At 46.7% G+C, this 71,838-nt stretch overlaps 1 protein-coding gene across 1 annotated transcript; it reads left to right on the top strand.

Annotated features, from left to right (window-relative positions):
- The first annotated feature begins 19,175 nt into the window (after window positions 1-19,175).
- LOC149872238 (exocyst complex component 3-like protein) lies at window positions 19,176-66,845 on the top strand. Its single transcript, XM_090034091.1, has 12 exons — window positions 19,176-19,484; window positions 22,401-22,992; window positions 23,881-23,992; window positions 28,063-28,137; window positions 43,674-43,774; window positions 45,350-45,442; window positions 46,420-46,552; window positions 47,562-47,672; window positions 50,606-50,761; window positions 60,234-60,364; window positions 62,301-62,486; window positions 66,715-66,845. Exons 1-11 carry the CDS (start codon window positions 19,265-19,267, stop codon window positions 62,479-62,481), a joined length of 1,905 nt encoding a protein of 634 aa, XP_089890217.1. The 5' UTR covers window positions 19,176-19,264; the 3' UTR covers window positions 62,482-62,486; window positions 66,715-66,845.
- The last annotated feature ends 4,993 nt before the right edge of the window (window positions 66,846-71,838 follow it).

The raw sequence follows: 71,838 nt of genomic DNA, 5'->3' as shown, positions 1-71,838 counted from the left end.
TCGTACTCTGCGTGATACCTGCCCTGTAGAGGAGCCAAGATGGGATAATCATACTGCAGAGGGCAGAGAGCTAAGTGCACGGTATCTGGGAATTATAGTGGAAGCAATGGGAAAGGCAGTGCCTCGGGTTACCAATCTGTCTAAATTGTATGAGGTGAGACAAGGAAGAGAGGAGGATCCCTCAGCTTTCCTTGGGAGGCTGTATGAGGCGTTTCGCAGGTTTTCGGATCTGGATCCAGAAGCCCCAGATAACCAGCGCATGGTAAATCTTATGTTTATTGGTCAATCTGCTGCTGATATCCGTAAGAAGTTACAGAAAACTGAGGGAGGTGCTGGGAAACCGATTTCAGAGCTGGTGGAAATTGCATATAAGGTGTATGGGAATCGTGAGCAAGTGCAGGAGCGCAAGGAGGATGAAAAGGCTCAGCGACAGATGGCAGCACTAGCAGCTGCTATAACTGGAGGGAACCCTGGAAAGGCTGGGATACAGAAGAGGAAGGGAGAAAGAGTGGGAGCAGATGTTTGTGCTTATTGCAAGGAGAAAGGACACTGGAAGAGGGAATGCCCGAAGTTGAAGGAGAAGAGAGAGGGGGAACCGAGAGGTCACCTCATGCGGGCAGAAGACAAGGGTGAGGATTCAGAATGAAGGGGACAGGGATCTAAGACCACTACCCTTCGGGTTGGAGCCCGAGAAGATCCCATGGTAACCATTAGGGTTGGTGGCAAAAACTTTGAAGCCTTGGTGGATACTGGGGCTACATTTTCAATGATTCCAGAAAAACCCCCCTGTGCAGAAACTAGTGAACAGCATGTACTTGTGGAAGGGATTAAGGGAATGCAAACCCGACTCCCTGTTTGTAAACCACTCCTCACCAAGGTGGGGGACCATTTGCTCGAGCACTCCTTTGTGTATTCTCCAAGTTGCCCGGTTGCACTCCTTGGGCGGGACTTACTCACAAAATTGCAAGCTAAGATCTTTTTCAGAGACGATCAGATGGTGGTCCAGCTACCTGTCAAGCAGAGCGCGAACTATCAGATGGCTCTCCTGGAGGACCGATGCCCTGCAGTAAGTCCAGAAGATCACATGATTGGAGTAGACCCCTCGGTATGGGCTGATGGAACCCCTGCGCGAGCTAAGTTCGTCTCCCCGGTAAGGATTGTACTCAAGGATGGGGAGGGGCCCGTTCGGGTAAAGCAGTACCCACTCAGCTGAGCGGCCAGAGCTGGACTCAAGCCGTTAATAGAGAAATACAAGAGGTACGGATGGCTAGTGGAAGGGTCCTCACCCTATAACACCCCCATCCTTGGAGTGCCGAAGGCAGATGGGGTCTCATACAGACTGGTCCAAGACCTACGAGCTGTAAATAAGAAGGTCCTTTCAGATCATCCTGTAGTCCCGAACCCTCACACGATTTTGACACAAGTACCGGGGGAAGCTAAGATATTTTCAGTGCTAGATTTGAAAGATGCTTTCTTCTCTATTCCCCTTCACCGAGAGAGTAAAAAATTGTTTGCTTTTGAATGGGAGGATCCAGATACTTTCCATAAAGCCCAACTCATGTGGACAGTTCTTCCACAAGGATTTATAGCAGCCCCCCATATTTTCGGACTTGCCCTTCAGAAGGACTTGGGGGAATGGAAGGGATCACACCCCGCAGTGACTCTCCTCCAGTATGTGGATGACCTGCTAGTTGCAAGCCCAAACTTGCAGCTCTGCGAGGAAGCCACCAGGTCACTCCTAAACACTCTGGGGAAAAAAGGATATAAAGTCTCTAGAGAGAAAGCCCAAATATGTCAGCCTGAAGTCACATTTTTGGGATATAAGCTCTCAAAAGGAGTCAGAGCCCTGAGTGCAGATCGCATACAGGCGATTCAAGGTCTAACCCCACCTAAGTCACCCAAGGAGCTGCGAGCATTCCTAGGGCTAACTGGGTTCTGTCGACTATGGATACCAGATTACGGTGGGAAGGCTAGACCACTGTACGAATCCCTGACTAAGGAGAGTCTCACTAAATGGAAATGGAGTAAAGAAATGCAGCATGCTTTTGATCTGCTGAAGGCAGCATTAACCCAGCCCCCTGCCTTAGCCATCCCAAACAGTAAAAAGCCATATCGACTGTATGTTCATGAGAATCGAGGGGTTGCATCAAGGGTGCTGACACAGCCATCGGGCCCGACCTGGAGACCCGTGGGATATTATTCAAAGGTTCTAGATCCAGTTGCACTCGGGTGGCCAGCCTGTCTTCGGGCTGTGGCAGCCACAGCAGTGGTTGTTGAAGAAGCCCAGAAGATAGTCATGGGTGCGAATATGGAAATACTCACTCCTCATGGAGTTCCCCAGATCCTAGGAACTGAGGGAGGGAAATTTCTTAACCCCTCCAGACAATCACGGTATGAAATATTTTTGCTCTCTAATCCAGGACTTACTTTCAAACATACTACAGCCTTAAACCCTGCAACCTTGCTGCCGGAGCCAGGGCAACCGACGCATGACTGCCTTGAGGTCCTGAATCAGACCACGCAGTTGCGACCTGATCTTGCTGAGGACCCAATTGAAGACCCAGATGTTGAATACTTTGTGGACGGCTCCAGCTCTGTCATCGATGGGAAAAGACGAACAGGATGTGCAGTGGTAACCTTGGATAAGGTAGTATGGAGGGAGTCATTGCCGAGCTCATGGTCGGCACAGGCCGCGGAACTCACTGCGCTCACCCGAGCATTACAGCTGGGGACAGACCAGCGGGTTAATATATACACTGACTCTCGCTATGCTTTTTCTACAGTCCATGCGCACGGACTATTGTGGAAAGAAAGGGGTTTCATTACTGCCTCTGGAAATAAGATTGCTAATGGCCCCCAGATTATCAAACTACTAGAGGCACTCCACCAGCCTAAAGAGGTAGCAGTCATTCATGTGCGGGCCCATGGGAAGGCTGCTGAGAAAAAGCATAAGCTTGGAAATGCAAAGGCTGATGCAGCAGCAAAGGAAGCTGCATTTATTGGGGGAGAAGCGGAAGAGGTATCCAAGCAGGCCATGTCCCATGCCATATAGCCATACATTCAAGATTTAGTCCCACAGTATTCCCCTGAAGAAGATAAATTTGCACAGAAAGCTTGTGCAGAAAAGAACTCCCAGGGGTGGTGGATAGTACCAGGAAGGAAAGTCATGATACCCAGGCCATTACTTCGGGAGGTGCTGCAACAGCTCCATGCAAGAACCCATATGGGAGGTTTGGCCATGGGTGATCTAGTGATCCGCCAAGCAGTAGCCCCAGGGCTATATGTAGAAGCTCAGCGCATTGCTACCAAGTGCATCACATGCCAGAAAGTAAACCCTCGAAGGAAACCCCCTGTGCCAATGGGAGGTAGACCCTGGGCAGCGTACCCTGGACAGGCATGGCAGATTGATTTTGCCGAGCTCCCACGGTCCGGACATCACAGGTTTTTACTTGTCATGGTAGACCAGCTCTCTGGTTGGGTCAAGGCTTGGCCCACCAGGACTGCCACTGCAGCTACAGTAGTGAAGTATTTGTTACAGGAGATCATTCCCCGGTATTCCCTGCCTGAGTCCATTGAGTCGGATCAAGGACAACACTTTGTGGGAAAAGTGGTTCAAGAAGTCGCACAAGCTCTCAAGGTTACTTGGAAGCTACACACACCATGGAGACCACAGAGTTCAGGACAAGTGAAACGCATGAATAGGACTTTAAAGACTTTGCTCACCAAAATCTGTATTGAAACACGTCTTAAGTGGCCTCAAGCATTGCCGCTAGCTCTTACTTGCATTCGAAACACTCCCCGACGGGGCCTCAAATTGACCCCATATGAAATTATGTTTGGCAAGCCGCCTCGAGTCTTACCTCCTGGGATGCGAGAGAATGTAACTTTTGAATTAGGTAATAGTGAGCTTCATATGTATGTTATTGCCTTGCAGTCTGTCTTGTTTTCTCTTCACAGGTATGCAGCCTCCTTTCAGCGTCTGCCTTTAGATGTACCGGTACATGACTTCTCCCCGGAAGACCGGGTCTTGGTGCAGCGGTGGAAAAAGGAGCCTTTGACTGAGAGGTGGAGTGGCCCTTTCCAGGTACTTCTAACAACCCACACCGCTGTAAAGATTACTGGCCATGATCGTTGGATACACCATACCCGTGTGAAGCGACATCCACGAGCATTAGAGGACATCAACTCCCGAGACGAACTCACTCCGGAAGCTGAGTCGTCTTCGGAACAAGAAGCCAGCAAGTGGAGTTGTGAACCTACTGGTGATCTCCAAGTGCGCCTGAGACGGCTTAATCAAAGCTCAGAAAATTAGACAAGAAAGTAAGAGGGAAAATATGGTGGGAATCTTAATGTGCCTTGTTGTTATCTGCATAATGAAAGAAGCAGAATTGAGCAGCCTTAACTGCTGGCTCACACCCTCGCTTTCCCAAATTGCTCCCCCAGGGACAAATTTGTATGTTGATATGATGGAAAGAGTTGCAAGTACTTTTAATCTTACCAACTGCTGGGCCTGTGGGGGGCTCCAAGAGGCCATAGAACAGTGGCCTTGGAGGGCTTTTCCTTTGGCCCCAAAATGGTTGGTCAGTGACAAGGCGGATGTTAAAAGTACTGGTCAAGAACAGGATGAAAACCGCAGCTAGGATCTTTCCCAAGTGGCATTAGGAGAGTACTGTATTAGCAGTAATGGTACGAGGAGAAGTTTGGGACATAGTCAGTGTACATGAACATTGAAATGGGCCCAAATATGCACCAAGTATGCTGATCAATGGAATTCTGCTGTTAGCATCCCAATCTCCCCGCAGATGCAACAGACCAAAAAGACAAGAATAGTACCTTTCGATCCTAACCCTACCAGATGTCAGGCATATGAAAAGGCCCGAGGTGAACGATTTACCTATGTCTATAGTTGAAAATGGGTACACCCGAATGGCACGGTGGCAAAGTTTAATACATATTGGAGTGCCTTAAATGACACAAATGAAATAACCAAGTGCGAGTATAGGAATAAAGATGGCGTATGGAAATGTCAGTTTAAACGGAGTAACTATTACACTGACCCTTTAGGGCAGACGGGCAACAAATACTATCCCCTTCTTTTCCACAGCCGTGACCCCCTAGCCTTGGGAGGGGAAAACAGGGCCCTGAAAGGACATTATTGGATTTGTGGAAGGAAAGCCTATACAGTACTACCACGAGGGTGGACAGGAACCTGCTACATTGGAGTAATTGTACCATCTTTCTTTTTGTTACCATCTGAGGTCGGAAATAAGCTGGGAGTCTCTTTGTATGATGATTGGAAAAGGGCCAAGAGAAGTATTGATGTAAGTTTGACACAGGGTGGCTCCCAAAAGTGAAAGGAGGATAAGTGGCCTCCTCAGAGGATTATTGAGTATTATGGACCAGCTACATGGGCTAATGATGGAAGTTGGGGTTACCGGACACCAATTTATATGCTAAATAGAATCATCCGGTTGCAGGCCGTCTTGGAAGTAATTACTAACCAGACTGCCACTGCTCTCGAGTTGCTGGCTCGACAAAGTTCCCAGATAAGGGAAGCCATATACCAAAATCGAATGGCTCTAGACTATTTACTCGCAAAGGATGGCGGAGTCTGTGGAAAGTTCAACCTTTCTAATTGTTGCCTCCAAATAGACGACAACAGAAAAGCAGTCTTAGAGATTGCCAAAGAGATTAGGAAAATAGCCCATGTACCAATACAAACGTGGGAACCCACATGGAGTAAAGACTGGTGGTTTCAATTATTTGGAGGACCCTGGTGGAAAAAAGTAGGATTTGTGCTTTTGTGTGCTCTGACTGGTTTGATTTTTATCCCTTGCCTTATTCCTTGTCTCACTAGATTGATAACCACTACAGTAGAAGGAATGCAGGTCGCAGCAGTTCCTTTGAAAGCACAGACTGTAGCAAAAGTCATGGTCCTCAGAAAAATTCCTCGTAATTATCTTGATATGCCCAAATGAAGTAAAGATCAGAAAGTATCTTGAGGGGGGATATTGTTAGAAATATTATTAAAAACGCATTATCAATAAGTCTTGTTAAAACAGCGCAGCTGTCAGCCCTCCCTGGTGAGAGAACTGGGAGAGCTACTGAGAGCTCTTTGTATTAAGGTATCACTCTCTCTTTGTTTTGCAAAGTTACTATCTCTTTGTTACAGTAAAGCATATACTCCTCAGCTTTTCTCATGCAGATAAGAGTAAATTGCAATTCTAGCCTTCAAGCAAGGAAAAATTCAAACTCTTGTAACCTCAAATATTCTCTACCCATGCGCAATGAATTAATACATATAAGCCTATCCGCCCCGCATACTTAAGTAGTTAATTATAATACACATGCGACGCATGATTTGACGTATTCACATACATGTTTGTATGAATCGGAAATGAGTTGTAAAAGTTCCTCCTTCTGCACACGTGGTCAGGAGAGAGGGGATAAAGCCAGCTGGGCAGTTTCCCTCAGGGGCAGCAGAGTGTTTGATCTTTTGTCTCTCTCTCTGACCCTATTTGCAAATATATACCTTTTGTGTTGCTAATAGAGTGTGTCTGTGGCTGAAGGTTTTTTTCACCTCCCGAGAAACGAACCGCGATTTTTACATCAGTAGGATCAGCCTCTTATGGCTTGTCTATACTGCTCCAGCAGCAGTCCTGGGAAGGAGAGTGATATGTTATGAGTTCAGCAATAACACTCTGGACACCCCTGTGTTGAGCTACAGTTATTTATTATTATAATTCGCTAGAATCATATCCAGTGGATCTTAACAATTGCTCAGTATAGGTATGCAGAACTTATACTTGCTCTGCCTCTGACTTGACCCAGTCCAGTCCTGTGGAGAGAGAGAAACCAAGACTGTCACTGGCTCTTCATGGCAGCGAACATGGAGCCCCCAGCACTGCAAAACTGCCACAAGCAACTGAACCCTGCAGTGCTGAACATGAATTTGTAGATGGCCACAAGATCACCTCTCAGCCGTCTCTTGCAGAGACTGAAGAGGTCCAGGTCCCTCAGTCTCTCCTCATGGGGCTTGTCCTGTAAGTACCTAACTATACGAGTGGCCTCCTCTGGACCCTCTCAAGTCTATCAACATCCTTCTTGAAGTATGGTGCCCAAAACTGGATGCGGTACTCCAACTGAGTTCTGACCAAAGCCGCATAGAGAGGAAGCATCACCTCCTTGGTACTATTTGTCATGCATCTGCTGATGAATGATCAAGTGCAGTTAGCTTTGCTGATGATTTCATCACACTGATGACTCATGTTCATCTTGGAGTCCACTATGACTCCGAAATTCCTTTCTGCTTCTGTGCTGCTGAGACAGTCACTTCCCAGCCAGTAGACGTTCTGGATATTTTTGCGCTGTAGGTGCAGCACTTCACTTGTCCTTGTTGTACTGCATCCTATTGTGTACTACCCACTTTTCTAACCTGTCCAGGTCTGCCTGCAATTGTTCTCTACCCTCCGGAGTATGCACTTCACCCCACAATTTAGTATCATCCACAAACTTGGACACAGTGCACTTCACATCCACATCCAAGTCACTGATGAAGATATTGAAAAGCACAGGTCCAAGGACCAAACCCTGCGGGACCCCACTACCCACATCCTTCTAGGTTGATACTGACCCATCTACTACCACTTTCTGGGTGCAACCACTAAGCCAATTTGCCACCCACCGGACTGTGTAAACATCTAAGTCACAGCCTCTTAATTTATGAGAATAGGATGAGATACCATATTGAAGGCCTTGCTAAAGTCCAAGAAAATGACATCCACCTCTACTCCTGTGTCTAAGCATTTTGTGACCCTGTCATAAAACAAAACTAGATTGGACAGGCATGATCTACCTGCTGTGAATCCACGCTGGTTGCCCTGCTGCATTATTTTTCCCACTGGACTCCCACAAATATGATCCTTCATAATCTTTTGAAAGACCTTTCCAAGGATGGAGGTGAGCCTGACTGGCCTGCAATTACTCAGCTCCTCCTTCCTCCCCTTCTGGAAAATAGGGACCACATTGGTCCTTTTACAGTCCTCTGGGACCTGACACGAGTGCTCGAACAGCCGTGCCAGTGGTTCTGCTATGACACTGGCCAGTTCCTCCAGTACTCTCAGATGCAGCTCACCCAGGCCTGCTGACTTGAACACATCCAGTCCATCCAAGTGACTCTGCACCAAGTCAGCGCTGACTGTTGTTGGGCTGGTGTCCCTCTGATGCCCACCTTTCTGACTGCCTCTCTGCAAGTGCTGGCCAAGTAGGTATACTCCTCCCTGGTAGCTTCTCCCTGCTTCCACTGCCTATATGCCTGCTTTTTTGCCTTTAGGCTCTCCTGGATTTCCATGTTTAGCCAAGGAAGTGTTTTGGCTCCTTTTCTCCTTTTCCCTTATACTAGGAATGATCACGTCCTTTAGGAACGACCACCCTTCCTGGACGCCCCTCTTGCCAATACTCTTCTGCAGTGCATCGTTGACTAGACTCCTAAGCACACTGAAGTTAGCCTTCCTAAAGTCCAGCACTTCCACCCGCCTAGTTATCTTACCCACCCTATGCTGTATGGTGAATTTGATTGATTGGTGGTCACTGTCCCAAGGTGAACATGAATCTGCAGCTTCCCCTACCAGTCCTCCCCTGTCGCCAACACCAAGTCCAGTACAACATTCCCTCTAGTGGGACCAAATACCTCGTGCGTTAGGTGAAGGTCCTGCACACAGGTTAAGAATCTACGTGAACGGATGGATTTGGCTGACTGCTCCTCCCAGCAGATGTCGGGTAGTTTAGGTCCCCCATGACAACCACATCCCCAGACTGTACGGCCTCTGAGAGATGCCTCAGGAACTCCAAGTCTGGTGTTTCCTCTTGGTGTGGTGGCCTGTAGCAGACCCCCACAACCAAGTCCCTTTCCCCTTGACTTCCATGTATCCTAACCCACAATGCCTCAACTTTCTCCTCCCCGATCCCATTTTGATTAGGGTAGATGTATAATGCGCCTTTACATAGAGAGCAACCCCACCCCCTTTCCTCCCTACTCTGTCCCTTCTGTACAACCTGTAGCCCTCAATGTGTACCACCCAGTCATGGGTAGGGTCCTACCAGGTTTCTGTTAGCCCCACTAAATCCACGTTATTATCTTCAGACAGAAGTGCGAGTTCTTCCTGCTTGTTCCCTGTCAGCCTATCTGGAGACTCAACAGTGACGCTGCCTTCTGATGGTGATGGAAAAGGGTTTTGTATTGGTGGAAACAGGTAGGCACTTCCTCAATGAATCCATGTCTGTCAGTGGTGGATTGGTGCCTGGAGATTGTTCGGGTGTAGGGTTATCAGTAGGAGAATGCCCATACAACTGGTGCACATGACATCTCCAAACTTGTCTGTCATCAGTCTGGACTGTATATGATACTGGTCCAGTGGCGCTTACAATTTTAGGTTGAACCCACTGTGGATCTGTCTCATAGCTCCAAGCAAACTGTTTCTTGTGGAATGAAAATACGTGAGGTACCAGATGCCAATGCCGAGTCCAGCTCCTTTTCTTTCCTAAACTGCATGTCTCTCACAAGGTCTGGGTTAACATGGTTAAGGCATGTCTTGAGGCGATGATCCATAAGAAGCTCTGATGGGCTGGACCCTGTTGTAGGGCAAGGAATTACATGTTGAACAAACAGAAATCTGGCCAGTCTGGTAGGTGAGTCTCCTACAACAATCTGTTTCAGTGCATCTTTTGTGGTCTGCACCATTCACTCAGCTTGCCCATTAGCCTGTGGTCTGTGAGGTGCAACAGTAACAGTTCGAATGAGGTTGTGGCTGGCAAAATCTTGGAACTATGTTGACGTGAATGTGCTGCCGTTATCAGAAACAATAGTGCTGAGCACCCCATGGGTTGCAAACAGCTGAAGGAGAGCTGTTATAGTGGCAGTCAATGTAAAAGTTGAGACAGTAATCACTTCAAGCCATTTTGAGTACGAGTCAACAACAATTAAGAAGTTCTTACCTTGAAAAGGGGCAGCAAAATCAATGTGGGTGTATGACCAGCATTCCTTTGTCATTTCCCAAGGAAATACTGGGGGTGCCTTTGGTGGATTATGACAGGTTGCTTGACAAATGCTGAGCTCCCTTACAACCCTTTCTATGTTACTGTCCATACCTGGCCACCATACATAACTTCTAGCCAGTGCTTTCATCCCCACAATACTTGGGTGTGCTGCATGCAGTGTTGTCAGTATGATTTGGCCTTCTGAAATTAAGACATGATTTCCCCACAAGAGGCAGCCCTTGTGGGCAGACAACACATGCTAATGTGATGAAAATGGCCTGAATTTCCCAACCAATTTGTCTGCAGGCCATCCCCTCCATACCTGGTTGAGGACATGGGCAAGGATAGGGTATTTTGCAGTCATTCTTGCTATCTGATCAGCCTGAAGAAGGGCTTCTGGCATGGATTCCAGCATGAGGACTTCTGGTGGCAAAGGAGTAGCACAATCAGGTATTTGTAGTGGTAGGCGGCTCAATGCATTGGCATTTGCAGTCGTTTTCCCAGGTTGGTACACAAGTGTATAGTCATATGCGCTTAGCATGATGCTCCAGCATTGTATATGGGGAGACAAAATAGGAGGAGTTGGTTTGTCCATAGTAAAAATTCCAAGAAGGGGTTTGTGGTCCATTCAGATTTCAAATTTGTGGCCAGAAACATAATTGTGAATTTTTAAAACTCCTGCAATGATTGCCAATGCTTCTTTATCAATCTGTGTGTAATTCCTCTTGGTTGAAGTCATTGTTCCTGAGTAAAAAGCAACAGGTGTGTCTGTGCCATCAGGCGATGTTTGACTGACGACAGCGCCAACACCAAATGGTAAGTCATCACAGGTAATGGACAGTGGCTTCTGCTCATCATAATGAACAAGGACAGAGTCTAATGTCAGCAATTTCTTGATGCCCTAGAAGGCTTTGTTGTGCTGGCAAGTCCGCTTCTACTGATCTCTTTATCCAGTAAGCGATGAAGGGGCACTGCTATGGTGGCTTTGTCTTTCAAGAAGATATGAAAGAAATTGAGAAGTCCTAAGAATGCTTGAAGATCCTGTCTATATTTTGGTATAGAGGCATCATGTATTGCTTTTACCTTGTCTTCAACTGGGTGAATGCCAGAAGCGTCAATTTGATATTCCAGAAAGTTGAAACTGGAAACTCCCAGTTGCCATTTCTCTCTTTTTACTTTGATACTTGCTTTATTGAATCTCTGTAAAACTTCTCTGAGTCTCTCTCTAGATGGCCCCATGATCAACACATCATCAAGTATGGAACAACCCTGGGAATTCCCGCTAGCATTTTCTCCATGAACTGCTGCAAAACTCCCGGTGCCACAGAAATTCCAAACCGGAGGTGCTTGACATGGAACGCTCTCCGGTGTGCAATTATTGTTTGTAGGGGAGTGCGAAGCGGGCCCCATTTGATTTGGATTCAGCCCAAATCAGGGACAGTGATTCGATTTGTTGATTTGGACCACTGTCCCTGATTCGATTCGGCCAAATCCAAATCGGAAGATTCGATGCTGATTCGGAGAATCAGCGATTTGGCCATAATCACAGATTTAAAAGTTTTTTCTACATACCTTGAGGTAGCAGGCACAGCTTGTGATCACTGCGATGCTGGGGTGCATGGAGCATCCCACAGGAGTGGGGGGCAGCCCTCCACATGCTAAGTGGTGAATCTGGAAGTGAACTCGAAGTACCAGTGTGCTTCTGGTTCATTTCCAGGTCTTCTACTGAGCACATTAGGGAACTCCCTGCGCTTCTGTGGGACACTCCATGCACCCGAGCATCGCAACACTCATGAGCCCCTGCTACCTAGAGGTATTTAGAAAAAATATTTAAAGCTGCGTCTATGTCCAAATCTCCAAATCTGCACTCGGGAGCAAGGAGCAGCAGGGAGAGTAAGGACACAGGCACACGTGTGTATTGCACACACATGTGCCCCCTTACCTGACCCGGATTGGAGGTGAGAGCAGCAGAGGCGAGCGGAGCAGCAGCGGGGACAGCAGCAGCTGATCCCCCTAAGGTAAGTGGGGCAGAGGGGCCAACGCAGCTGAGCCGGATCCGGAGAGGAAGCCCCCCGGATCCCTCTTAGCTGAGCCGGTAGGGAGCCGCACGAACAGAGCACACAAACAGGCGCAGTCTGTAAGAGTGCGCCGGCTTTTGCGCAGGTGTTCGCGCCGGAGGGGGAGCAGGAGGGGCTGAGAGACCGACTCTTGTTAGCGCAGGCCAGAGGACCCAAACTCAGCTAGGAGCTCCTACGATGGTGTCGACACGGAGTGCTGCCAGGGCCCCTGCCCAGGGGGCGCGGCCTTCCCGGGGCTTGTCTGAGGCCTTCACCCAGATGGAGCCCGCGGTGGGGGCTGGCGTCCCCCAACCCCCTGGCCTGGAGGCACAGGTGAGGGAGCTCCAGGAGGAGGTTAGCAGGCTGAGGGGAATCAGGGAGGCAGAGGAAGAAATTGACAGCTATTTTCTTTCCCTGCAGGGTTGTATGACCAAGGAGGATGCACCTCAAGATGACCCATCCACTGCTAAGTGGCAGACGGTCACCTCCCGTGCCAGGGCTGCTCGAGACATGGCAGCACCAGTTCCTACAGTCTGGCTGGAGAACAGGTACGAAGCTCTGGCAGCCCTGGAGGAGGAGGACGGAGAGGACGAAACCGGGGAGGAGGCAACTCCACTCACACTGCGTCCCGTGCAAGCCGGAGGAGGCAAGAAGGCCAGGAGGAAGAAGCGTTGCGTGATCGTCATTGGTGACTCCATCCTGAGAGGTACGGAGGGCCCTATCTGTCGCCGGGACCCCTTGGCACGCGAGGTATACTGCCTACCTGGAGCGAGGATTCAGGACGTGAAAGGGATGCTCCAGACTGTAATCCAGCCCACCAATTATTACCCTATGGTCCTAGTCCATGTGGGTACTAACGATGCGGCCAGGAGGAGCCCTGATCGCCTGATGAGGACTACCACGCTCTGGGGTGCGTGCTGAAGGAGATGGGTGCACAGGTGGTTTTCTCTTCTATCCTGCCAGTGAGTGGATGAGGCAGACGGCATGAAACGTGCACTGCGGAGACCAACTGGCGGCTACAGGAATGGTGCTTCGAGGAGGGCTTTGGCTTCCTCAGCCACGACCGGCACATCACGACAAGAGACATGCTGGGGTGGGACGGGCTCCACCTTTCCCCTAAAGGTAAGCGTGTGTTCTCTTCTAGGTTGGCGGACCTCCTCCGGCGGGCTTTAAACTAGGCTTGTCGGGGGAAGGGGAAGATGAGGGCGGAGGACATATCAGACTGCCAGACCAAACAGCACCCACAGCTACAGCCCAGCCCAGACCGACGAGCGAAGCAATCAAACAGGTAAGAGAGAAGGGCCAGGGTAATGTTGGGACTAGGGGGTCAGGACACACACCCACAGGAGGCCTCAAATGCCTCTACACAAATGCTCGTAGTATGGGCAACAAGCAGGAGGAACTCACCCTCCTGCTGGCTGACACCAGGCCGGACATAGTGGGGATTACGGAAACGTGGTGGGATGAAACGCATGATTGGGCGGTCAATGTCAAGGGTTATAGGCTGTACAGGAGGGACAGGATAGGAAAGAAGGGTGGGGGCGTATCGCTCTATATTAAGGAGGAATACTCATCCTCATTAATTAGCAAAGAGTCAGGGGAGGGGCACTCTGAAGTGCTTTGGGTTAGAGTACAAGGCAGTCGAGGGGAAAGGAACTTAATGGTGGGAGTCTGCTACAAACCTCCCAACCAGGGAGAAGAGCTTGACCAGGAATTCTTGGGTCAGCTCACAGAGGTAGTGAAGGCTGAGGATGTGGTAGTCATGGGGGACCTGAATTTCCCGGACATCTGCTGGGAAGAGCAGTCAGCCAGGTCTGACCGCTCACGTAGGTTCTTGGCCAGAGTGCAGGACCTCCATCTAGCCCAGGAGGTGCACAGCCCCACCGGGGGGACGCCTTGTTGGACCTAGTGCTGGCCTCGGGTGATGACCTGGTGAGGGGGCTGCGAGTGCTCGACCACCTGGGCGACAGTGATCATCGCCTGCTGGAATTCACCATCCAGCACAAGGTGGCAAAGGCATGCAGTAAGGCAGCGGCCCTAGATTTTAGGAGGGCAGATTTCAACGAGCTAAGGAGGATAGTTGGAGAAGTGCTGAGGTCCCGGGGGGGGAGGGGAGCCAGGTGTCCAAGGAGAGTGGTCGCTCCTTAAGGAGACGATCCTCCAAGCCCAAAGGAAGGTAATCCCAACGAGGATCAAAGGGAGCAGGAGAGCACACAAGCCTCCGTGGCTCACCAAAATAATCCGGGAATGTCTCCTTGCTAAAAAGGAGGCTTATACCCAGTGGAAAGAAGGTGGTCATACCAGGGAGGACTATTCTGTAGCTGCTCGGGAATGTAGGGGGGTAGTTAGGAAGGCCAAGGCAGAGATGGAACTGGGACTAGCTTCCCAGATTAAGGACAATAAGAAGTCTTTTTTTAAATACGTAGGGGGTAAAAAGAAGGTCTCAGGTAATGTGGGGCCCTTGCAGGACGACATGGGTAACTTGGTCGTCACACCAGACAGCAAAGCTAACATGTTTAACGATTTCTTTGCCTCTGTCTTCCTAAGTAGGGACCAGAACAGCCACCTCCCTGCTGGCCCCCACTCGGTCCCCGGGGGAGGCACACCTGGGCCACGGGTTAGCGAGGTTTTAGTTAGGGAGCTTCTGGAGGGGTTGGACGTATTCAAGTCAGCCGGCCGGGATGATCTCCACCCTAGAGTTCTAAAGGAACTGGCCAGGGTCATTGCAAGTCCCCTGGCACGGCTTTACGAGCACTCGTGGTGCTCTGGTGAGGTACCGGAGGACTGGAAGAGGGCCAACGTGGTCCCCATCTTCAAAAAAGGCAGGAAGGAGGACCCGGGAAACTATAGGCTGGTTAGTCTCACCTCGATCCTAGGGAAGCTGTTCGAGAAAATTATGCTGGCACACATCCAGGAGGGGCCAACAGGGGACTGCATGCTTAGGGGCAACCAACACGGATTCATCAGTGGCAGGTCCTGTCAGACCAACCTGGTGGCCTTTTACGATCAGATCACCAGATCATTAGATGCAGGGGTAGCAGTGGACATAGTCTTCCTGGACTTCCGGAAGGCTTTTGACACTGTCTCTCACCCTGTTCTCATTAAGAAACTGGGGGGCTGTGGTGTAGACACCCACACAGTCAAATAGGTCGCCAACTGGCTGGAGGGCTGCACCCAGAGGCTGGTAGTGGATGGGTCCTTCTCAACCTGGAAGGATGTGGACAGTGGGGTCCCCCAGGGCTCGGTCCTCGGGCCCGCACTGTTCAACATCTTCATCAGCGATTTGGATGAGGGGGTAAAAAGCACCCTGTTCAAATTTGCTGATGACACTAAGATGTGGGGGGACGTGGGTACATTGGAAGGATGCAACAGGCTACAATCAGACCTAGACAGGTTACAAGGGTGGGCGGACGAGACTAGGATGGGTTTCAACACAGACAAGTGTAAGGTGATGCACCTTGGGAGGAATAACCGGCACCATACCTACAGGTTGGGGAACTCCCCTTTTGTCAGCATGGAGGTGGAAAGGGATCTGGGGGTCGTCATTGACTCCAAGATGAACATGGGCCGGCAGTGTGGGGCTGCAGTCAGGAAGGCCAACTGTACCTTGGCATGCATCCGCAGATGCATCTCGAGCAGGTCCAGGGAGGTGATCCTCCCCCTCTCTGCGGCACTGGTCAGGCCACAGCTGGAGTATTGCGTCCAATTCTGGGCGCTGCACTTCAGGAGGGATGTCGACAGCATGGAGAGGGTCCAGAGGAAGGCCACTTGTATGATCAGGGGACAACAGGGCGGGCCCTATGAGGAGAGGCTGCGGGACCTGAACCTGTTCAGCCTCCAAAAGAGAAGGCTGAGGGGGGATCTTGTGGCCTGTTATAAACTAGTCAGCGGGGATCAGCAGGCATTGGGGGAGTCGCTGTTTCCCCGAGCACCGCCAGGAGTGACCAGGAATAACGGTCACAAGCTGGCAGAGGGTAGGTTTAGGTTAGCTATCAGGAGGCGCTACTTCGCGGTCAGGGCAGCTAGGGTCTGGAACCGACTTCCAAGAGAAGTGGTGCTGGCCCCTACCCTGGGGGTATTTAGGAGGAGGTTAGATGAACATCTTGCTGGGGTCATTTGACTCCAGTACTCTTTCCTGCCATGGCAGGGGGTCGGACTAGATGACCTGCTCAGGTCCCTTCTGACCCTAGAAACTATGGAACTATGAAACTATGAAATTGATTCGGAGCGTTCTGATTTGATTCAGAGAGATTAAAGGGTCCTCTGATTCGATCTGGATTTGGGCTGAATCTCTGCTGAATCGAATCAGGGGCTGAAGCTTTGCACAGCCTTAATTGTTTGGGCCTCAACAGCCTTGTCATCTGCTATGAATTGCTGATAGGCTTGAGTGAGTTCAAGTCTGGCAAAAACCTTCTTCTATGCCCGAACCTGAGCCCACTTCCATTTTGTACTTCTTTCCGTTTATTACTACAGTTACAATCATCTCAGAACCGTGAGTTTCAACAGCACCAACGTTTTGAATCAAATATAGTTTTTGCACCTCACATTCTGGGGAGGACTTTAATCTGTGAGTGGCTTGGGAGTGAATACATTTGCCACAGTCTTTTTGTCTCCTAGAACTGGCTTTCAAGCGGCAAACCCTCTCTGTGTGGCCCTTCTTCTTGCAAGCATGACACTCTGCATTCCTAAACCTGTACTCCCTTTGTCTATTTTGGCTGCCAAACTCAAACATGCCTCTGGATTAATTGGCTTATATGGTGCTGTTGGTGAGGGGATAATCCACTGAATTCGCTGGTGATGAGCTGTTTCTTGATCTTTTTGGAGTAAGTGGACATTGCTGGAGAATGCCTGGTGAATTTCTCTCATGTTATGGGGTGCTGCTTCAGCTGCAAAAGCTTTTTCTTGTGCAGTGGCCAAAGTCAAATTTGGTTCAGAGAGCAAGCCACATTGGATTACTTCATCCTGACCCCTGCAGATGAGACGGTCGTGAAGCAGGTCATGCAGGAGAGCACCGAACTCACCAAGTTCTGCGAGGTGACGGAGCTCATCCTGGTGATCTGCTACGCCTTCATTGGCCTTTTGGTCCCTTTAAAAAAAATGAAATCTGTGCAGGGTGCCAGATGGCCTTGGGCAAAAATGTGGGTGCCTTTAGCAGAGCAATTACTTCCGCATAAGACTTGGTGTTTGGTAAGGCAGGTGCTGGGAGGGAACAAACAATGGCAAATGTTTTGGCACCACAGACTGTCTGGAGGATCGCACGCTGCTGTTCTGGGTTTTCCACTTTGCTGGTTTCCAGGTGGTAGTAGGACAGCTTTTCCTTACAAGAGTCCCCAAATTCTTCTATATGCCCCAATGTAGCCATTTTAACTAACATCAGCAGTAATAGAGAGAAAAGAAGAAGAAAAAAAACTTCCCCCCGATCACAAAACACAGCCTGGTCTCAGAATGGCGTCCTACAATCTAGGGGTGTCTTCTCAGCAAAGCATCCCATCCTCATTGCCAGATGCTATTTTGTAAGTTCAGAAACAACACTCTGGACACCCCTGTGTTGAACTAACAGTCATTTATTATTATAACACAGGAACAAAGAACAGGAAAACATTTACTTGCTTTCAAATCAGGAAACTAAAAGGATTTCACTAGCATAGTATGTAGAGATGCCATGCAGGTAAATCTGTGGGATTTTTATCTACAGGGTGAGCTATAAGTACCCTCTTCATATAAGCTCTGTGTGGAAAATATACCTCTAGGGTTATAGCTACTGACTTGTGTAATTCAATAACATCTTGTACATTGTGAACGTTCACAAGCTGTGAGCTAGCTGCAGACCAGGAGTTATTAAGAAAAATAATTAAAATGAATAATTCTGAATAATAAAGGGAAGCAAGGTTTGCTTGGTGATATCTCTAATTACATAAACTATATTGTTAGGAAAGATGTAAGACAAGCTTTCAAAGTGCCTTCAGCTCTGGGAAAGAAGCAGGTACAGCCTAAATACCAGGTAAAACAATGAAGTGCAAGAAAAATTGTTTCCTGTCTGGAGCATTTTACAAAGAGACTACATGGCTAGATGTGACTAATAGGGGAAAAAATAGCAATCTTGGGTTCTGGTGTCATGACGGCAATGGCAGAAGACTGGCAATGATAAATATTTATAACGTGAATTGTCTCACACTTGAAGTCTTCAGGGTCAGAAGCTGAGGTAAATAGGAAGACAGAAAAAACTAGAACTCTTGGTTCCACAATAATAACTTTTATTAGACCAACTGGGAAATCGGAGTAGTCCTTGGACCCCCCCCATGTCCTTGGTGCTTATTCCTCTTTGCATCCCTATCAATGGCAATAAGAATGGTGGCACTTGCACAGAGGAATAAAGACCCTAATTATATAGGACATGATGTGAAGACAATAACAGACGAGGCTGCCTGGTTCTCTTGCTAGGTAGATACATGTGAATTCGAATTACCCACATAACTCTAACACTTTTTTATTTTCTTTATTTAAAAATGCCAGGTTGTAGAAAACCAGTGGGAGGCAGCCTAAGGCAGCATCAGGAAACCCAAAGTGTTCAGATCCACATGCATCACATCAAAACTCCCCACCGAGGAAAGCAAACACCAACACCGGTCTGGCTGCGTTTGCCCCCGACTGGCTGACATTGGACTGGGTCACTCACATGCGGGTTTAATGAAAGATGCTTTCTCTACTGAGAAGTCTCAGGGGCAGGAGAAGGTACGTAGGAGGAGTCTTTGCATGTAGAAACAAACTCTGCATCGAATAGTAACCTCTAACATTCCTGAGCGAACTGTAAATATTCATGAGCTGGCAGCATCTCAGCAAATTGAGTCATTTAGAAACTGGTGAAAATTCCGCTGGCTTTCCCCCAGCACTTTGTGGTTACATGTGCGGTGCGGTATTTGATCCAATGGTGGATAATTTACATAGCAGGGCTGGCAGAATATAAACATTTCCTGCCTCAGCTGAGCTAGGAAGCTGGCTGGGCAACTTGGAAGTGTGTGGAAGCAGGCAGTAGTACAGATATTGGAGCCCAGGACAGACTTCTTTTCATGGAGAGGAATTGCTTAAGGCTGAGACTGTAAAATCAGAACAAGCCGGCGATTTCTGGTTTGCATTCCCCCCTGGAGAGCAAACCACTGTCTCTTGTTGGGATTATGGGGAAATTGAAGCGTAAGCTCTTTGGAAAGGGAAAGCAGAGGAATGCATCCTCTGGTGAAAATGCACCAATGCTTTCCCAAGCGACTCCCGAGAAGCAGGAAACCCATGGCTTTCAGGGAATTAAAAATATAGCAGGTGCACTGCTGAAGAAGGCAAAGAGTGAGAAGGAAGATGATAGAGAGAAGCTTGTGGCCACACAGGAGCCAAAATCCTCAGGTACAGTGTGTGCAGCCCTGACCTTTCCTGTGGCTTGGCCAGCACTGGCTTCTTCTGCCTCTTTTCACCACCGCACTGCTATCTGGAACAACTTCCTACATCTCCCCTCATTGCTTCTTCCTCTAGTTTGAAATCCTTCCTGAAACAACTTTCCTTGTAACTTTATTACTTTCACTCCTCTTTCTCGTTTGTTCTGGGTCACTTTGCAACTGTATTATTCATTACTGCAAAGGGCCTTAGGATTGTTCGTATAAAATATATGACAAAACACAGTTTGGTTGTAAGAGTGCTCATGTGGTGGCCTGTTTGTTCATTATTATGCAGAGGGACATACTTGAGTAGCTCAAGCCAACACAACTCCCTCTATATGCTGTATTTACTGCTAGAGCAGTGATTCTCAACCTTTATATACTCAAGGCACCCCTTGTTAGACTTGAGGCACCCCTCAGAAAATGCCAGATGTTAATTTTCACTGTTTTTTTGCATATGGAAAAATAACAGAGAAATTCTTCTGTTGCCACAATGGGGCAGAATATTCTTGATGTTATGGATTCCTACATAAAATCTTTGGTTTTATCGTGTGAATTATGTCAGCGTTTGCAGACCTAACAGTTCTAATATTGTGCAGCATGCCACAACCCCTTTGAAAGGATCTTACGGGTGCTGCAGCATGCTGGTTGAGAATTGGTTGGATGTTTAAAGGTTGACACCTTGGGAACTAACCTTTATTGACTGGTATAGCCCACAAGTGAAATGGTCATATTCTTTAGGAACCTGGGTCTGGAGATCATTGTAAATCACCATTTTAAATCCCTTAAAGGACAATGTCATCCAGCCTCCGAATTCTATTGGTAAATGTTTTTACCCACTAAAGATGTTGTCAAAGTGGTCACCAGGTTAAGGTGTTTTGCCGTAATTCCGGAGAATTTAAGCCTTGCTTTAGATTCATGCTGAAGATTAAACCAGATGTGAGCATGTACCGGGTCATTTAGTTAAAAGGGATTAAGGGGGCCACATGTGAATGCTGGCCAGAGTGCTTCCTCGTGTGCCAATGGCTGAGGAGGCCGATGTGCCTTAATCATCTGTCCAGGCTGGGAAACCATTCTATCAGGTACCATAAGTGACTCACAAAGCAAACCACATTAAATTCATCTCAGATGCTCCCCTAAAGTGGGCAGCCTGGTTGCCATTACTCCTCCCACAGGAGAAGCCAGGTGGGCCCACCATTCATAACCTGGATCTCTGAGTGCTAGTGATCTTTTTACCAGCTGGGTTAATGCAACATACCCAGCTAAGTTTGGCACCAGAGAGCTATTTTCCTTGTGGAGTCTGTGGCTGTGTCAACATACATTTACAAAGACAGAAAGCAGCTTCTTCAAAGCAAAGCATTATTCATCCATCCAAAGGTAGGAAGCATGAGGAGCAAGGCATATTTTTTACCTTCCCTTCCCCACAACCCAGTTACCCCATTTCTGGTTGCAAGTGGCTGAATGCAATGTGCTCTGCATGTCTGTCATCACCCACCTGACCACATTTCTTCTTTGTGACAGCTGGAGAGGTCAGCATTCCCTATAATCTTAAGGTTGAGATCTGGTAAAAGTACATCTTGCTAAACTAGCTGGAACCAGGAAAGAAGGATTTCCCAATCCAGAGTTTTTTTGCTGACTCTTCAAAGATCCTTAGGATTTTCCACCTGTTCCTCTATCATTTTGTGTCTGTTTACCCTGTCCTACCTCCTTTGATTTATTTCTGCCTAGGCTGGATAACAACACATAGTTAAACTAAGGTACATATGGTATTTATAAAAAAAAATGCACATAATTCCCTTACTTTCCCCATTTGTATTCTAAATTGTTTCCAGGGTGTTGCCCATCATGCCTGGACTGCCTGGTTTGATCTAGTTGGGTTCTGGGTGCTGCATGAACGATTAAGAGATTTACATTTCCTTCCTAGCTCTGATCTGGGGAAAGTTATTTAATAGTCCTGTGCTTCACATTTCCTTATCTGTAAGATGGGAATGAAATCACTTCCATACCTCACATGGGTGCTGTAGGATACGTTCTTAATATTCGAGTGGTGCTTGGTGGGACAGAGCTGATGCTTTGGAAACATGCATTTCAAAACTATTAACTTTATGCATGTTATGTGTATCTTAATGGGTTGACTAGTGATTGCATTCTTAGCCCAGTGAGTGGGCTAAGAAGCCCTGCTTCCTGCAGGAATTATAAGTTACTGGAGGGGCTTGGGGGAGATAATTAACACAGTGCCCTCATGATCAGATGATGCAGGTGTCTAAGCTGGATAGTAGCATGCATTATTTTTCCTGGTCCAAGATGCTTGGCAGACAAAATGCATAAAACTCTCTGAAGTGACTGCTCTGACCTGGGGAAAGATGCCACTGATACTCTGCCAAGAAGTCCTATGAGACTGTGTCCAGTAAAGACGGGTCCTGCAAGAGATTCTGTAGGACATTAGCTCTCTAAGGTCTCCACGCGGGAGCTGTGTGACTGTCTGCTGAGCTAGACATGCATATCTTACTCCTTTTATGAAAGGTTTTCCCTGTAAAGCTCTTAGTTTAATAACCAGTTATTTGCTTTATGAGAGCTGGCTGGTCACTGATTAACCCTGCCATGGCCCCTGAGAGAACAGGATTGCAGGTGCTGCACTAATGTCAGACCTGTGGGGAGAATGGCAGTGAATTGTTAGAAGCTCGCCTGTAACCCAAGCCTCCAGTTTGGAAGCAGAAGGATGTAGGTGCCTTTCCTGAGAGAAGTGACAACTGGAGTGAGGTGCCCTTGAGGAGAACAGAACTGATCAGAGGTGCAGTTATCCTGAGTACCGTGACAGTGAGAAATACCATAGAAAAGTCTTTTGGTAAGTCAATAAACTTCTGGTTATATTGTCTCTCTATTGCAGATGAAGCCATTTGTCAAGTCATAGATCAAAATAATTTTTTTGATGCTTGTAATCATATTTTTGATCTGGAACAATCTACGCCTGTGGATAAAGCTAAGATTGATGCACTTTACAACAAACTAGAAGAGAGAATGTGGGAAGTTGTGAAAAGAGCAGTTCAGAGTGGTGATGGTGTGTTACTAGAGCCCCTGAAATCAGTAGCTGCCTCACTGGAGTGGCAGAAACAGAAAAAAAAAGAAGAGTTTGATAGTAACAATGAAATGGAAGACACTTCAACCTGGAGACCAAAGTACTGGAATAAGGATCTGGAGAATCTGTTAATAGACTGCATGGCAGCACAGTTCCCCTCTGCTGAATCTGCCATTAGCACAGATGACATGGCACTAAGAAAACATCTGAAGCGACTGGAAACCACAGTTCTTCCCACCTTGGAATGCAGAAGAGCTTTCTTCAAAGAAGCAGGATTGCTCACCAGCTACAGGAAATGCTGTAATGTCTGCTTATCTTCTCACCTTACCACCCTTACAGACTGTGACTTTAACTTTAGCAGATGTCTTTTAGTTTATGAATGGGGCCTTAAGATGTGCAAAAGGTATGTTCTAATCCAAACATCTCCTCTTTGTTTTTAGACCTTTCAGTCTTTTTTTCCCCTCATTTCTAAACATAGTCTCTATTTAGCTTCAACCTGGCAATACTGGGACCATGAAAAGAAAATCAGCTACTCCCCCCAAATTAGCTTTGTTCAATGTTTATTTTAATCTCTCTAAGTGGTTAGATAACATTGAGGGCTTTACAGATTGTTCTTCATCAGAAGAAGAAATGAATGGTATTAGGTACTGTTTTATTGAAGTCCTGTTTATTTACAGAAAATGGACATGAGGTCCTGTGTCCTTGGACACACACATTTCTTTGCTCACAATTGCAGATCATTTCCCCAAAAAACCCACTCTGCCCAAAAACATTTCAGGTTGGCTTTCACTTCGGGTTTTGCCGTTAGTGCTTTTCTTTCTGTCCCTTTGGTTTTCTTGCTGGCTGCTCTGTCTGCTTCTGGCTTAGCGTAGGCAGAAGGTGCTGCTTTAGTTATCCCCATTACCAGAGTATCATCATGCCTCACACTAATTAATGTGCTTCTTCTCACAACAACCCATTGAAGTAGGGGAGTGCTGCAGAAAGAATTGAGGACAGGCATGAGGGTATCAGAAAAGGGAGGTGGTAATTAGGAAATAGGGAACAAGGGGCAAAGAAAGGTGGTAGGCTTAGGAGGGTGCTAACAATCATTATTCTTGTACAAGCTGCTTCCTGGCTGAGAGCCTTGGGGTGTTCTGTGCCCACAGTTAGCCAGTTTTGCTCAGCATGCCCCAAAATTGACCCGAGTCAAGCTACATAAGGCAGATAGGTTCAAACTGTCATGGGACAGGGCACATAGCTGCTGGAAATGGCCATACTAATTGAGCTCTGTTTTTTGTGTGTGCAATCGCAGTGAGAAGCTTCTGGAACCCAGTTGGACTGTGGAGCAGAAGGTCTCCGTGGAAGCCCTGTGTCTTGTGCGGATTTTTTCAGATCTGGAGGAAAAACTACTTGCAGCTGCAAAGGTAAGAACGTACAGTTTTAACAAATTTCATGGTTACCCCAGACCCACCTTCCTTAACTATATGCTGGGTTTTTTGGTATGACCCGTGCATAAAACAGGTCGGAGAGTCCTGCCCAGCTTGGCTCTGAATTGACTCTACTCTGCAGCCTATTTCTTTAGGAGCATAATGACAAAGTTCAACCCAGAGAATGATGTGAGTGGTGCTGGAGCCCTCAGTGTGGTTCCTGGCGCACACATGCCCAGGTTACAGGTAACCTAACCCCATATAATTATTGCATTGGCTGTTTCTGTAAACAAGCCAGGAACTGAAGGCCCGTGGACAATGAATAATTTGTTTCCATTTACTGGGTGAGGCCATGTTCTTCTGGCGTGTCGGCAGGGAAATGCTAGAAAGCTTACACTGCCTCACATCATCCTAGTGCTGCATGAGCTATGCTCTGGGGAAATACATTTCACCAACATAATACCAGAGGACTGATGGTACAGAGATAATGGGGAGATGAAATGCACTGCCGAAATTCTGGGAATTGTATGAGGATATTAATTGGACTATAGTCTAGCGTAGTGGCTGCCATCCCTTTCAACATGTCATTCAGACTACTGAAGCCACTGGATCTTAGTAGCAGTGGGTTTGTGGATCCTCGCACAATTCACATCCAGCCTGCTCCCAAAGCAGTTTTCCTTCCACACTAATCCAGAGGGGCTGGCACAGGCACCCCCAGTACAGCACACAGGGTCATGCAGCTGCCCATCCCTTTGCATAGTTTCTACATAAGGGTTCAGTGTGGCTGAAGGCCTTGGGATATATAAATGACCTTAGTTTCCAAAGCTGGTAGAAAGCCCTTGGAAGGATGCTGTGTTTATGTGTAGCTTACAAATGAATTAGAATTGTTTGACTGAAGCTTCAGCATGAGGGGTTTTCCACTGGCAGTGGTGAGACCAATGTCTCCAAATCCAGCATCTCTTTTTAATGCAGCTAAACCCCCAAAGCAGCAGCATTGGCATTTCCCTGACTTTGGAAAAGCTTTCACTTTCTATTCCTATTTCTCAGCTGCTCTCAAACCACACCCGCTTACAACTTGTCCTTAGTGGGATAGGGAAAATCCATTACGTACAATAAGATGAACCACAAAATGAGGAGCTTTGTAGATTCTCATATGTCCCTCAGGAATTCAGAAAGAAAAAGGTAGTCAGATCCATACTTGTGTAGGCTCCAGCTGTGGAAAGTACTTAAACTTGGGGTTGAGTCTTATTGATTTCAGTACTTAAAGGTAAGCACATGCTTGTTTGCTTTTGCAAGTCTGGACCACACGGAAAAACACATGTCTTCAGGTTCTCTTTTCTGTCTCTATTTCAGAAGTAGTGGCTAGAATTTCACCAGGCTCAGTAACCATCTGTGCATGTGTGAGTCACTACCAAACCATCACATATAATAGTCATTGTGAAATTAGCCTATTTTTCTTTTGTAAAATGATTGTATGTCAAGATACATGAACAAGCTTATGAATTCTTCTTTGAAGATAGCTTTCTCATGGTGTCTGACTGGGCTTGTAAGTCACATGGCACTCTGTTCACTCCTGAAGTGGACAACTAGAATGGCCCAAATAGAAGAATAGTCTTAATGAATAAAGAATATTCTCCTGAACACCCTCATCTGCTGTGATGAGGATTGTCCTTTATTTCTGCACATTTAAAACTGCTTGCTTGAACATTTACTAATAGTGAGAGGTACACTTAATTCAAATAGACATTCATTGGTTGAATCCTGAACATAGTTTGCTGCATTCAGAAAAGCTCTGTTCTTCCATCTCATCTCCCTAGGATGAGCACTGGTATCACTAGCTTGAATGTGTTTGTTGCTGTGGCGGAGCACGACTGGGGTGCTCACTATTTAGTGGGGGCTGCAGCAGGCTGGAGAAGTGCCTGCATGGAGGGAGGCCTGGAGACACCCGTGAGGAGTCATTTTTAAGGGGGAAGGTGGGTGGTGGAGCACCAGCAGAGTGCATGGCCGAGCACCTTTGATGTCTGCCACTTTAAGGAAGAGAGCAGGCAGGTGCAGGCTAGCCCTGATGAGGTGGCCATTTGAAGATCTTGGCTCTCAGGGCTGATGCAGCAGTCTGCTGCCAGCAGCTGAAGGAGCAACACCACCTGGCTGCCCTGCTACTCAAGGAACATCTTGGGGGTAATGGCAGGAGCTATGGGGATGGCTGGAAGTTCCTGGCCCTGGGCATGACTGTAAACTGCGCCCTGCTGGGGATGGGTGGCTTGGTGGGACTGTCTGTGGTGGGACAGTCCCCCTAAAAGGCGAGTCTAGTTACCGCCCTGGTGAGAGGTGAGTAGGGGTGCCTGAAAACCTCAGCCCCTGCCAATAGGTGGGTTCTTAAGACTGGAGAGTAGTGGGGTTAGGCACGCCTGTGTGAGTGGCACCTGAGCCCACAGGGGTGCAAGACCCTAGAGAGTAGTGGGGCCAGGCATGCCTGTGTGAATGGCACCTGAGCCCATTGCGGTGTAAGACCCTGGAGCCTGAGAGAGGAGCAAGAGTAGAATTAAGGCCCAGAGAGGGGTGAAAGTGGAGGTCCAGGTAAGTCTTCAGATGCCTGAGGCCTGATGTGGGCCTGACGCCAAGTAGGCATCATAGAAAGAGCTGTGAGTAAGAGGGGTGAGTAATGGGTCCCAATAAGTGAACCGGTGAATTGAGTTACCCAGTGCAGGGCTAGGAGCAGTCAGCCCAGTGTTTGGCAAATTGCCCAGCCATCGTGTAGATGAAGGTTGCAGGACAGGCCCAAAAGGCTACATCAGGGATGGCCAGGCAGTGCCAAGACAAGCCTAATGGCCTATGTGGTCACTCAAAGGTGCAGGGTGGAGTGAATGTGGCCCGGTAAAGAACAAGAGTGTGAGAGGCCTGGTGAGAGCAGGCAGAGTGGTAGAGGCCCCAGTGAGAGGGGGGCAGTATGTGTGAGGCCCTGAACAAGGCAGCGTGAGAAAGGCTTAACGCTGTGCCAAGCTGGGCCCAGCCTCAGGCTGGAGCATAGCACAACTCGCGAATGTCATCTGCAAGGCATGGAACACGATAAAGGGGGTACCCTGCCCATGAACAGCAGGGTGCTTGAAGGGCAGCCTCCCACCTAATTAACATCTTAACTAATTTACAACAAGGCATGGCAGACAAGTAAGGTGGGTGGCCTTCCCGAAGACAGGTGGTGGGCTGGTACTGTGACCAGACCTGAGAGTTCGCCCTTGTCACAGTTGCCCTCTGTAGTGGAGGTCAGACATATGCAGGTACTGGTGTTCCTGTGGCTCCAGTGTCAGGAATTCATTCCAAAGTTGCATGCAGTGGTGAGGACATGGAGCTGGGGAAAACCATCAGAAACTTTGAAAGAAGTAGTTTTAAAACTTAAAAATGGGAAATCAACTCCCTTCCTCTGGTGTTGGGGATTGCCATTTAATAGCTGACCTTGCCTCTGATGGAGCACATGACCTGCTCTTTCCAGTCTCTAGCCATCTCCTCATCATGCACAGGCATGTCTTCACTGTAATGGTAGTTTGAGGTGTTGTTTCTAACCTGTCTGTCTGTCTCTCCTCTGACTTGCTATGGCTGGCCCATTTGTAGGGCTGGTAGCAATTGCAGCCTAAGCACTGCTGCTGTTGAAGCAGCAGGGACACAACTAGCTGTGCTCCTGATACAAAATTTCTGTGCAGCTTCAGTGTTTTTGTGGGGGGGTAATCACTGCCTCTAGCTAAGTTAAGCTGAGAGAGGTTAACTCAAGTGTAGAAAACTCAAGTTACCAGTGCAGTGAGGACAAGCCCATAGACTGTAGACTCCAAACACATGGTATATGTATGTGTGTGTGTGTCTATACATACACACGTGCACACAGAGAGAGAGAGAGATCAAACAGAATAATGTTCTTATGATAGTTGTATGTTGTGCAGCTTTACGTTAAAAAGGACTAGACAAGGAACAGTTAGAGACCAAAGGTCTTCCAATCCAGAGGGGTGGTGAGAGTGGTGGAAACCTGACACACAAATTACTTCTGATTTTAAACGCTTTCAATATTTTCTTTTATGCAGGAGGAAGTAAGAGAAGCACTGAAAGAAGCCATTACTCCCAGGAAAAAACTGGTCACAGACACTACAGTTGTTAAGGTAAACTGAAGGCTGAACCCAACACCTCACATTTCTTCTAGCAGACCTATTATTACATACACAATTGTGAAAATTCGGTGTGCTCCAGTTGTACAGGACCTAGGCAAAAGGTCTGCTCTGTCACACACCAGAAATCCTACTGATTCCAACTAAGTGGCCACTAGGCCTGTACGAACAGGGAAGTATTCGATTTGGATTCAGCCGATTCAGAGGACAGTGATTCGATTCAGAGATTTGGATCACTGTCCTGAATTGAGTTGGCCAAATCAGCTTTGGAAGATTCAGCGCTGATTCAGACAGATTCAGTGATTCAGATCAGTTGGGGAGAGGCAGGTACAGCTGGGTAGCTCCTCTGACTGTGCCTGCCTTTCCCTGGGTGGTGGGAGCTGTGGGAGAAGCCCCCATGACTGTCCTGCCCAGCCTTATCCCTCGCCTGGCCCCAGCCTCCTGGCATGTTTAAAAAAAAAAAAAAAGTCCCACACTCACCAGCTCTGGCAGCAGCAATTGGGTCCTCTGGGCACTCGTGGCAGAGACCCCCCATGCAATGAAGGCAGTGGGGGACAGTGGAGATCACCTCTTGCCTGCCTGGCACCCGCACAGCAGCTGTCTTATGGCATGGGTGCTGCGTGGTGCCGCAGTGCACCGTGCGCTGTCTGGGAGCTGGGGCTGCTGGGGCTGAGTGAGTAATGTACCCTCCTCCTCCACCAGTCCCAGCCCCAATCCCTCCCTCTCCCAATCCCTTCCCTTCCCTTCTCCCTCCTGCAACCCCAACAGACTTTCCAGCTGGAGGCAGCTGTCAGCTGCCTGTTTAGTCTATGGCTGAATTTCCGAATCAGCCAAAACTTTTCTGAAGTTTTTCTGAATCAATTCGGATGCTTTGAATCAATTCAGAGCTTTTACTTGGTCTCTCAATTCAATTTGGATTCAGAGATTCAGTTCCTGAATCGGGCAGAATCTCCTTTGAATTGAATTGGCTACTGAAGCTTTGCACAGCCCTAGTGGCCACTCCATAACTGAGATCAGTTTTTCCTCTTGCATATATAAAGGAAGAAAGAGATCAAGTTCCCCGTGTCTTGTATCATGAGTAATAACCTGATCTCGCTCCCCATGCTGTCACTGAGAGGTTTGGACTGAGGATCACGCTGGGAGTGCTGGAGCTACAGCTACATGAAATATAAATGTTTTTATACTATACAGCATAAGGGCATAGGGAAGATTTTCCAAGCACAGCACCTAATTGGCAATTGCTTGCATCCTGTTCCCTGCATGGTGTGTACAAGTTGAGAGCAAACTGGTCCATATGCTATTTCTGCTCTCATGGTAACGCTGCAGGTGGCAGTATGTTCCAAAACCACCACTACAGGTGATTTGCCTGGAAACATATGGAGAGCCAGTGTGAAGTGCTTTGGGAAATAATTTTGTTTTAGTCAGTGTCTTATGGTGCATTTACAGTGGGATTTTCCTCCAGTTCTCTAGAAGAAGGCAGTGTAGTTTTAACAAGCCTGCTCAGCCTAAGTTCCACGTTGCAGTGTGATGGCCGTAACTCCTGGTTAATAAGAGGGCTGGATACACCAAAGGCCTTACAAATTCTTACTGAGGTGGACCTGGAAATCATGGCATATTGCACAGTGATGTATAATTGGCAGTTAACAGCTGAGACTATTTCAGTACACGGTGTTTGTGCACTACAAAGGAGTGGTCTGAAAGGGGCAGGAGCAGAATGATAATCACAGAGCAGGCCATGCTGATTTCTGAGCTCTAAGCCAGAGGAGAGAACAAGGGCCAGTGTTTGGCTCTAAATCCTTATTGGGCCACAAATAGGCCTTGAAGTTTGGACTTGAACTAAGAGATGCTGAAATAACAAGTGACTGGGCTGAGCAGAGGGTGAAGTGTAAAGGACTGATATGCAGGAGGACTGACTAGATGAGTGATTCTCAGCCAGGGTGCCGTGAGATCCTTTTGAGAGTGCCACAGTGTGATGCACACCTAGCATTAGCACAGATAGGTGTGCAAACCTACACATGATTCACATGTTAAAGGTCTTTGCAATGGGAGAATTGCTCTAGTATTTATCTTTCATCAAGCAACAAGTAAAAACTAAGAGCTGGCATTTCTTAAAGGGAGACTGGAGTCTAATGAGGGGTGCCTTGAGTTTAACAAGGTGAAAAACCATTGGACTGGATCATAGAATCTATGAAAGCTGTAAAGCTCTAGTATGTCCTCAAGTCCTCCCAGGGGAGATGTAGCTTATACTGGCAAAATAATTCTTTTGCTCATTTTATATTTTCTAGTTCCCTGATTGAAATAAGTTATACTGACAAAGCTGCAGTTTTACTGGCGTAACTGCATTCACATTTAGTTTCTTGCCAGTTTAGCTGTTGGTTAGAGATGTGATTTTTCACAGTGCTAACTGCCAGAAATAGGCCCTCAAAACTTAAGTGTTGAGTAGGCTCAAAACTCTTTTGAATAATACGTAGTACAGACTGTCTTGTTCAATCTAAGGTTTTGGTCAGGTTCCAAACTCCGGGAGAATGTGCTTACCTGTCTGCCATCCCCACAAATTAACAAAGGTATTGTTTACTTCCTGTCCTAATGTGATGCACAGTGCTGTTGCATCCTGGCCAACTGCAGCCATATCTGGCTGAATTTCAGTGATGGTTGTCATGATAGCAACATCTAGGTGATTATGTTTGAAAGTACTTCGGATTGGATTATATTTGATGAAAAATCCTATATAAATATATGATCCTTATGCAAATATTACCTATGAAAATTTGTTGCTCATCAGCAACACTTCATGACCCCCAGCTCATGTTCTCAATGTGTTTCCTGCCTTGCCTTTTTTGAACTGAGATATTTATTGTGACTAGTCCATGGAAAATCCTACCCTGTGTGAGTCATTTGTCCCTCTGATGCTGCTAGAAGCATTAGTAAAGCATAGGATATTATTCCATATGTCTATTTTTTCCCATCTGGTCCACTTCTCCGAAAAGGTTTCATTTCCACAGAGCAACTCAGATGGTGTTAAGTTACCAACTGTTCAGTTTGATCTAAACTGAAATTGGTGTTTATCCTTCTGGTGTGAAGGAACAAAGTGCACAGCTTGGCCATCTATCTGACCAGATTTCATAGATTTCATAGACATCAGGGCTGGAAGGGACCTCGGGAGATCATCGAGTCCAGCCCCCTGCCCAAAGGGCAGGAAGTCAGCTGGGGTCATAGGATCCCAGCAAGATAAGCATCCAATTTACTCTTGAAGGTGTTCAATGTAGGTGCTTGAACCACCTCCGCTGGCAGACTGTTCCAGACCTTGGGGGCTCGGACAGTAAAGAAATTCTTCCTTATGTCCAGCCTAAAACGGTCTTGCAGGAGTTTGTGACCATTCCACCTCGTCATCCCTTGGGGCGCTCTGGTGAACAAACGTTCCCCCAGATCCTGGTGGTCACCCCTGATAAACTTATAGGTGGCCATCAAATCACCCCTGAGCCTACGCTTTTCCAGGCTAAAGAGTCCCATGGCTCTCAGCCTGTCATCGTAAGATCTGTGTTCCTGACCTCTGATCACGCGCGTGGCTCTCCTCTGGACTCTCTCAAGCTTCTCCACATCCTTTTTGAATTGTGGAGCCCAAAACTGGACGCAGTACTCCAGCTGCAGCCTCACCAAGGCCGAGTACAAGGGGAGAATGACGTCCCAGGATTTGCTCGAGAAGCATCTATGGATGCAAGCCAGCATTTTGGTCGCTTTACTAGCCGCAGCATCGCATTGGAGGCTCGTGTTCATCTTGTGGTCAATGATGACCCCCAAGTCTCTTTCTTCTGTAGTGCTATCCAACGTAGCACTGCTGAGCCTATAAGGAAGCTGCAGGTTTTTCCTCCCAAGGTGGAGAACCTTGCATTTATCGGTGTTAAACACCATGAGGTTCTCGTCTGTCCATTTGCTGAGCTTGTCCAGGTCAGCCTGGATCACCCGCCTATCTTCTGGCGTGGATGCTTTGCCCCAAAGTTTGGTGTCATCGGCGAACTTGGCCAGTCCACTCCTGACTCCAATGTCCACATCGTTAATGAAGATATTGAACAGTATGGGTCCCAGGACAGAGCCTTGAGGGACCCCACTGGTCACAGGGCACCACGATGACTGACTGCCATCGATTACAACACTCTGGGTCCGACCACGGAGCCAATTTCCCAGCCAGCAGATCGTGGTGGAGCCAAGGCCACAACTGGCCAGTTTGGCCAAGAGGTGATCATGGGATACCAGATCAACAGCTTTTTTGAAGTCAAGATATATGACATCAATCTCTTCTCCCTTGTTCAGGTGATAGGTCACCTGGTCATAGAAGGAAATGAGATTGGTCAAACAAGACCTACCCGCAACAAACCTGTGCTGGCTGTCCCTTAGGATGTTAGCCTGGGCCAGTCCCTCAAGGATGGCCTCCTTAATAAACTTTTCTAAGATCTTCCCCAGGATAGAAGTCAGGCTAATGGGCCTGTAGTTAGCCGGATCCACTCTCCTCCCTTTCTTGAAGATCGGCACCACATTGGCCTTCTTCCAGTCTTCGGGCACTACACCAGAGCGCCAGGAGTTTTCAAAGATCCGTGCCAGGGGCTGGGCTATGACGCTCGCCAGCTCCTTGAGTACCCTGGGGTGCAGATTGTCAGGGCCGGCTGACTTGAAGGTCTCCAGCTTCTCAAGGTGTTCCTTCACGAGGTCAGCATTGATGGAGGGTAGGGGATCCCCATCACCCGGATCTCCCTGTCCCATAGCAGGCATGGGCGTCCCATGGGACTGATGAAAGACTGACGCAAAGTACCTATTTAATAGGTTGGCTTTTTCCTGGGTGTCAGTTGTCAGTTGCCCCATCTGGTTTAGCAGGGGTGCAACATTGCCCTTGCTTTTCCTCCGGCTCCCCACATATCAGATAAGCTTGACCAGACTGTGGTGACCCTGACAGTTTAGGCCAGACCCATTGCTGACTGCCACCATCATGAAATGCATGCATGTTTAGAGCTAGCATTTTGAAAGGGTGGGGCAGGGTGCAGATGATGAGGTGCATCATCGCATGTAAAAATAACACATTTTTCTCCAGTTAACTAGAAGCTATACACTAGGGCCAGATTATTCAGCTTAAGACTGAAGCAAAAAACAAATACAAGTTCATTGCAATGAGTTTGAAACAATCTGCAGGACTGAAATAGGATTACTAGGAGCTGCTAACAGACAGCAGAATTGCAGAACAAAGGATAACTTGGTTGGTAGAACACCAAGACCATTATAAAAGAGAGGGCTGTGGAATGAAGAGTTTAGAAGGGATCAGGTACATAATAATGAGCCATGAAGTCAAGTGACTCCCTCAGTGCTGCCTGACTAGAAGTGCTGTTGCCACTTCTAGGCAGATGGTTTTAAGCCCTGAGTGGAGTAGTGTAACAAGGACCCTAGGACTTCTGGTACTTTGAGGGAGAAACAGCAACAGAGGAGCCTCAGGTGAGGATGGCTGTTCATTATGAGCAGCTCCCCTGGGATTTATAGGCTATGAGTGCCTATTGCAGGGCTGGCTGCTCTGCAATAGTGTAACAGCGTAGATCCCTGCATAGGAAGCAGGACACTGCTACAGCAGTTTGGCAGAAGCAGTAAACTGCTCTGGAACCCTAGAAATAAGCCAACAAGCCTAAGTAGAAAATACCTGTAGGTAGCTGGGGAGGGCAGGGTCTATGCAGCACATAAGCCAAGGGCCTGATTCAGGATGGTCAGTTTAGCCCTGGAGCCTGAAAGGGGAAGAGCTGTCCAGAGAGATGGCCGTGACTGAGATTTGGCTATACCTGAGAATAACGAGAAAGGAGCTGAGGTTCTGGCAGGGGATGAGTAGGGGTTTTGGTATACAGCCAGTAAGCTAAGAGTTTAGTTATAGCCAAAGGGCTTATGCCTTTTGTTTAAATGTTAACCAACAGTTTGGGTTGGGACTATCAGGGGTAAGAGAAGATCCCAGTAGAGGCAGAGAGGCATTTAGAGGCTTGAGCCTGCTAAGGTGCAAGAAATAAGCTGCAGTGTAGTCCAAGAGGGTGAGAACTGGGGCCGAGAGACCAGAGATGGAGGGAAAGAGACAGGCACAGGGTGCCTTAGAGTGGCAGAACTGGGGCCAAAGGCCAAGCACCTGAGAGAGACAGTGATAGGGTCAGGGACTCAATGTCCAAGAAGGCAAGAGACAGATCAGGGGCCCAGTGCCCAAGAAGGGCAGGACAAGAAGACCTAAAGGTATGAAGAGACATGACACTGGACTCAGGCCAAAAGCCTACTGAAATGATTGATTGGAAACACCTGTGAGGCATGGGCATAGCTGTAGGGGAGGTTTGAGTCTATGAATAGCTCATTAGGTAATGAGTGCCTTGAGGGCATGGACAAGCGAGATATGCCCACCTAATATCAGTACTAGATAGGGATCAGCGGAGTCTGAGAAGGACCCACTTGCATGGGGACAGACCAAGGCTTGCTCTAGGATCCTTAGGCAGTCTCTCTTTCAAAATACAATTAAACCAATTAAAAAAATTAGATGTACTGTATACAAGTCAGCAGGACAGGATAGTCTTCATTCAAGAATGCTGAAGGAAATGACCAAAGTCATTGTGGAACCTCCGGCAAAACTCTTCCACAACTTGTGGCACTTTGGAGAAGTCCCTGAGGACTGGAAGAGGGCTAATGTTGTGCCCATCCACAAGAAGGGCAGGAGGGCGGACCCAGGTAACTGTTAGGATTGTGCGAAGCTTCAGGTGCTGATTTGATTTGGAGGAGATTTGGCTCAATTTGGTGGCCAAATCAACCAATCCAAATCAAATCAGGGGACCAGTTAAAGGTCCGAATCAATCTGAATAGAGCTAAATCAAGAATTCAAATTCCAACTATCTGACTCATGCAATTTAGCTGCTTCTTTCCGAATATGTTTACTTAAAACCTGGATTTCTTTTGAATTTTCGGGAATATAAGTACAGCATTCTTTACCTATTAAAGCACAGACTCCTCCTTTGCTGGCTAGTATATAATCTAACGCAAGTTGGTTTTGCAATGTCATTTGCCTTATTTCCTTCATTTCTGTATTTATTTTATCAAAACTATCAGCAGTAGCATTAGCAATCTTTTCCAGAGATGCTGCAACTTTTTTTATCTCGGACATAGCTAAGCCTGTTCCGTAGCTGGGGAGCATTATGCCCCAAAATCTTTGATTTTCTGTAATTCCACGAACATTGCGAATTCTTCCTTTAGGTAAGCGAGATCTCATAGTAAAGGCAGGATATGCTGCGGCGACATAGCACGTTCCTCTCCAACTGGAGGGAAAATTTTTATAGGCTTTATCTCCACACACAAAATAGTGACCAACTAATGCAGTATATCCACCTGTATTACAGCGTGGGGACATCATCCATTGTGAATAACAGCCTGAAAATTGACCTGCAGGGGAGTAGTTAGATATCCAGGAATCATTAGAAAACCAAGCACCATTTATCTTAAATTCTACCTCGCACTTACTGACTCCTACTGCAACACGAGATCCATTCCAGGTCCAACAGAACTTCCCAGGGGTGGCATATGCTAATCGCACACAGTCAGGCCGGTTGCAACTTACATTCTGCCAGGTTTCGTTCCCATGAAAATTTGAATAGTAAGGGGCTAACATCTGAGTTGCATTCAAGGGTACCAGTATCATGGGTATTCCTCCGGTAGAATAGATAGGGACATGACTATCCAACAACGAGAGACATTTAAATCTATTCCAATTTGATTGACTAAAGACAAGAACACATTTTCATTAAATGATCTTCTTTGTTGGTGTGGAAGTGTAGTTTGGTTTACAGAGTTTCTTATAACTGATGAGTCAAGTTCATATAAGATGGCCCAAAAAGAAATACTGAGAACTACCCAAATCACGACTAACCAACTCCACTTCGGGAACCAGGAACTAGGTAGAGGCCTTTTCCAGTCCCCAAGGGCATAGTGGTGTCGTTGGTTAGAATTTCATGTGGGCTAAGCCCAGTCTTTTGGTTGGCAGTAGATCTCATACTCATAAGGGCTATGGGAAGTGTATCTGGCTATTTTAGGTGAGTCTCAGCACAAATTTTGGCCAGTTTATTTTTCAGAATACCATTTTGGTGTTCTACTCTGTTGGATCTGCAGGACTTTACAGATTTCTTTCATTATCTGTCCAGTAAAATGAGTTCCTCTATCAGAGTTTAGGGATAAAGGAATACCAAACCTTGGAATAAAGTCTCAGAGCAACTTTTTGCTTACAGTGATGGTGTCCGCTTTTGCACATGGGTAGGCTTCTACCCATCCAGAAAACATACGTACAATAACAAGAACATATGCATAAGAACAACATTTCTGCATTTGAATAAAATCTAATTGTAAGTTTACAAACGGTCCCCAAGGTGGGGGATGTGCTGCCTTCTTTGTTTTTACAGGCTTTCCCAAATTATGGGCTTGGCAAATAGGACAGGTGTGGCAGTACTGTTGAGCCACAGATGGAAAAGTTGGAGCAAACCAATCAAGCTTAACAGCTTCTATCATCCCCCCTTTGCTCACATGTGCCATGCCATGGTGGATGCGAGCAAGATGAGGAAGAAGGACCACTGGGGCAACTAGGCGGCCGTCCGTGGAGCGCCACAAATGGTCAGGGTGTAACAAACACCCAGCCAGTCTCCATGTATGTTCCTCTGGTTCTGGAGCCTGATCTTGGAGGAGGGCAACGTTGTGAAGACTTGCCAATGGAGACTGGTCAGCTGGAATAGACAAAAACACGGGCGTAGCCTGAGGAGTGGAAATAGCCGCAGCTTTGGCAGCAGAATCTGCCAGAGCATTCCCACGTGTAACATCATCATAAGGTTTCTGTTTTGCTTGGCATTTAATAATAGCAATAGCAGAAGGTAATTGTAAAGCATTCAACAAGTCATTTACGTATGGAGCATTACTAATCTTGGCACCTCCTGAAGAGAGGAAGCCTCTTTGTTTCCAGAGTTGACCATTATCGTGTACAATACCAAAAGCATAGTGAGAAACAGTATAAATATTAACAGAGGCACCAGAGGCTAGGGTGCAAGCCCTGGTGAGGGCCACAAGCTTGGCAACTTGAGCTGAATACACATTAGGTAAGTGATGGCTTCTATAACATTATATTGGGAACATACTGCATATCCTGCAACAAGGGAACCTTTTGAGTTTTTTTTGACATGACCCATCAACATAGAATACTAGATCTGGGTTTTTGTTTTTTTGTTCTTTTACAGGAAGAATAGGCGTATTACAAGGGCTCTGCGTCGGGACAATGCTTTAAAAGGGCAGTTATAACAGGGCGGATCCCTTCTTCAGCTTCTGGACGGAAAGGGTATTGAGCAACTTTGGGTAAAGACTTAGCTGGGTTTAATCTAATTTTTACAGGCTGGGCAGTATGGATTTGTTCTACTTCATTAGCATGATGGGACCAGAGAAACAGAGGGACAGCTTTTATGATTTCTTCTTGCAACGCAGAAAGATCAGGGAACTCAGGCTCAGGAGATGAACTGGCAAGTGGCAAGTACTGCTATCTTGTTATCACTGGGGACATCTAAATAAACACCATTAGGAGAGCAATAGATAGTACAGCTGAGTTTGCAAAGCAAATCTCTGCCTAACAAATTAACAGGAGAACAAGGACTAAGGAGAAAGGCATGTTGATCAGAAACAGGACCAAGAGAGACATGTAATGGTTGGGAAACAGGATGAGGAATGATTTGATTTGAAATTCCCACAGCGTTTACAACAGCAGAGGAGAGGGGAGTTGTGGAAAATTCTTTAGCTTGAAGAGTAGAGCCGCTTGCACCGGTGTCTACTAAACATTTTGTAGAGATGCCATTTATCATGCAGGAAACGAAGGGATCATCTTGATTAAGTGGGAGAAGCAGGCTGTGATGATGTTACTATTTCTCAGGCTGGCCTAACAGGAGGCTCCCTGATTTGGGACGGAGAATTGAGTAAGAGGAGGTGGTGGCAGGTTAAACGTCATCTCCGGCTGGCCAGGCCGGTGAGGACATTGAGCCTTCTGTCCTGGTTGGGCACAATAATGACAACTGCCATTATTTTGGGACTGAAATCCTCCTTGTCCCATCCCACGACCACGTCCCCTGCCTCTGAACTGTCCTTGATGGAAACCTCGGCTTCTGCCCCTGCCTAAAGTCTGTAATTGCAATGACATTAACTTAGTTTCTGTGGATTCTTTTTTCTTTTCCTGGCAGGTTGTACGATGATTTGCAGTGGTGACTAGTTCTGCAAGTGGCTTAGTCTGCCAACCTACAGCAATTGTGCACAACTGTTCCTGGACTTTAGAAAGAAGTCCATGGACAAAAGTGGAAGCAACTGCTTCTGGGGCAGTTTCAGCTGCATTTTCAATACCAGAATGTCTTTCAAATACTAGTTTCAAGCGGTCCATGTAGTCTGCTGGGGATTCTCCTTTATTTTGGTTACAGTTATGTATTTTGGCCCAGTCAGTTTTCCTGGGGCAAATTTTAAGCACAGCCTCAATTCCGGGGTCTTGAGTAGGCGAAGTAGCCTGTGCGATGAGGCAGTTACAGACTTCAGAGGGCAGAACAGTTCTCATTAATTGGTTCAAATCTGCCTATGTTGGATCATAACAATGGATTACAGTTTCCAATTCATCTTTAAATTTCTAGGGTTCCTCCCTGATGTTGGGAAATTGTTTAACAAGGTTGAGATCTCCTGGGGTCCAGGGGACAGGGACTGTTATTGTAGTTTCCCCATTTGGACCTTGCCCTGGAACTTGGCGTAAAGGCATAAGCTGAGCCTTTTTAAAGAAGGGGCTGGACCATACTGGGTACCAGACCTTAAACAAGATGAGGGGGTTGAGTTTTCAGGAGACAGACGCCATGTCTTCGGTGGACATGGGCATGCCCCGGGGGCAGGTGACGGTTGTTGAGTGATAGATTCCTGGTGAGGTGGGTTAATCTTGCTGGAAGTGTCTATTTGGTTACTTTGGACTTCTTTTTTTTTTTTTTTTAGGTTCAGATTGTGCCTAGGACTGATATGGGGGTGGCACATTAAGAAAATCAATTATATCTTCTACAGATTCATTCTTAGTTACTTGTGGATAAAGTTGTTTTGGTGCGGATGGTACTGTTGAAGGGGGGCCCCCTTTTGGTGCACCTTCTGTTTTAATTCTTTTATCTGAGATTTCAGTTTCTCTTAGGAGTCTTTAAGACTCCAAACTTGATTTTTAATTTATTTATTTATTTTTTTTTACATCTTTTGGAAGCTTCTTTATACTAATCAAAAAATGTGTCCCACTGAGTCTGTGGTATATTACTACCTCTTAACTCAAGGTCTCTGCGGAGATGAACAATTTCACTTGCATCAAATGTTCCCTCCAGGGGAAACTGCTGGTTAAAATCATCTCTGGTATACCAGTTCCATTTGTCTAGAAACTTACAACTTTTATGGCCATAGTGCGTGTACATGTACAATGCTGGAGTCCCTTTTGGCAGAGCCGGTACATCTTTTAGACTCTCCGCTCCCCATATCTTTAAACTCAATTCACACAGGTCTTTCATACAGGAATGGCTTATTCAGGGTGTCTGGTCGGTTGTGAGATTTGCTAGTGGCACAGAGATGCTGTGGCTAATGTCCAAAGACAAGACTCCACTGCAATAACAGCACACAATGCAGTTACTCATAGTTAGACATGGCTCATTATGAGGGTGGGGAAAGGGTAAGCGTGTCCACTGGGTCACGAGGTTCTAGTTGGGCCCCCTTCCATTCAAAACTGCCCTTCTGGACAGCCCTGGGGTGGCTGAACCCAACCTTCGTCTCAGACCTGGTCAGTGGCTCATATTTCTCAATTCATACTCTCAGTTCACACAAGGGGATTTCTGCATTGAGGCATGAGGTTCAAGAGCATTTGTTTAGTCTCAGCCTTGGTCAATGCTTATTGTGGAAAACACTCGCACTCTAAGAGTTTCCACCTTGCACCCTTGCTTTCGAAGAGCACACAGAACAAATCTGTTGTCTCCGGGGCGGCTGCACAAGGTTTCTACTTCTGGCCTCAGAGAGACCTCCTAGTTCTTTACAGAACTTAACTCAATTCACACGGGGAAATACTTTAATTGACAATAGCAACACAGAGTCCTTAACCTTGACTCTTTCTACTCACAGTTACTACTTGCACAGTGGGTCTGACAGTTCTGGCAGAAAAAAAAGTTCGGATAGGGTGAGCCTCAAGCAGTGAATCAGGAAGACACAGAGACAGCCTCTCACTGAAAAGTCCCAATAGAGATTTCAAAAGGTCTCTTACCTTGGTTTGGTGCCAGGGCTTCAGTGAAGAGATGTCTGTGTCCCAACTGATCACTCTGGGCGTCTCTATCTGAGTCATGGCACCAAATTGTGGAAGAAATCAAACTTCGCATTGTGGTTGAATCAGAACTGACAGAGCCAGCTTTTCTTTATTGAGGGCCATACTGTGATCACAGGGAGGATTCCATACAGCAAGGGGAAGCACCCACTTGTCTATTTCAAAGGATTTCTCAGACTCTCTAAGTTTGCAAGCGTATTTATACTTAAGACAGAGAAAGAGATAAAAAAATATGACCTTGGAGAAACAAAACAATAGTAAATTACACAGAAATTTAGGAAGTTTACATAAACAAACTATCTATGCACAGGGCAAGATATCAAGATAACCTAAGGATAACCCAAGACATGCAGGATCTCAAAACACATAAGTGAATTAAGCAGTATCAGCACTTCTGGTCTTTGTCTGTTTTTCTAGTCAAGCCAATTACTCCTATAGTGAGGGGAGGGGACCATGGGGGGACCCCTGCAAGGCTCCATCTCCTGCCTGCTCCCCCAAGAGCCCCCCTGATCCCCGCTCGCTCTCCCAGCACCCCCATGGCTGCCCTGCCCAGCCCAGATCCCAGGTGTTTAAAAAAAAAAAAGCCCCCACTCACCGGCTGCTGCCAGGCAGAGGGGCAATCCCCGCTGCACCACACTGCACGGGGGGCTCTGCCACAACCCCTCGACCCCTGCCCACTCTCCCAGCCCCACCCCCATGGGTGCCGTGCCCAGGCCCAGCCCTTTAAAAAAAACAAACAAAAAACTACAAACTCACCAGCTCCTGCAGCAGCCTCAGGGCTTCTGGGGACTTGTGGCAGAGCACCTTTATGCCCCCATAGGCAGGAGCTGGTAAGTTGGGCCTTTTTATATAAGGGCTGGGAGCTGGGGCAGGTAGGGCAGCCATGGGGGGGTGGTCTGGGAGAGTTGGGGGGGACTCAGGGGGCTTGTAGCAGAGCTCCCCCATGTGGTGTGGTGCAGTGGGGGGAATCAGGGATTGCTTCCCCCCCGCCCGGCAGCAGCTGCTGAGTGGGATTTTCTTTTAAAGAGCTGAGAGCTGGGGCCAGGCAGGGCTCGGAGAGATGGTGGGGGATGGGCCTGTGTGATTCAGAGATTTGGCTGATTTGGCAGCAGCCGAATCTCTGAATCGGATTCAGCCAAATCAATTCGGGACAGTGATTCAAAACACTGATTCGAATCAGTGTCCCCCGAATTGGCCAAATCTGAAGTGAATACTAGCCACTTTGCACAGGCCTAGTAACTATAGGCCAATCAGCCTAACTTCCATCCTAGGGAAAATCCTACAAAAATTCATCAAGGAGTCTATCTGTGATGAGCCTGCAGAAGGTAAGATTCTGAATGACAGTCAGCATGGCTTCATCATGGACAGGTCCTGCCTTACCAACCTCATCTCCTTTTATGACCAGGTAACTCACCACGTGAACATGAGAGAGCAGGTTGACACTGTACATTTCGACTTCCAAAAGGCCTTTGATCTAGTATCCCACAACGTCCTCTACGAGAAAATTGGAGGATTGTGGGCTTAACTTCAAGACAGTCACGTAAGTGAGAAACTGGTTGTGGGATAGGACCCAGAAAGTCATAGTGAAAGGATCTGCGTCATCCTGGTGAGAAGTGGGCAGCGGTGTCCTGCAGGGGTCAGTGCTTGGGGCAGCACTTTTCAACATCTTTATTAACGATTTGGATGTGGGGGTGAAGAGCTCACTGGCCAAGTTCATGGACGACACCAAGTTATTGGGGAGTATGGTCACACTTGAAGATAGGCTACAGATACAGGTGAACCTAGACAGGCTGGGAAGTCAGAACCTGATAAAGTTCAATGTCGAGAAATGCAAAGTGCTCCACCTCAGGATGAGGAACCCCCAACACACCTACAGGCTTGGTGGCACGAAACTGACTAGCACCACAAATGAAAGGGACTTGGGGGTAATAATAGACCACAGTATGAATATGAGCCGGCAGTGTGATGCTTGTAGCCAGTAGGGCAAATAATACTCTGGTGTGCATCAGTCGATACATCTCCAGCAAAATCAAGGAGGTGATTCTTCTGCTCTACTTGGCACTGGTGAGACCGCAGCTGGAGCACTACATCCAGTTCTGGGCACCACACTTTAACAAGGATGTGGACAAGCTTGAGAGAGTCCAAAGAAGAGCCACCCATATGATCAGAGTCTTAAAAGGCAAACCATAGAAGAAAGGCTGAGGAGTTTCAAAGCCACCAGGGGGCATCATGGCTGCCCCTGCGACAGGCTGTTGCAAGCAGGAATCAAAGGGAGGTGCCAAGTGCACCCCCGGATCCATCCCTGAATGCATACCTTGCCTCGTGCTCACAGGTGGCTTTTTCCTATAGGCTTATGTTCAAAATACTTATTTACAAGGTCGTGTGAAAGTTACTACTGGATTCCACAGCAATAAAGATATATTTCCCCAAATGTCGGGTCACAAGGTCAAGTGCTGTTAGTGAGGAACAAGGGTATGAACTGATACTGCCATTTTTATTCACCTCACATAGCACCTGATGTCACAAGGAGCTCCCGGCAATTCAATGGAGGTATCTGTAGAGTTTGATACAGCGCACTCTGCCCAGGTGCCTCTGCTTGGGATGGAGAATGGGCTCTGCACTTCCCCAAAGCATGCACTTATACACATGATTAATGTTTCTAAGGGACACAACAATATTAGGGCTGTAGTATTAGAAACCCTGAAACTAATCACTTCCCTTCTTTCCATGGCTTCTAATAACAGCCCTCTGATAGCTGCTTCCCTTTTGCTGTTTTTGGAGCAGCTGAAGGGAGTACAATTAGCTTCAAGTAGACAGTTGCTGGGACAGCTAGTATGCAGTGCATCAGAGTACAGTTAAGTTACAAACTGGAGCTGAAATATGCTAAGTACTTAACCAAAATGCAAATAACCTGTTTCTTCCAAGGTAAGCAATAAGCAACACATTGGGACTGGAACTGTATTACACAGCTCAGCAAATTTATACACTTGTCTGGTTTACAGGTAAGTGGAGGATACTGTGCTATTAGCAAGAAATAAATCATCCCGAAAGAAAGTAGAGGGACTTTCTTCAAGGTGAAGGAAGTGTACCTGTTCACATGCATCTAATGAATTATAATGACTTCAGACTGTTCAACTGCTCCTTTTGTAATTAACAGATATTGACAGAAGGGACAGAAGCTGTCCGGCATATCAGTGAGAGACTGAGGGAGAGAGTGGAAGTGGCATGTCTGGAGGGATTTCGGCAGTTTCTGTGTAGGTAAGGGACCTGTCCTCTTCTGTGTTCTTGCCTCTGGTAAGAGGAAGAAGAAGAAGAAATGCTAGGGAAAAGAAAGGTGACTCATTGTTTGAACTCATCATCAGATCCCCATTCCTTTTCACAGCAGGGTCCCATCAAGCCACAGAGATTAGCTCTGCTGCGGTGTGCCGATTTTAAATATTTGTTTCTTAGACTAAGAAGTTTCTTCACGTTCCTTGGATTGTGCAACTATGTGGGTGAGCATATATTTCGGGGAAGGTTAGATTCCCAGAAATGATACTGAAGGATGCTTTACGCAGTGCTACTGTCTGGGCCTTGACTTCACTGGGTTTTGCATCTGGCACTGAAGGAGAGTTTCAGGGGACATTTATAGATGTGCTCCAGGAGGTGGGTGGGGGAGGAGAGCCCTTTCAATAGTGCAGCGCTGAGAGATGTGCTAATTAAAAGCACCTGGAGTGTCCCATGTATCAGCAACTCCACTACTGAAAAATGGCAGCAGGGCACTGTGTGAACTAAAGCTCATCGAACAAGGTTTTGTTTAATAGCCTCACTGCTATTTTTCAGCACAGGGACGCTGACACATTTGACTCTGGAGTCTGCTGAAGCATGATAATTACCACACTCCAGCAGAATTGATTGATTGAGTCTGCTCCACTGTAATTACAGCGTGTTGGAGCAGCCCCTCTGCACATGTATAGGTGCTCAGGAAGACTGTCTTTAAACTGATTTTCCTGACCACTCAGCAGGAGAGGCTCCTTTTTCCTGGTTACTAAAAACATGGGATGAGACCTCCTGTATCTCTTACCTCTTCCAGTGGGAAACTGGGTCCTTGTCCTTCCTTTCTGCCAGTTGCAGAGGCAGGAGGTCTTATCCTTCATGCTTCTTAGAAAAGAGAGTTTGTTCTATGCTCTGCCCTCCCCCCTGCTACCCACTGGAATTTCTTATGGCTCCTTCTTTTCTCTTTTTTTCCCTTGTGGGGAACTCATTCTGTATATCCCATATAGCAAGGCCTGATTCTTTACTAGTTATAGGAAAAACATTTTTGAAAGAGCATGATTTTTTTTGTGTCCGTCCCTTTCCCTATGAATCAACAGAGGGCAAGAACAAAATGAAAGACTGAGCTGTCTAGCTCTGTTGTATGCGAGCCACTTCATGACCGAAGCTGTTGACAGATTTCACTGGTAACTCAGGCACACTGAGGTTTTCAGCAGTGCTTTTAGCTTCTGGAGTAATTCCCTTTTCCTTGGCTACTTATAAGAAGGAAGTATTTAGAAAAATAAACAGAAAATTCTCCAACAATCAAGATCTCATAAAGCCTAAACTGTGTGAGCTCACAGGATTATCATGATAAAACATGTCCTACCTTCCTACCTGGTCAGGGCTGGGCCTGGTATCTTTGACTGTTCCAGGAATTGTTTGGTACAGTAAGCCTGTACTATAAATTCATAAGTAATAGAAAAGATTTGCTCCATTTTTCTGCTCTGCTAACACACTCTGCAATGCTGTCTGAAATATTATGCAGCACATCATTAAAAACCAGTGTCCTTATTACATTTTTTTTTGTTGGTATCCCAGTTATGAAAATGAAGAAAGGAGCCTTCACCAACCTGACAGGCCTTCTGAGAGCTGCTCCAAGCTGCAAGTATTTGAGAACTGCATTGTTCTCAGGTTAGAAAATAGACCTTGGGGACCTGGGTAGTGAATTGCCCACTGTATCGACCTCTGCTGCTTTCCCGCAAAGTCACTCAGAGCTTTGCCTCTGACTGGATCAGATCATGTGATCCCAAAACTGCAAAGCGCGTGACTAATTTTATTCATGTGAATTATCCTGTTAAGCCAAAGAGACTACTCCTAGGCTGAAGGTTAGCGAACACCCCACAGTTGGCCTTTTTATTAAAAAGAACAGGAAACAACAAAGTCTGAAAGGAAAGCGGAGGCTGTCTGCACCATAACACTCATTTTAGTAGTGCCCTTGGCAACAGGGAAAAACAAGACCCCATCTGCTTGTCCTGGGTGATATTATCTGCGGATCAGCTGGAGTCGGCCAGAAAAGCCAAACAGGCACAGGGCTTATTTAAATATTGGGGTCCATTATTATGGATAGGTCACTTTTTCTTTCACAGGACATATAATATGTTACTAGAGCTGTGAAGTCTAATCTGATGATTTATGCTGGTTCCACTGAGAAGAAAAAGTACAGAAACTTTAAAATATGCTGACCATAAAAACTACACGTTAACGGAAAAATCCAGGTTTCTAACTGGCAAGTTGCTCGCCTAGGGCGTGTATCATACAGAGCCAAAGAATGCTCCAATAATGTATATCTGCCCAGTCTGCATTTGTCATGCCTTGCATTTGCACACAGTCCTGCATAAGCCGGTCCTATTTGTGCACTCATGCCTTCTCCTTCCTGAAAATGGCAGAATTCACACTTGCCAAAACTCTTTTGTGTTTAATTTACATAAAATGCAGTGTTTGTGTGCATCCAAATATAGGCATTGTGCCCTAAGACCCTGATCCAGTCATGTCCTTAAGCATATGAACACTCCCACTGACTGAAGTGAGAGCTGGACCAGCCCGTACAGAGACCATGGGTTTGAAAGCACAGCCCTAACTGACCATATTTCCACGATGCTTTTTGACAGAGCTGCCTGGCACAAGCTGACGTACATCTATAACACTAATGCTGACATGGATGCCAAAGTAAAGGAAAGTATAAGCAAGATAGAAGAAGAGGGTAGAGAATATCTTTGGAAGGCAATTGCTCCGGATGTCAAGGTATTTGGTACCGATATTAACATCTCATTTTATTTTTGGGCAAGTGCTCATTTTACTGCCTGTATCCTCATCCTGGAGATGATATATAGCTTTGTCTGTGGGCATCAATTAATTGATTTGGCTGTTAGGACTGGATCAAAAAGATCTGTTCAGTCTTTCTAATGCTGCATTTTGGAGCTGTCGTCTTTACTGTTCTTACTCAAATCAGCACCAGCTGCTGACCCCATGAACTCAAATCCCAGACTCTGAAGCAAAGAAGCACGTTGTTAATTTCTAGCGACCATGAATTTCTGAATGGAAAGAGGTGATTCTCAAAGCCCACATGTCTTGGTCAGATCTTGGTTAATTTATGTGGAGAGAAGGTGGATGAGCAGTGTCCATCCTCCATGTCTTGCAGCACAAAACATGCAATTGCATTAAAAAGTTAGAAATGCAAAACTGATAAAAGGAATATACAGCTTGCTTTAAGCCTCCATGTCCAAAAATTCACTGGGACCAAAAGTTATCAAGACTGGAAAAGGGACTGGACGCTTAGGTGGATAACGAGAGCTTCCAACATTATAACTATTAAAGCCAACAGCAATTATGGAAGGAATGTTAAACCTTATGCTTCAGGTTTTAAATTAATCTCTGGCTGTTAGAGGTGAGGATGAGATGTATCATGGGAGACAGATTACCACCTCTCTGTCTGCTTCATGATTCTTATACTTCTTTTCTGAAGCATCTGTTACTGGCCACTCTTTGAGACAGGACACCAGAGTAGATGGATTTGAGTCTGATTCAATGCCGCAGTTCCTGTGTTGCATATGGGCATGTTCTGCATAGCATCGTGGTTACGGTTATCGCAGCACCAAGAGGCTACCTGTATTCCAAAGCCTTAGGGATTCTGACGTAGGGGCTTAAACTCGATTAGTTTGTTTTGTATTTTTGACACCCCTGATGTATGCCTACATGCTCTGTGATGTCTCAGATGGACTCCCGTTGACTTCGGTTATTTCCTTTTTCTCAGGTTACACTGAAGAATCACTTCAGAAGTCACGATTCTCATCTTGCCAAGTTTCTAGTACCTTTAAATTCAAACTTGTTAGCATTTGAGAAGAAAGGAACAGATAGTTATGAGGTAAGAAAAAAGGAAATGATTATTGGAAAAAACACCACAAAATAGGCTGCTGGAATTTTGGATTGCCAAATATTTCCAAGTTAATCCACACTACAAAAAGGCAGTAGTTTGAAAGAGTTGGTAGTTGCAGTCCAATTCCTAATGCATATCACAGATACTACTCAAGTTAAACCCCTTGTTGTAATTGCAACAGAAAAGCCAAGAAATTAATGAGTATGAAGTCTGCATGGAAGCAGAACAGCTGTTTCTCTGAGGTATATATAGATCTATCTATTCCCACTTCCATAATCTGTGAAAAATCTGTGCATTTTTAATGCATTTATCTTCTCACCCTGATGTGAAGATAAATGTATCACACCCATTTTACAGATGGGGAGTTGAGGTACACTAAGGCCTAAGGCTCAGACTCTCAAAAGGACTTGAGCATCTAAATTCTTTGATCCTTAAACCCCAGTCTAACACTTCAGGAGGCTAAGCTTTTGCCCGTATAGTTCCCTAGGCTCTGAGCAGCCTCCATCAATGCTGAGCAGCTTGGCCCTTGTCTCACTTCTTAGCCTGACTAGGCTCCTCAAATTAGGCATTCGTCTGCTTGTGCCCCAGGGGTTCTGTCTAGAAAGCATGCTTAGAGCATACCCAGCATGCATCATCATTACTGAGCTCTGCCCAAAACAAAGTGGCTATGCCACTAATTCAAAAAGAGGGCTGGAAGAGTCACCCCATGTGTGAACTCTCTAGCTATTAAGCTAGTGTGTGCAAGTTGTAGGATTCATGGTTTCACTCCTTCTCATGCCTGAAGGTATTCAAACTACCCAAGGACATTCTTCACCTGTCCTGTTGAAGCTGAACAGAGGTATAGATGCCTCTAGTCAGTGGTTAAGCCAGTGTCTTGGGAGGCGAGAGAAGTAATTCTGGATTTTACTGAGTGGGCAGTCCAATTGGCAGGCTGGTGTGCAAAAGATTATAATTGCCATTGGCTTTCAAATGAAAAGCCTGAATCCTCCTTTATTCTTCCGAAAGAAATACCTTGGATGCTTCACTCCAGGAGAGGGCTCCAGGCAGTAAATCCAGATTTGACATGGGTGTCCCCTACAGCCTGGAGCTTAGGTGCCTCAGCTCCGAGGCCCAGGTACCATGCTCAGTCCAGCATTTTCTAGTCTGGAAGTTAAGACAAGCAGCTTCCTGCTCTGAGGAGCCTCCCCAGGCCTTCGTTAGGGGCCTCAGGTATCACACTCAGGGCTATGGATCCCATTCTAAGAGGCAGGCACCGAAGAGAGGGGCATTGTGACCCAACTCTCTCTATGAATCCAGCCCTAGTGACATGCCCGAGATCACACAGAGAGTGTGTGACAGGCAGGGAAGGAAACCTAGGTCCCCAAGGAATAGACTAGTTCCCTCATCGGTGAGACATCTTGCCTCTCAGTGCTGGGGTACTGCAGAGAGCTTGCTTTACCATTGCCTGGGCTGTCAGTGCCCTATGGATAAACAATAGGCCTGTGCGAAGCGGCTAGTATTTGCTTTGGATTCGGATTCAGCCGATTCGGGGAACAGTGATTCCATTTGGTGGTTCGAATCACTGTCCTGATTTGACTTGGCCAAATCAGCCAGGCCAGGCCCATCCCCTGTCCCTCTCCTAGCCCAGCGATGGCCGCCCTACTTGCCCCAGCTCCCAGGACTTGGGGTGGGAAGCCCTGGCTCAGCAGGTGCTGCCGGGTGAGGGGCGATCCCCGCTGCCCCCTGCCATGTGGGGGGCTCTTCGTGAGCCCCCGAGGCTGCACCAGGAGCGGTGAGTCCCAGGGCTTTTCTTCGCTTTTTTTTGGTTAAAGGGCCAGAGCCCTGGCAGACGGGGCAGCCGTGGGGGTGCCGGTGGGAGTGGGGGGGGCGGGCATCGATGGTGTTCGTGCAGAGCCCCTCAATGCAGTGTGGGGCAGTGGGGATCGCCCCTGCCCAGCAGCACCCAGTAATCACTGGGGCTTTTTTTAAGTACCGAGCTGGGGCGGGTGGGGGCAGCCATGGTGGGGCTGGGGGAGTGGGCAGGGGGGGCTGGCAGGAGCCCCCACCATGGTCCTCTCCCCCAGCCCCAGCTCCTCTGTCCCTAGTACTTACCAGCTCGGAGTGGCTGCAGCTCCTGCAGGGAGCTGCAGCCACCGGGGACTGTCCGAATCGCCAAAGCTCTCTGAATCTTTGCCGAAGATTTGGAGAGCTTTGAATCGATTCGGACTTTTACATTGGTCCTGATTCAGTTTGGATTAGGAGATTCAGCCACTGAATCAGGCTGAGATGCCTCTGAATTGAATTGCCACCCAACGCTTCGCACAGCCCTAATAAACAAGGGCCTTCACTGCTAGTCTGTAAAGGGGCACCTTCCATGTGGAATCGTTTCAATTAGCATTTGTAAGGCTGGAAAATGCAATGGGATGTAGAAGTCTTGCATTCTCTTAGCTGTTCAGAGCCTGTCACCAGACTCGGGTCACATAATGCCGCATCAAATAGCAACACGGAGATAGAGCACTGAGCCAGAACAGCCTGTCGCTTTGTTCAGTATCAAGCTGAGGATTTCCTGTACCTTTGGCCTGCAGCCTGAAACTCATTTGGATTACACTGAGATTTTGATCCAATGAACTCTCCCTGCTGACTCTGAGGGCCCAGTCTTGGTCACTGTCTCTACATGCGTCATTGTGGCAGTGGCTCAGGAGATGGTGGCTGCCCTGGCATGAGTACACAAAGTGAAGAGAGAGCACTAGAAGCCATGGTGCTCCTCTGCCCTGGGGCCAGGCACAATTCTGGGGTGAAGGGTACCTTCATGCTTTAGAGGAGAGAAGACTGCAGCCTGTGGCTGACTTCCTACTCCCTCCCAGTGGCCACTGACTTTCTAGCTATCGTCCAGCTCCCCTCAGTGCTGAGACATTAACTTTTGTTCCCCTGTTCTGGAACAGATGCTCATCAGGGCTGTCCACCACAGGATCGCCATGGAGTACATACAGGCTCTCCTGACAGGCTCCAGGAAGTCACGTCTTACACAGCAGAGGCCAATTACCCACAGAATTAAACAAGACTATGAAACCCTGCAAGACCTCTTTGTCAAATGCTTAGTAAGTCTTTGATTCAGTTACAAAGCATTGTGCTTACGTTGGGTATAGATGGTTCAGTTTTAGCAGTTCAGATCTGTGAGATATGTTTAACTTCTAGTCTGGTGATCTGAAGGGGACCACAATATTTCCAGTCTTGCCCCAAGGCCAAAGGGAGTGGGATGATGTATTGCTGGCACAAGGATGTGGCCAGCTGTGCCTCAAGGGTCAGTTGCTTCCACAGCGAACAGGTTGTGTGGTCAGTGGTGCCCTACCACGATGCCCTTGCCAGGTAAGCAATGCAGATTTCCACAGAGCCTCCATTTGGAAACAGCTGCTGAGGTGAAGCATGGACTTGGCCTGTGTCACTAGTAAGGGGAATGAAGTCGGTATATTTAGTCTGGAGAGAAGATGAAGGGAGGACACAGTTGTTTTCAAAGATTTGAAAGGCTGCCCTAAAGAAGACTGGGGGGGAAGTTCTCCCTTGCCACAGAGAACAGGAGCTGAGGAAACAAATTTAAAGTACAGCTAAGAAGATTTAGATCCAGTTTCAGAAAAAACTTCCTATGAACAATACAAAAGTGCCACAAGCTGCCTGGGAGAATGTCCTTCCTTGATGGGTTTCAAGAGTGGACTGGAAAGGCAGCTGGCTAGGATGGGTAAGAAACTGTGAATCCTACCTCTGTGCAGGAGGGTGGACTAGCTGCCACCTTTGTGGTCCCTTTCAAGCCTAAGATTCAATGCCCTGCAATGCTGCCCCTTGGAGGCTTTACTTGCCACATGTCTCTTCCCCCATGGGTACGAGTTTGCGGGCACCATGCACTGTGTTCTCCTTCCCTGTCTCTTCTTGTAGGAACCTGTGCAGTGTCTTTATTGACATCGGAGGTAGTTTGGCCTGCTGTGTGAATATGAGCTGTCTCCTCTGGTTGAGGATGGCATAGAGATCTTCAAGAAAAGACTGGACGGTCACCTGGCTGGGGTTGTCTGACCCCAGATGTCTTTCTTGCTCATGCAGGGGGCTGGACCCAATGATCCTTTGGGGTCCCTTCCAGCCCTATGATTCGATGGTTTCTGTCCTTGTGAGAATTCACATTATTTAATTGTTTTTTGGTGCATATGGAAGGGTTTTCTACACTGTTCCAGCACTGTTTGGTTAGAGAATATTTTCTTAATATGTCAAAAGAGCAGTGAAGCCTTTGTGGAAAGGCTTTCCTTTCCTTGTGTAACCCAGGAACACCCAAGGGTGTGCCCGTCCTCAATTGGAAGGGATAGATGAGGCAGGCGACAGTGCTGTGAGAGCCACACCGGTGATTTGAGCATGGGTCCCTCTTTCCTCTATAGAGTCAGCTGCACACCAATGCTCTTAACTGTTTACAGTTTATTGAATTATAATATACATATTATTTCTTATTCAATATATATATAGGTAAATGTTCTAATAGATAACAAAAAAAACCTTGCCAAAAATATTCTTAGCAATATTTCTTAACAACACTAAAGATATACAGATAAATATCTACAATACAATAAGCCACAAACCCATTATACAAAACTAACCCAATTCCATAACATTTTATATAACAAGTTCATAATTTTTATAACAATTATACAAAATATGAGGTGCAGTTTTACACAATATAAGGTGTGTTTACCCCTGGGTCCCAGTTAGCAAGGGGTGCTTCCCCTTCTATGGGTCTACCTGGGAGGGAAACTTCTACCCGGGGCTTCCCTCTGGTCGGGGGGGAAGGGGTTTCCTTATTTCAGGAATGCTTCCCTTGCGAGATCCGACTCTGCCAGCAACTTACAGTTTTCTTTGAGGAGCTGTCGACCGGGCCTCAGTGCCCTTCGTTCGATCAAAGGCCCCACCAGCATTGTCTGCGTCACTCCGACCCCTCTGCTCCTGGTCCCGTGCTCCGCTTTGGGCACCGAGGGTCCTTCCAGCTCTTGTGCGGGGAGAATCTAGCTGCTGCTGGCTGGGTTTACCTAGCCCCATGCCTAGGCCTCCCCTTTCCCCCTGCTCTAGGCTCTGGGGCTCTTTTAGTTCTTTGCCCGGCCACACTGTGGGCTCTGGTTATTTGGCGTATGCCGGGGCTAACCTGAGCAGCCTCAAGCTGCTCCCAGGGCAGGTTCTCCATGTGCCAGTCTGTACACCGCTCCATCCAGCCCTCTGCTGAGGATGCAGGCTTGCGCTGCCTTGGTGTGGCTCCCAGAGCCTGAGCCCCGTGCACCAGCCTGCGCACCGCTGGGGCGTAGAAGGGATCCCATGGAGGCTCTTCCCTCTCTGGTGTCCCTCTCTGTCTCTGCCCAGTGTGCTGAGCATGCTGGGCTTTTATCTGCCCTGCCCCTGAAGTTGGCCAGACTTGCAAAGCGCAGTCTTCAATTAGGTTGGAGGGCGCCTCACTACCCACCACCCCACTCCAAGCAGAGGCAGGGCAAGCCCCTCCCAGCTGTTACCTGATTGGTAGAAATGTTCCACCAATCCAAAGTGTCCTTGTCCAAGCCAGGCTTGCTGGGCAAAAGCGGGGAGCCTACCACACTTGGAAGAAAATTGTGGGCCAGACTTTCAGAAGCAGCTTCTAAACATGGCCCTGCATTTTTTGCCAGTGAAGTGCTTTTGCACACCTGAAAGCCTGTATTTATATGCAAAATCTAATAGAAAGTTCTGCCCAATGCAGTTTATGCCCATGTGGGTTGATAGTGCCCAAGTCATTTTGTTTGTATTCATGGACTTGCATAAAGAAGGAGTGCTAGCAGGTTGAAATCACTTAGAAAACATTCCCTACACGGATTCATATTCCCCTCTCATTTATTTTCAGTGAACAAGATTATGGATGGTACTGACAAAGATTTTATGATTAGATAGTAGCAAGAAAATGCAAATGGAAAAGTTTGTTGCAGCCAACCTACCATTAGACTCAAATACCATGCAGTATGTTACGGCTTGCTTGTAGTCAGCAAAGATCACCCAGCAGTTTTTGCTATTAACTCCAATGAGATGGCCACATTTTAACTTGGGTAATCACATTCTGCTCATATGCCTGCTGTGACATAGTTCAATTCCTTTCCTTTTCTAACAGGATGTTCTGTATATGTTCGTGTTCCCCTACCAAAATCACTGCATTTCACCCATGGGCACAGCATGTCTAGTATACATTTTAACTTATCACACAGGCACCAGGATTGACCATAAACATTTGCTGCGCACACTTAGGGCGCTGTCTGAAGTGCATAGCTGAGGTGTCTGCTGATTGTATTATTATACAATCTGATAATTTTGGGGTACCTGGCATATTTTCCCAATGAAGTCGCTGATGAGCAGAACAAAAAAATGATAGACCAGGTAGATTCATGACAGAAGGATTTTAAAAGGAGGGTTGGGGCCCTGGGTGAGAGGAGAAGGAAATACATGAACAGAGTACAGTAGGAGATTTGCCTCAATACTGCCAGCACTTGAGAGATTTTCAATGCAATCTCAATCCTGGAGGCATGTGATAATGTGAGTCTCTCAGGTTTCATTAAGAAAAAGTAAGTTTCTGGCCCTCATCATTCCACAGAAATGGTGGCATATGAGTCCTAAGGGCTCAGAAACCAAGTGGCCAATGGAAAGCCCCCAGACCTGTTATCTATAAAAATCTTATCAATTTTAAGCTGAGCACATGATTTTTAGGCCTGATCTGTAATTTGTGTTCCCTTGGAGTTGGTGATCATGTTTTCAACCTGCCATTGGGAGTTGCTGTCAGCTGGTTGTCAGCCAGCCAACAACTGAGCACATGCTTGGGATCCTTCCAAGCTGTCTGGCCTGCCTCATTTCTGGTCTTGGCTGTGGGCAGTGTGGGAGGGAGTAGATAGGGTTTGTTTGTTCCACGGTGGCCCAGGCTAAGCAGGGAGGTGGTATAGATCTGGCTTGAGGTTCCCTGGGGAAAGTTCACAGACTTATTGCAATTATCCTTTTAGTCTCAGGATGGCAAGCTGAAAGCTGTCAACACTTTTAGCTTCAGACCTAGCTGTGTCAAGTGGACAGGTATGCAGATGTCCAAATCTTGAGAAATGTCGGGCGATTACTTAAAAGGAAAGTTTTTCTATTATAACACATAACTATTTAATGCTGAGCTCAGTGTTGTATAAAATATGGAAGCAGAGCTATGACTGTACATGACACAATACATCTAATACATATACAGAAGGAGTTTTTTATAACAGAGATGATGGGACAAGGAATAATGGGCTAATCGTGAGAAGGGAGATTTAGGTTGGATATTAGGAAGAACTTGTTAGCTGTGATGGTGATGATTCACTGGAACAGATTATCTAGAGAGGTAGTGAAGTTTCCATCCATGGAAGCTTTTAAGTGAGGGTTAGAGAAATACTTGTCTAGGATGGTTTGGTCAGGGATGATCCTGGCTTCAGCAAAGAGTTAGACTAGATAACTTCCTGGTGTCCCTTCCACCCCTATAGTTTTATGATTGTTTAATTCCACAGAGAGAAAACCAGCGTGTATGTCTAAGAACAAATCTACATACAGTGCGCACATCTATACACGCTTATCACGCCAGAGTTTATTGCTCCTAGGCACCATGATTACACATGCGCCCAGGACTGCGGCATGTTGAACCTGGGTGAAGCAGCCCCAGCTGCCAGGAGACCCAGGGAGCTCTGACCCAGCTCAGTGTGCTGCAGAGGGGTTGACTGGGGCATGAGGGTGCTCCAGTGTGCCCTTGCACTGAAGCACCCTCGTGCCCCAGCCAGCCCCATCAGCCTCTACATGTGTGAAGTTATTTTTCTCTGCAGCAGGATAGTACTTGTTCTTACGAGTACTACCCTGCTTTGGAGTTTATTAGTTTACTCCAGCCTAATAGCCCTGCTCTTGTAGATGCTAAGATGTTTACTGTGGAGCTAATTAGTCTACTGCCCAGTAAACGTTTTGTATAGACATGCCCTGTTAGTAAAATTCTACTCCCCCTGCCTCCTTTTTTCTCTCTCTCTTGCTTGAGATGTGAGCTTTGAAACCCTGGCAGAGGAAATACATAAGCTTAAAAAAGATATCTGATTTTTAGTCATATTAGGCTCACAGCTGTGCATGCAAAATATATGCTCACTTGCACACTTAGTTAATTTATGCATCCTGTTTTTACCCAGATTGCACCTGCTCTGTGATCAGCTCTGCCCTGGGTCCAAAGACTTTTTCAGGATATGTTTTGAAATAGCGCTTCCTTCAAAGCAGCATTTGCCAAATAATACATTCATCCATTGTCAAAAGGACATCTGTGCTAAGTATCACTGTTCACTCGATTACTCTTTGTCTGTTTAGATGGTATATTAAGATGGTGGGTCTCGCCTTCTGTCCTTTTTGTCCTGTGCTAGGCAAACTTTTGACATTCTCTACCAAACAACATATACTAGCAGTGAGCATGACAAACAGGAAATACTGTAACGTTTCAGCATGCTAAGGAGCATTGTCTTGCCAGGAGTACAGTGCTCTTGCTATGTAGAGCAGCACCTGCTGTGTATTTCTGCAGTGCAGGGGAAAAGAGAGGGGTGGGGGAGGGGGAGAGAAAAGGCTGTTTTGAAATATTATTTTTTTTTAAATTGATGTTCAGTGCAGAGAGGAGCCAGCACCTTTCCAGATGCCCCATAACTATCAGGGGAATTGGATCTGGCCCTGACCTGATTCCAGCAGCATAGTCTGTTGGTTTGCTTTGTCACAGAACTATGCTCATATTACGGCATAAATAATTCAGAGGAGCCATTTGCTTTCATTACCTTCCCACTGAAAATGTGAGTAAGAGTTGAAGCTCCCTCTGGTTAGCGCTTTCCAACCCTCACTTATGAAATATCATCGGTGTAATGAGTGTCTTTGCCTCATTGTATAGGATGCAGTCTGGCAGAGCGCAAGTATTCACTGGGAGCTAACTGTGCACACAAGGACTCAGATTTTTATAGGATAAAAATCTTATTTCCCTTGTCTTTCTGTTTCAATTTTACCTTCCCCCTGGCTGCATCTACATGAGTGGTGGACTGCACAGTTATTACTGTGTAGTACTGTCACCACATATTTTTTCCCAACACTACTGCACAGTAGCAATGAGCTACTGCGAAGTAGCTCCTACTACTGTGCAGTACTGTTGCTGCATGCTTAGTACCCAGCAATGCTACTGCGTGGTAGCAATGAGCTATTGCATAGTACCGTCTCATGTAGATGCACCCCCTGTAGTCTTTTTCTTTCTGGGGGCTTGTCAGCAGTATTGTACTTGCAGGTATTGGTCAGTGGGAGTTGCTATTAGCTTCACATGATTAGACATGAGAGGCAAGGGGAGAATGAAGGGGTATCTTCTATCGGACCAACTACCTTATTTAGACTTCTAGAATCACAGAAAATTAGGGTTGGAAGGGACCTCAGGAGGTCACTTCTTGTCCAGCCCCCTGCTCAAAATGGGACCATCCCCAACTAGATCATCCAGCCAAAGCTTTGTCTAGCCAGGTCTTGCAGACTTCCAAGGATGGAGATTCCACAGCTTCTCCGGGTAGCCTGTTCCAGTGTTTTACTCCCCTCGTAGTTAGATGTTAGGAAATATTTTCTCACTTAAACTTCCCTTGCTGCAACTTGAGACCATTGCTCCTTGTTCTGTCATCTGCCACCACTGAGAACAGTCCAACTCCGTCCTCTTTGGAACCACCCTTCAGATAGTTGAAGGCTGCTATTAAGTCCCCTCTCAGTCTCCTCTTCTCTAGATGAAATTAAGCCCAGTTCCCTCAGCCTCTCCTCATAAGTCATGTCCCCCAGCCCACTAACCATTTTTGTTGCCCTCTACTGGACTCTTTAATGTGTCCACATCCTTCTGTAGTGGGGGCCCAAAACTGGACACAGTACTCCAAGTGTGACCTCACCAGTGCTGAGCTATATTTTTCCACAAAAAATCAGCCTTCCAAAATTGGGGTGTGTGTCTTAAGCAGAGAAACACCAGAATTGAAGCATGCTATGGTTGCTGTATAACAGCTTTATTTAGTGGCTGCCATGGGCCTGTGCTTCTCCCAGGCCAGGAAGAAGTCACAAGGTCACAGTTTGATCTAATGCTGTTACAGCTGCTGAGCAGTAGAAATGTAGCTGCCCCTAGAGACTGAGAGATACTGAGCTCTACCCTCCTGCCCTGGGCTGACATTCAGCCATGCTGAGCCCATGCTGTGACAGTTAAGATTCTGGACACATTTTTTCCCCCTTCATTCTTCCTTACCAAAGCAAGGTGTATGTATTATTTGGGAATACATGGTATACGGTAAATAATGTATATTATTGGGTCAGAAGTTTGACCAACTTTTGGCCACAGACTGCTCCTACTCAGGTTTGGGGTTGTGATAATTGATCCCACATTTTCTTCTTGTGTTGGATTGCTGTTGTTAGGATTTTTTGGTAGAAGGTAGGATTTTTTGGTAGAAGGTCTGTGTCCAATGACAAAGTATGTCTCTGGATTTATATTTCTTAGTTTCGTGGAGTACATAGCTATGTCCTGTTTAAGCTGATTTCTTTTGGAGGGGGTTAGTTAAAATAAATGGTTTCTCAGTTTTTCGGAGTCCTGCATAATTGTGCTGCCTATTTAGAGTTGTGTGCAGTAGTCAGAGGGTTGTAAATGGTCAGTCCTTCAGGGATGATGATATGTTTCTTGCAGAAACTTAGGAAGTAGATGTCACTGTGTAGTCTGGTCTCTTTTCTCTTCATGTTGTGAACTTTCCATTGCAAACAGTGCACTGTGATATCCTCCAAATGGTGCATTGTGATACCTTCTAGGCTGTTGTAGTGTGATTGCCCAGGAAATGCATGAGGGGGAAGGGGTTTTCAGAGACTCATAGAGAAGTAGGGTTGGAAGGGACCTTAAGAGGTCATCTAATCCAACCTCCTGTCTGAGGCAGGGTGATCCTTATCCAAACAATCCTATACAAATCCATTGTCAAACCTCCTTAGCAAAACTACACAGTCAACCCTGACACAACACAAGACATAACATGTTAACCTGCTACAGGTAAAGCAGGGGTACCACAATGGCCAACACCTTTCTTCTGTAAAGGTTATTAATATATGCTTGAGAGATCCCAGGAAGAGAGCTATGCCCCGCCCCCCACTACAGAGGAAGGGAAAAACCCCACAGTCCATACCAGTCTGACCATGGGGTGTTTTTTTATTGGACCAACTATATATTTGGGAGACAAGTTTGGCAAGCTTTCAGTGTACCTGAGCTTAGACCTGAGGAAGTGCAGTGTGCCCAAAAGCTTATCAAATTTGTCTCCCAACTATATAGTTGGTCCAGTGAAAGATATTACAACCCTCTCCCCCCACCTCACCCTGCCTCGCAACATTTCCTGAACCATCATGGCTAAAGCACTGCTCCAATCCTACATGATTTATATGCCACTTTATTGGTATCTTCAGGGGGAAACACTAGGGCTGTGTGAAACAACACCATTTTGTTTCAACTTCCATTTTGCTGTTTCAAAGGGACAGTGTTTAGTTTCATCATTTCATTTCATTTCGAAGCACTGTTCTGTTTCGTTTCGGCGAACCTGTTTCGCTGTTTCACCCATAGGCTATAATGGGGAGTCATAAAAATGCCTAACACTTTGTCATTTCTTGCCCGATTCAGATAAAAATTGTGGGAATGGTAGCCCCTTCTGAGGGCATGAAGCCTGCCAAGTTTCAAGGAGATAGGTGCAGAGGTTTCTAGGAAACTGCACCTCAAACTGTTCAAAGCAAAACTCCTGACACTTGCCAGTAGCAGCAGCCTCCTGTCATCTGGCGTGCAGATTCGGGGGCCTGCACCTGGGGAGGGCTGCGGGGCTGTGCTGGACTCCTCCTGGGAGTAAAAGCCCCGAGATCAGTGCACCGGATGAGAGGAGGCTGTCATTGCCACCTGGGACTGGCGCTGGGCACAGCACATGCCCAATGCCATGGAAGATTGCTTCTGCTGCCAGTCTCAGGTGCCAGCGGCAGCCTCCTGTCATGCGGCATGCAGATCCAGGGGCTCGCACCCTTGGGAGGAGTCCGGCATAGCCCAGCAGCCCTCCTGGGGGTGCGAGCCCCCAGATTTGCACACTGAATGAAAGAAGGCTGCTGCTGCTGCCTGGGACTGGCACTGAAGCCAAGTAAACCCAGCTTCAAAATTTGAAATGTTTCAAAACTTTTGAATTGTTTTGAGTGCCCTCATTTCATTTTGAAGCTGTTTCAAAGCCTTTTGTTTCATTTTGATTTTGCTGTTTCAAGCTCGAAACGTGTCCAAACAGCTTTGAAGCGAAACACCCAGTGAAATTTCGCACAGCCCTAGGAAAGACACACATGCGTGTGCATGCGTGCGTGTGCATGTGCGCGCACGCGCGCGCACACACACACACACACACACACACTTTTCATAGCTCTTTCTGGCTACTAAGTCAGTCCCAACATTGATTCTGAAGCTACATTCTCTACTTCCCTTGCCACACTCGTTGTCTACATCTTTTTTTTTATCCTCAGGGTCCTGAAGCATCTTCAGGAAATAATCCTATAAAAGTGATTCTAGAACTTAATGAAGATACTGACTTAGAAGGAAAGAAAATACATTTAATAAAGCTTATACCCTTACTCGAAAAGGTTCCACATTTAAGGTAAGGCATTCTAGTGATTCAGTCAATTCTGCTGATCATTTAGAACAATAACCCTGCAGCAACATTAGTTATCCTTTCCATTCCACCGTGTAAACAGCCATATTGGCTGTAGCTTGAGAGACAAAGCTGGTAACAATTAGGGCTATGCGAAGCTTCAGTCCCTGATTCAATTCAGTGGAGATTCAGCCCAATTCGGTGCCAGAATCTCTGAATCCAAATCGAATCAGAGGACCCTTTAATCTCTCCAAATCGAGTTGGAGAGATTTGGACAGATTTGGTGATTCGGATATAGACACAGCTTTAAATGTTTTTTCTACATACCTCTAGGTAGCAAGGGCTTTGAATGCTGTGGTGCTGAGGCAGATGCAGTGTCCCACAGAAGCGTAAGGGGTTCCCCAGCACTGCAGCAATCATGAGCCGCGCTGCTACTGCGAGGTACATAGAAAAAAACTTTTAAAGCTGTGCCTGTGTCTGAATTGCTGATTCACCGAATCAGCATTGAATCTTCAGATTTGTATTCGGCCGAATCAAATCAGGGACAGCGATCCCAATCAATGGATCCAATCACTGTCCCCTATTCAGGCCAAATTCAAATCCCAATTGAATAGGGCCTGTTTCGCACAGCCCTAGTAGCAATGCCTGTGGCTGAGGATGCCTGACACTTCCTATGTTTATCCCTTGCTTTCAGCAAGACATTGTGACCTCTGGAGTTGGAATTTCCTATCCTATGCAAAGAATGGGACAGGGATCATATGTGAAAAAATTGAATGTTGTCTCGTCATATAAAGATTGTGTCATAATGCACACATATAGGACAGCCAGTCAGGCTGCACATATGTCACAAGTTCAGGCTTTTCTTAACATTTAGATACGTGGCTTTGTATCTTGAATATAATTTTCCTGCAGTTCTCTTGTGTATCATTAAGTAAATACTTTCCAGGAGGCAGTCAGCAATGTGCCCATGTTTCCATTTTGCACAGGAAGCCTAGAGGAGAATATAATGAAAGAATCATAGAAAATGAGGGTTGGAAGGGACCTCAGAAGGTCATGTAGTCCAACCCCCTGTTCAAAGCAGAAACATCCCTAATTATATTATCCCAGCCAAGGCTCTGTCTAGCCAGGTCTTAAAAGCTTCCAAGGACAACCTCTCTAGGTAACCCATTCCAGTGCTTTACTACCCTCCTTGTGAGACAGTTTTTCCTTAATATCTAATCTAACCTAAACTTGACTTTTATTTAATAAAATGACGTTGTTGCTAATCTGTATTGGTCAAAATAATTCCCCTGACCCCACCCATCATGTTACTGATCTCCTATTTTGGCAAATTTATTTTTCCAAGTTGAATTGCATGCACACAGAAAGGAAAAATCCATTCTGCATTTAGTCTCCTAGGGCCATGCTTGGACAGTTGGTGCAGGTGGATGCATCGTCATTGACTTCAACAGCATTGTATTTGCTTACATCACGTCTGCTATTCTGATATCATTAAGTCAAGTGATACGTGATGGTCCCACTCAGATGAGCAGAGAGGAAAAAGCCAGTCTGTCAGTTGGCAAATAGTCTGCCCCCCCACTAGTCTGCCAAGAATATGTTCGAAACACGATGTGTAGAATCAGCCCCAAAAAAGCCTGCTAAACAAATAGATCAGCTTTGGTTCTGATGGAGTTGCGAGTCCTGCAGCTTTTCATGTATTGCTGGGTAACAAACACATGCAGTGAGCCAGGAGCCAGTTTTGGTAAGGCTAGATCTGAATGTGGTAATACAGCTTTGGCCTCCTCCTTGTTGGGTGGCCAACTATATTAGAAACATGTTTATTAGACATGGAAAGTTAGAAGTGTCCAAACTCAGTTCTGGCCCAGCCTAAAAAAAGTCTTATTAAGTAAACATATTTTTCTGAAGTTTTTTTTTCTGATTGACTTCCTGTTCTGTTGGAAAGGAAAGAACATCTGACCACCATTTTGGATATGGAAGGCACTCTCAGTCGAGCAGATAGAAATAATCTATTGAACATGATTTGTGAAAGTGGTGTGCTTGCCAAGAGCAGAGGCAACTCGCTTTCTGAAAACATAAGAAAAGTGGCTTGGAAATGTGGACGCTGCTGCTGCTTCTGCAGTTAGGAGAGGTGAGTGTGGGCCTATGCATATATAGCAAGGTAGAACTACAGTGATTTTGATCACAAATCAGCATTATTAATACTTTGCTTTCCCATAGTGCTTTCCATTTGTGTGTCTTCAAGTGCCTCTAAGTCTAGGAACAGCCATAGCTTTTGCCCCTAGACAAGTAGTGTGTGTGTTTGTCTTGGAATAGAAGTATCCAGGGATTCACATGTTCAGCAGTGTCCAAACTTGAACCCCAAACTCCAAACCGTGTCCAAACCCTTCTAAGGAGGGTTTAGTGAGTGGCTGAATGCACTGCAGCTTTTCTGCCACTCATTCAATGATGCAATCCCAGGACAATGGTTCACATGCACTCTGTGATATCCCAGGATAAACTGTTAGTCATTTCTTACCCTGTGAACCTTTCTTAGTATTTATGTTGGGACAATGGACACAGACATCAGAATGATTACATTTTGTCTTGGCATAAAATGGCTTATCCTGGGACAAATGCAACATCTGTTTGCAGTCCCTTAGATCTGTACAGATAGCAGAGCTGGGCATCCATTGCTGACGAGACCCAAAGCCTAGTACCTGGGAACTCCTAGTGTTGGCCTGTTCATATACTTTAGCTACTGCTATTTAGAAGCATGAGTCCTGTTTTTTAAGCAAAATACTTTGTCTGTTTCCATGTGGTCCCCCAGGGTTTTTCAGAAGAATTCATAGATTTTTTAGGCCATTAGGAAGCAAGGTAATTTGAACTGCTTCCTATCACACAAAATTTCACAACTGCCGTGATTTCTGGTTGAGTTTTAGACAGATATGCTGGTTGGGCTTTAGACTGCCATCATTGGAGACGCCCTGGCTATAATCTGTGCTTTAGTTTAGCCTGAATTTGTCTGGGTTTAGCTTCCAGCCGCTGGCTCTTGCCTTATCTTTGTCTGGCAGGTCAGAGCCCTCTCCTGTCACCAGCCTTCTTCCCAGGTTGGCATTTACATATAGTTGTCAGGTAACCCCTTCTCTTAGCTAAATGAAATATATAGAGCTTTTCAAGTGAAAAGGCATTGTTCCCTTCCAAGTCCATTGCCTCTCCTAAGTGTCACCATTTATTTATAGTTTCAGATACTGGGTGAGTTACACCAAACTCTGACCCGGGACCTCCAGACATGGGCATGCAGTAGGTTAGGCTGCTAGAAAGGAGATGAAGCAATTACAGAAGCAATTAATAAGCAATGAAATTTCCCCAAGTTATTAGAAACCGATTTCAAACCAAGGCTGCAACTGAACTCCAACTAGCTTCAAGCATCAAGGACAACAAAAAGTCCTTTTTCAGATATGTGGGGAGCCGGAGGAAAAGCAAGGGCAACGTTGGACCCCTGCTAAACCAGATGGGGCAACTGACAACTGACGCCCAGGAAAAAGCCAACCTATTAAATAGGTACTTTGCGTCAGTCTTTCATCAGTCCCATGGGACACCCATGCCTGCTGTGGGACAGGGAGATCCGGGTGATGGGGATCCCCTACCCTCCATCAATGCTGACCTCGTGAAGGAACACCTTGAGAAGCTGGAGACCTTCAAGTCAGCCGGCCCTGACAATCTGCACCCCAGGGTACTCAAGGAGCTGGCGAGCGTCATAGCCCAGCCCCTGGCACGGGTCTTTGAAAACTCCTGGCGCCCTGGTGTAGTGCCCGAAGACTGGAAGGCGGCCAATGTGGTGCCGATCTTCAAGAAAGGGAGGAGAGTGGATCCGGCTAACTACAGGCCCATTAGCCTGACTTCTATCCTGGGGAAGATCTTAGAAAAGTTTATTAAGGAGGCCATCCTTGATGGACTGGCCCAGGCTAACATCCTAAGGGATAGCCAGCACGGGTTTGTTGCGGGTAGGTCTTGTTTGACCAATCTCATTTGCTTCTATGACCAGGTGACCTATCACCTGGACGAGGGAGAAGAGATTGATGTCATATATCTTGACTTGAAAAAAGCTGTTGATCTGGTATCCCATGATCACCTCTTAGCCAAACTGGCCAGTTGTGGCCTTGGCTCCACCATGATCCGCTGGCTGGGAAATTGGCTCCGTGGTCGGACCCAGAGGGTTGTGATTGATGGCAGTCACTCATCATGGTGCCCTGTGACCAGTGGGATCCCTCAAGGCTCTGTCCTTGGACCCATACTGTTCAACATCTTCATTAATGATGTGGACATTGGAATCAGGAGTGGACTGGCCAAGTTCGCCGATGACACCAAACTTTGGGGTTAAGCATCCACGCCAGAAGATAGGCGGGTGATCCAGGCTGACCTGGACAAGCTCAGCAAATGGGCAGACGAGAACCTGATGGTGTTTAACACCGAAAAATGCAAGGTTCTTCACCTTGGGAGGAAAAACCTGCAGCACCCTTATAGGCTCAGCAGTGCTACGTTGGATAGCACTACGGAAGAAAGACTTGGGGGTCATCATTGACCACAAGATGAACATGAGCCTGCAATGCGATGCTGCGGCTAGTAAAGCGACCAAAACGCTGGCGTGCATCCATAGATGCTTCTCAAGCAAATCCCGGGACGTCATTCTCCCCTTGTACTCGGCCTTGGTGAGGCCGCAGCTGGAGTACTGCGTCCAGTTTTGGGCTCCACAATTCAAAAAGGATGTGGAGAAGCTTGAGAGAGTCCAGAGGAGAGCCACGCGCATGATCAGAGGTCAGGAAAACAGATCTTACGATGACAGGCTGAGAGCCATGGGACTCTTTAGCCTGGAAAAGCGTAGGCTCAGGGATGATCTGATGGCCACCTATAAGTTTATCAGGGGTGACCACCAGGATCTGGGGGAACGTCTATTCACCAGAGCGCCCCAAGGGATGACGAGGTTGAACGGTCACAAACTCCTGCAAGACTGTTTCAGGCTGGACGTAAGGAAGAATTTCTTTACTGTCCGAGCCCCCAAGGTCTGGAACAGTCTGCCAGCGGAGGTGGTTCAAGCACCTACATTAAACACCTTCAAGAGTAAATTGGATGCTTATCTTGCTGGGATCCTATGACCCCAGCTGACTTCCTGCCCTTCGGGTAGGGGGCTGGACTCGATGATCTCCCGAGGTCCCTTCCAGCCCTAAAGTCTATGAAATCTATGAAATATAATGAACTGACTAACTCCCACTGCACCCAGCCCCCAACCTTTCTAACCTCCTTTAAATACAAGTACACATTACACCAAATTTCCCTTGAAACAGATGTGGGGTAACATTTTCAAAAGCACTTGAGTTAGGTCCTATTTTCAAAAGACATGTAAGAGGTATAGTCCCATGCACATTCTAGGCTATGTCTGTACTGCAGTGGAAGTGTAACTGCAGCAGAGGCAGATATAACCATGGTAGTGTTTATCCTGCTATCTTGGGTAATATTAGTATTGGAGATACGGTAATCCTGGCTCTGGTGTGGGCTAGCAACCAGTGTGCAAGGCTGCCAGGAACCCTGGCTATTTCCTGGCATCACTAGCTCATGCTAAAACCCATGTCATGGCAATTTTCACTGCAAGTGTGATCCAAGTAAATGTACTTAAAGCTTGTGTGGGTACACATTACCATGTTCTGGTCACAACTTCGCTTGCGTTGGAGGTGTGCCTATAGGCTCTTGAGTCCATAACTTAGTTCAGTAGTGATTGGGCAGCAAAACAGGAGTTACGTGCCTCAGCACCCTTTTGGCATGACCCTTAGGTTGTCTTGAATATGTTCCTGTTTGTTCCTTTAATCAGTATTCTCAACCTGGGGTATGTGGTATATCTCAAGAGGGTACATGAGGGGAAGGAATGGGAAATGGGAAATACAAATGGAGGAAAAGGAAGAAAAGTACAAATGACAAACAGCTGTACAATGCCTCTCAGATTGTCACTGTCAATGCCTCTCCAGCAAAGTGTTATTTTTTTAAATATGTAAAACCTAGACTCGTAGGGGTACACGGCAGTATAATGTACAGGGCATGCACCCCCCACCCAAAAGCTTGAAAAGCACTGCTCCAAGTGTTGCCAGCAGTAAAAATCTGCTAGGACAGGAGCTAGCTACTAGTGCTAAGGAGTCCAGTCATATGGCACAACACAGCCACAGAGTGGAATATCCCCTAATTTTTTTTTTAAAAAAAAGATATGTTGGTGTATTTCAAACCCTCAGTTCTCAGCCATGCTGCATGCTTTGCTGTCTAACTCCCTGCCCTGTGCTGAGAGTTGTGCACACATTCTTTTTTTTTACATACAGTTTTTCTCTTTCATTCAGGTTGAATATGAAATGTGCCTGTGTCAAGAGGGCTCAGGGACCACCGTGATCACAAGTACATGCAAGCTGCTAGGAATGGAACAAGCATCCGTCTGCTGGAAGCAACCGTGCGGGAGGTCCAGAACTGCCATGATTTTGCATTAAAGCTCCCATAGTTCTAGATCTTGGTTCTCCAGTGAAGCCAAGTAGAAAAATAGAAATGCATGTAGGCTATTGAGGACGAAACTGCACTTAGGTTCCTGGGCCATGGCTGCTATTCCTAGAGGTGGAGAGGAACTTGGGGCACCACTTGTGTATGTGTGGTTGAATTTATGCTGTATGTGGGTCTGGTAGCCAGGCCCCTGCTATTCCCTCAGGGCTCCCTCCATGGTCCTGTGGGGGTGGGGGCAAGGCATTATGTGGCTCTGCTCTGTGGCACTAAGTAGAAGAGCCCTGTCTGTCCATGACTGTAGTCAGCCACCTTGTGCAGCAGGTACCTGGCACTCCCACTGCTGTTCAGACCGTGTGTGCCCTAGAGTGGAAGCAGGGGTCTGATGGTCCATTCAGGTGCTTCACTGAAAGCTGTGCTGATTGCTTATAACCTGCCTCCATCCATCGTAGCTGGCCCCACTGCACTGATTTATGTATAAATGGTATAATATTATTATATTAACTTTATAACTAGCACTGGAACCGAGCTTTGCCTTCCATCCACATCATTTGGTTTACCTCAGATTTCCCTCTTCTGTAGCAATCTACAGGGGGATTTTTTTTTTGCTCCGGTGCTGTCCTGTGAAGTGGACAGTGGACCCATCTGTTTCTTCCGACTCTTTGGCCTGGGTGTGAATGTTTTCAGATGTGACTGATAGCCAGGAAGCAGCAGTTGGGAAAACACTAGCCCCCTTTTTTTTTTTTTAACCCATGTAAGGGCTAGAGCTGGCCATGGTTCAAGGCCTTGTTTGCTATTGTATTAATCTAGGTCATTACCGTTCTGCTCATCTCTCCCAGATTAGCAGTGCAGAAAAGAACTGCTACATCAGACACTCTGCAGCTCTTCTGGGCAGTCATTCCTCATTAGGATCAGCTTCCTCAAGCGTGGCTTCACTCTCCTGTTTTCTATGGTTTCTGTGGTGCTTATGGTTTGCCAGGGTTGGTGCAACAGAGGCAAAGTTGTTCTTTTCTGAGGAGCTGAATAACTTGTGACCAAGCTACTCTTGCGGGTGTCTAGGCTAAAGCCTCCTGCGTCAGAACCACAGTAAGGGTGTCATACTTTGAATTCTAAACCAGCTGTGATCTTTGCTGGAGGTCCGCAGTGGCAACAGACTGGCTTTGAAAGGCCAGATGCTGCGGTCCTTGTCCTCAGGGAACAGTAATACCCCATAAGGAAAGGTACCTAGCTAGGCCTGCTCATACAGTAAAGGCAGGCACACAGAAACAAGGGCAGGGATTTACAGTGTGTCAGCTACTGCTTGTACCCTGTAGTAAATTAACCCTAACGCCTCGTAGCCATCAGTGTTACAAATGGGTCGGGTGGCTGTCATCCAGCCTCATATGTGAAGGAGTGCAAGCACCTGTCAAAATATGCAAGGCTGAACTCTGCACTTTGCCAGTCATATTAAGTAGATCATAGTCTTCATCCTTCTGCGCTACCTATCTGTGCATTTATTTCCAGGGGAAGGGATGGGTTATGTGAACAGGCTCTTGAAGGCACTATTATGTTGACAGGTGTTTTGATCAACAAGCATTACAGAACAAATGGATGAAAACACACAACTCCCCCACCCCTCCCTGCCAAACAACTGGATCACAGTACCTAAAAATACTTCCACAGTACTAGAAAGGTCTTTTTCAAATGACTGATCATGGGATACAGCTCTTCCATTTGACATTCACACTCAACAAAGGGCTTTAGGCTTACAAAAAAAATAACAAAAATTGGAAACCTCCAAGAACATATAAAGTCCTGTAACTGACTCTTTGACTTAAAATGGATGAAAGCAATAACCATTTCACAGCTGCCAGTGAGCACCGACATGTACAGTTGTGTCAGTCTGTCCTTTCTGTGTATGCATCATGTTCTGTGCTGTATATATGTACATAAGAGATTTGTTTTAAATATTTCTTCATTGTATATCTCTCTTCCTGGCACCTGCAATGCATCTATTAAAAAGTCCAATAAAATCCTAAATGACTGACCCCGCCCCACCCACACACACACACACACACTATTAGACTCATTAGCTGAGATTTTTATGCTAGAGCTCAGTAGTGAATCTCTGACCTATTTTGCCCATGGATCCTGATGCTCAGCTTTGTAGCCATGGCCCTGTGACATGGTTCAGGTCCTTAGGGAGGATCTTGTGACAGTTTGTGGATGATAGGGACAAAGATGGCCTTAAATCTCCTTTTTTAATATCTTGTTTCTGGCTTGCGGGAAGCAGTACAGTCTTCAGCATAGATTCTCAAGCAGCCAGGATTTGCTCTAATTTACAGCTAAATTAGAGCATCTATGAGCTGCCCTAATTTATACCTTCATCCCAAAGGCTGCGTGTATGCTCCTCTGCAGTCTACAGCAGCTCCAAATCGCCGAGTGCTCCCCGCTCCTGAGGTGCCCCAGGGAGGGCTCTCTTTCAGTCTCCCCATAATATTCCTCCTGCACTAAGGCCTGCCATAGGTTCTATACCAGGGAGACAGATGCTGGGTTGTCTGTGCTCTCCTGTATGATGCTGACATCCTGGAGGGCAGAATCCGTCCGCAATTTCCATCAGTCAGTGAGAATGGAGGATGCTCAAGCCCTCCAAGGGACAGGCATGGAGGTCCTGCTCTGGCTGCTTTTATATCAGGAGCCCAGGAGCAGACCTTCCAAAGGAGATGATGTGCTGGCTGGCAGGGTTCTGGAAAGGGTTAATTCTTTGGCCTTTCTGAGAGACCCTTTCTGCCCATTTCCTCTGGTGATTTGCGCCAAGTGGGATCCACGTTCAATGGAAGATAGTTTCTCCTCCATGTTGCCAGCACAGCTCGGACATGCTGTTTGTCTGGAGGCTCTAAGAACGTCCCTGAAGAGATCTCATCGATGGCTGGTTTTTGAACTAGAGCCCAGGCCTGGGAGTGTTGTGGGAGGTGGAGCATTGCTCCAGTAAAGTGGGGATATGTTTGCTGAAGTCACTTCGGGAGCTAAGAACAAGGCCCTCTGCCTCTTGCCCGGCCCCTTGTTGTGAAAGACTCTGGTAGGGCTCACAAAAGAGAGGACTGACCACCCCTCACAAGGTCTCCCAGCACCTTTTGGTGGCAGATGGCAGGGGCTCTGGGGCAGGTCAGGCAAGGGACATGATTAGGGAACTATGCTGCGGAACTGGCTCCCAACCAGGAAGCAGGGGTAGGCCATGGTCACAGAGTTAGCACAGCTGTGCATCTGCTCTGCTCCTCAAAGGATACTGATTTCTCAAACTCCTGTATGTCATTTAGGCAAATCACATGCCCTTAGCTTCCATGGAGAGGGCCCTAATTCAACACGGAGCAAAATAATAGAAACACAAACCCAGCATGACTGGGATAGGACTTCTATTTGGGACTACTGAGGAAAGCATTAGAGGGCCCTGCAACAGGCTGGTGGGATTAGCTTGGAAGGACTCAATCAGCTGACAGGTGCCCCCTTTTTTTAAGTGGCTGTTATCAGCTGCCTGCTTTCTCTGCCTGGAGCAGGGAGGGCCTTTCTACAGGCAGAGTGAGGGGACCCTAGGGCTCTTTAAAACTAGGCCAGTCACTGCTTTAACCTTTCCAGCAGACCTGGACACAGACATGGGCGAACTGGGCGGCTGCCTGGGGCCCAGACAGAGAAAGGGCTTGAAAATGAAAAAAAAAATTACAATTGCAAAAAAAAAAAAGTTTTAATATTGCACATACACAGGACTGGCAATGTTATCAATTGAGAATGAACTATTTAAAGACATCGCTACCACAGATGTGATAAAGACTTTTGCAACAAGTCCAATGATTATTATCATTATCTCTGGCAAAGTGGGGCCCAATACTAAAAGTTTGCCTGGAGCTACCAGGAGTCTAGGTACAGCATTGCTTTCCACAGACTATATCAGCTGGGAGTCTACTGAGAGCCTGAATTTAGATGTGTGGGTGCTCAGCTGTGTTGAATTAGCAAAAGCATCTTGGGACAGTAATACAGAGCATATAGGAGGCATAATACTGAACACTGTACTTAAAGAAGACATCTGACCCCATGAATAATGATCTGATTTATAATGGCCATCTTAAAAGGTTCTTCTCTGCTTCCCAAGAAAGGAGTGATTCCATAAAAATTAACACCCTTGAATAATGCTGCAAGTATTATCCTGCATCTCTCAGTTAATGCATAGTGAGATGCCGTATCTGCATTATGGATGTATGAGGTAGCTTTGCCAAGGCAATACGATATTATGGGAAGAAGGATTTAGCGGTGAAAACTACTGGAAGGAGACTCCAAAGAAAGTGGGCAGGGGAGGCATCTTTGATTTTTAATCAGCCAGAGGACATTCATGGAGGGCAATAAGTAACCATAGCAAATGGACCCACAGAGAAAAATTCACTTGCCAAACATAATGCTTTAGATGAATGATTTTTCAACAAGGGTGCTGTGGCACCCTGGGATGCCATGAGCTTCTTTTAAGAGTGTTACAGAGCGCCATGCAGTGTGAACACTGTTAGGTGTAAAAACACCTACATGTGATTCAGAAGATATAAACCCAAAGCTTTCAAATAGGAATCCACAGTGTTAAAACAAATCCGCCCTATTGTGGCTTTTCTGGGTTCTATGCAACAGAATAATTGCTTGGTTTTTTTTCTATAGTCAAAAAATGAGTGAAAACTAAGAGCTGGCATTTTCCAAAAGGTGCCTTGAGCCTAAAAAGGCTGAGAACCACTGCTTTCAATCAAAGGTTTCTATGTATGTTTTTAAAGAAAAGGTTCTTCAGGAAGCTTGGTAATTTAAACATCTGGACATTGGCCGGTCCTGGTACTGGCCAGACCACCCTGCGTATGGAAATATTTTCAGCCTGTGGCCCTCAGCTGTGACTTTGCAGGTCAGGTTACAGCCAAAACCTGGGATTCCCTGCCCTGCCATCCATCTCCTGCAAAGGAGGTCTTCTAAAGGGC

This window comes from Crocodylus siamensis, chromosome 2, assembly GCF_052110815.1.
Source record: "Crocodylus siamensis isolate JL-2025a chromosome 2, ASM5211081v1, whole genome shotgun sequence".
NCBI classification, from domain to species: Eukaryota; Metazoa; Chordata; order Crocodylia; family Crocodylidae; genus Crocodylus; species Crocodylus siamensis.
The sequence above is the reverse complement of the archived record's forward strand: the minus strand, read 5'-3'. Positions and strand labels throughout refer to the sequence as shown.

Bases quoted from the DNA above. Each gene is read 5' to 3' on its own strand.
- LOC149872238 (XM_090034091.1), top strand. From the start codon at position 19,265: ATGGGGAAATTGAAGCGTAAGCTCTTTGGAAAGGGAAAGCAGAGGAAT. The intron at 22,993-23,880 runs GTATGTTCTAAT...GTGCAATCGCAG, and splicing joins GGCCTTAAGATGTGCAAAAG to TGAGAAGCTTCTGGAACCCA. The intron at 28,138-43,673 runs GTAAACTGAAGG...TGTAATTAACAG, and splicing joins CAGACACTACAGTTGTTAAG to ATATTGACAGAAGGGACAGA.